Source organism: Tripterygium wilfordii, chromosome 19, assembly GCF_013401445.1.
Source record: "Tripterygium wilfordii isolate XIE 37 chromosome 19, ASM1340144v1, whole genome shotgun sequence".
NCBI classification, from domain to species: Eukaryota; Viridiplantae; Streptophyta; class Magnoliopsida; order Celastrales; family Celastraceae; genus Tripterygium; species Tripterygium wilfordii.
This window is the reverse complement of record NC_052250.1, coordinates 4,800,091-4,872,179: the sequence shown is the minus strand read 5'-3', so window position 1 is coordinate 4,872,179 and position 72,089 is coordinate 4,800,091. Positions and strand designations below refer to the sequence as shown.

Here is a 72,089-nt window from a genome sequence, read left to right as displayed (position 1 = left end):
CTACATAATCAACGTCACAAAATCCAACTATATCATGAGTGTCGGTTCACTGATATGTCAACATACAATCCTTGGTCCTCTGAAGATACCTAGGGACTTTCTTAGCCCCTTGCCAATGGTACTGACTAGGATCCCTCAAGTAACGGCCTAGCACACCCACTGCAAAATCAATATATGGATGTGTGCACACTTGAGCATACATTAGGTTGCCAACATCATACGCATATAGGACTACCTTCATGTGGCCTCTCGATGTGCCAAATATATACATACATTTGTGAATTCTTTACACATAAGTTCATCCAATTTTGAGTTGATTAGGAGTTGATATTGCCTAAGAAAGCTATATTTGCATATTGTAGGTGCCAAGGCAAGAAATGGAGGAAAAGAGTGCACAATGAAGATTTGGACTCCAGAAGCAATTTCCGATGGATCGGAGGTCATTTCTGATCGATCGGACCTGTCAAAATACCCAAAAACTCATGGAGAAAGATTGTATTTCCGATCGATCAGAATAGTGTCTGATCGATCGGAGTTATTATTCACATCATGCGTAGTTTCTCGAAAAAGTTCCAAATTCACGTGTTTTTGAGCCAAAACGACCCCAACTTGTTTGGGAAACGACATAAGAGTTTGGGGAAGTATAAAAGGGCATAAAATAGGGTTTTGGGGGTGTTCTTGGAGCTGAGATTCATTCTCTATCTTGGATGCCACCATTGGAGCTTGGAGTTTGTGGCTAGATTTCTTTACTAGGGGTCTTAAAGTAACCAAATCTTGAAGATTCAATAAACTTGGTTTCCTTATTTCTTGATTTCTTTCTCGTATTGATTGTCTATGGGTGTGCTTAATGCTTTTGGATGCTTGATCATCATCTAAATGATTTGTTACCTAGATTGAGATCGGAAGGAGATTTCTAGGATTTGCCTCAAGCCATAGATGACATAGGGTGCATGAACCATAGAAATATAGGGACGTGACCTATGCAATCACTAAATGGTTAATCCACAAATCTTAATGGGTCTTTGTCTTTTGAATCCGATTGTTAGACATAACCGGGATTCGAGATAGAGGTACTTCTGGTGTGACTAGACATAGAGCATTGAATATGTTAGGGAGACCGATTGTCATTATTGAGAGAGGAATTGGGGATTAAGGGACCAAGGGAGTTGAATTGGATAGGTGAGGTGAAATTAAGTACCCTAGTGCTTTCCATCTTTGATTATATTTTTGTTTACTTAATTGGTCTTTTGTTCTTTGTTTTAGTTTAGTTAAGAACAAAACCAACCACTCTATGTGGATACTTGTGTGCTTTTAGCTGTGGAGGATGTTAGTCAGACGAATGAAAGTGATTGTAATTTATTTTTGGATTAGCATGCATCATTCAAGAATTCAACGATAATGTTTTGCCAGGTTTCATTCTACTCTCAGTTTTTTGAATTGTTCCCCATGTTGTGCATTTTCAAAAGCTGAGTTTATCAATAGCCGTTAGTATTGGAATTTGGTCTTGGACGTTAACAATAATATCTTTTATATATGAGATCTCCTATATTAGTTTTTTGAGTTGTTCCCGATGTTGTGCATAGCTCATACTAATTTTTTTTTTCTTAAGGCTAAGTTTATCAATAGCCATTAGTTTTGGAATTCGGTATGAGACATTAGCAAAAGGATCTTTTACATATGAGATCTCTGATATATGCATGGTTTTCCTTTTGTAACAACTGATTTCTTAGGTCTATAATTATAAAGGATGCTGAAATGAAGGGCACCACTCGGTTTCATTCGGCAGCTATGATGGTTGGGTTTGCCAAAACCATTAGAAGTGACAATCTCGTCAAACTTGAGACACCACTGCCTCAATGCCTGCTTCAATCCATAAATGGATTTCTTTAGTTTACATATCATTTTCACCCAATTTACATAGTTGTTGCTTGTTTCACATTAATTTTGACTGTCAATACATCCTCATGGGAACGATAATTTACTTATCATTTTATTACTTGTGCGATTGCAATTAAATTCATATCGCCTCTCTCAATCTCATCTTTAGGACATTGAGCCTTAGAGAACTTGTTACCTTTCACAAGTGGTGTTTTCCCAAGAAAACAAGATTGCATATTGAATCTTCTTAGACTGCGATGAATATAAGTTTTCTGAGACAATCGGAGTATAACATTAGATCTATCGCGAAGAATTTGAATGCCTAGTACAAAAGAGGCTTCTCCTAGATCTTTCATATCAAAATGGTTTGACAACATCTCCTTTGTCTTGGCCAACTAGTCAGTGTCATTAGTTGGGAGCAGTATATCATCGACATAAACACCAAAAATATGTAGTTGCTCCCACTAACCCTCAAATATATACATTGATCGGCAAGATTCTCCTTAAAACCATTAGAAGTGACAATCTCGTCAAACTTGAGATACCACTGCCTCAATGCCTGTTTCAATCCATAAATGGATTTCTTTAGTTTACATATAAGTTGTTCCTTGCCCTGTGTCTCAAAACCAGTGGGTTGAACCATATATATATCCTCATACAAATCTCCATTCAAGAATGTAGTGTTAACATCCATTTGATGCAACTCTAGATCAAAATGAGCTACAATAGCCATAATGATACGAAATGAATCTTTACTCGAGACAGGTGAAAAAAACACCTTCTCTTTGACTAAAGCCTTTGACAACTAACCTTGCCTTGTATCTTTCAATCTGGCCATTTGCAGCCAATGGGTTTACAGCCAAGTGGCAACTCAACCAAGTCCCACACACCATTCTGTGACATGGATGCCATCTCATCAATCATTACATTCATCCAGAGAGAGGATTGTGAACTAGTCATTACTTCCTGGTAAGTAACTAGATCTGAAGCAACAATAATGTCATACTCATGTTAATACAGATATAGAATATAATTATCACGAATAGCTGATCTACAAGCCCTCTGTGATCTCCTCAATGAGCCATCACTAGTTTTTGGAATATCAAGCTCAACTTGATTAGCAGGCTCATTAGTATGTTCATATTCCACAACAATAGGAGGTTCTGAAATGGGAAATAGGTGCAACAAGTACATGGTAGTGAACTATATCGTCCCTGAATTCCATTTCTCTTTGGCTATGATCTGTATCATCACCAAATCATCCTCAATTCATTCTGGCTCAATAATTATGGTGATGTGGGATGGACAATAAAACCTGGAACCCCTTGATCCTGTGCAATAGCCAATAAAGAAACCACTTATGGTTTTAGGATCAAGTTTCTTTGAATTAGGATTGTATGGTCTCACCTCTGCTTTGTAACCCCATACATGAAAATGACGTAAACTAGGCTTTTTACCTTATCACAACTCATATGGAGTCTTTAGAATAGATTTACTTGGAACTTGATTCAAGATATAGGCAGCTATTTTCAGTGCCACACCCCATAGAAAATCTGGTAAAGTAGAGTGAGCCAACATACACCATACCATATCAAGAAGGGTACGATTCCTCCTTTCTGCAACACCATTCTGTTTAGGAGTGCCAGACATTGTACAAACTGCATCAATGTCACACTCAATTAGGTATTTTGCAAAAGGACCAGGATTATGTCCAGTCTCATCATATCTATCATAGAATTCATCACCTCTATCCGATCTCATAGCCTTGATTTTCTACTCTTTCTGAAGTTCAACTCTAGTCTTAAAGACTTTAAAAACTTCTAGGGAATCAGACTTCTCACGATGAAGTTCAATATGGCTATAACAGGAAAAGTCATCAATAAGCATAATAAAGTATTTTAACCTCCCAAAGCAATTGGAGTAAATGGTCCACAAATATCAGTGTGAATCAATTGAAGAGTTCTATCACACCTATCCGATTTACTCTTTCTTACCTTAGCTGTCAATTTATCCTTAATACAATCTACAAAAACATCAAAGTCACCAAAATCAAAATTAGAAAGTGTGTCATCCTTCACTAATTTTCCATTTTTTGCCTAGATATATGGCCTAATCTCTTATGCCATAACATAGAGGAGTTATCACTCGATCTAGGTCATTAGGCATGAATAACAGAACTAACAGAAGAAGAGGCAATAGACACATCAAGCAAATTAAGCTTATATAGATTATCACACAAGCATCCATTACCTATTAAAACAGTGTCACGGTACGTGCTGAATTTTCTGTCTCCAAAATTAATACAATATCCAAACTTGTCCAAAAGTGGAACATAAACTAAATTCCTCCTAATGGTAGGAATATAAGCTACATCATATAACTCTAGACTATGTCCCAAAATAGTATGCAACTTAACTACACCTAAATATTCAATCTTTACTTTCGTTCCGTAACCCATATAGACGTGCCCTTCTCGATCACTCGACCTTCTTTTGCTTATTAGTGCCTGCAATGAATTAGTGACATGAATTGTAGCACCAGTGTCTAACCACCAAGTATTCAAGGGTATATTAATGACATTAGTTTCTATACAAACCATTATGGAAGAATTACCTCTCTTTTCTTGTGAAGTTTTGAATTTCCTGCAATCTACCTTCTTATGCCCAGACATACGACACCACAAGCATTTGCCTTTAAAGCCTTCATTGTTTGAGTCATTAGCAGTAGAATAAGCATTCTGAACACTATCCTTGGCCTCAGAACCCTTTCCCTTAAATTGCTTAGAGCTATCAGAGTTCTTAGAATTAAACTTTCTATTTTAGTCACCATTGAAATAGGACGAGACCTTCCATTTTGATGTCATCCTCTTCTTTTGTCAATATGGAGGTCATTTCATCCAAGGTCTATCTCTCTTTTTGAGCATTGTAACTATATCATATTGGATCAAATTGTGAAGGGAGAGTCCTCATAATATGCCACACCAAATAATCTTCTCCAAGATCCTTAACAATTGCTTTAAGCTTTTGGTAATAACACGAAATCTTCATGACATGGTCTTTCACACAGTTAGAGCCATCATACAGTGTTGAATGAAGCATATTCAACAATTCATTCTTTGAGAATTTGGCATATTTCTTTCCTATGACATCAAGAAAATCTTTGGCAGTGGCATACTGAGGAAAGCTTTCACGCACTGATTCCTCCATGTAAATTTTCATAATCATCAAGCAACACCTGTTTGCATAATCTCATTCCTCAAATTTCATTCTCTCCTCAGTGGTACGAGTATCAATGAGTTCCTTAGGCTGTGGAATCGTACGTGAAGGCAAAATCTAACTTCATCAAAGTTAGATTCATCATGAGAGAGTGTCAGCACTTCTTATAATTAGTCCCATTCAGCGTCATAATATCAGACATTTGCAGAGAAACAGTAGAATTGCTCATAGCTGAGAAGGAACAAGCAAATTATCAAGAGGCATGTAAAACAAAGTCATGCTATATTTGCTATTTTCTCAACTCTCAATGATCTATAAGTCTTTGGGTCAATATAGAGACTTTCATAAGTTAAGGACAATTTATTAAATACCAAAACCAAATGCATCAAACCTTTCACCGATAGGGTCATAAGGAATTTACAGTTATTGGCATCTAACAAAATCCCTCAACAACCTAAGCATCATATTTAACAATTAAATATCGATAGGATAATTTAATTGCCCACATGGATCTTAATATTAATCCCAATGGATCGTGGGAGAAAATTATGAATTTCACATAAACAATCCATCATGTCAAGTTGTCAATGCGATAATTGCACACTTATCTCATCGACAACTTGACATGATTGGTCTCACAATAGGCAAGCACCAAATCACTCAAATTATGTCACATTTCCCACAATTTTATCAAAACATATAATTTATTAATCAAAAATATCAAATGGTGTAGTGGAACGATCAATAAATTGTGAGAAAACACCTTGTAAAAAACCTTATTTCATCACTCTCCCTTTGTGAGTAAGTTGTCCGAACACCCTGGTGAGGAGTCTCGACACCTACAAAAATTTTGCTATCGTAGTAGTAGCAAGAAGCACATTTCCATGGCCGATCCGGCAAAACCAACATTAGAAATCACAAAATAAATTCCAATCATGGTTTAACAGCCTCAAAAGCAAATAGGTTGGGCTCTGATACCAATTTTTAGACTCAAATCGAGCTCTCAAGAATCCATTTGACAATTGAGGTTTATCAAACCCACTTAGAACAAAATCAAGAACATATCTCCATATCCATTGCTTGATGGAGCTTGTGGTAGTTGTGGAGTTATTGGTGTAGTCGCCAAAAACTCAGTCATGAGTACTTTTCTAGTGAACCTTCTCTTTGATTCTTCACTTCTCCAAGAACAAGAGGGAGAGAGTGAGCTACACACTATTTGTCGGTTTTTTTAATTTTTTTAGAACTCTCTTCCACACACTTCACACACTTACACACGTCTCAAATACCCTAAATGCCCCTATGCCAATAATTTTACACTAATGACAATATTAGGCAATACCAAATGGGTTTAAAGCATAAATATGAGAGAAGGCTCTTGGCTCAATGGGCTAGCCAAAGCTTTATACTAGAGTGTACCCATGGGCCTCTTGTGTTGTTTTTTTAGAGAAACCACCTGGTATTATTCATTGAAGAATTCATAACTTTCAGCCGTATAAGCAGAGTTATTATACAGTCAGGGACATCATTCTCAATGATCAATAAAGTATTTGATATCCTCCCTAAAGAAGCAAGAAGATCAACATACATGATTAAAAGAACAATCCATCAACATTCCTAACCTTCTTGTTTCATCAAAGATCAGTCCACAGGGAGCTAGTAGACACAAACGAAAAAGAAAGAAAAGAAGAAATGAAAGATGATCCATACTAACAGACATGTTTATTTATTCACTTGAAATGAATAAAGCAAATCAATAAAGCAATAAAGCAAAGTAATTTGGCAACACAAAGCAATAAAGCAATAAAGCAAATCAATAAAGCAATAAAACAAAGTAATTTCACAACACAAAGTAATAAAACAAATCATGGAATCAATATTAGAAAATTAACAATTCAATTAAGAATAAGGGAAATCATCATACAAGAGTTGGCAAATCAGCCGTCTGCTATGCGATAGGTCAAAATCCAATCCCTCCCCAGCGAAATCGAGATGCCCAGTGCTCACAATTGATGTTCTCCGATCTGGTTCCAAGCGCTGGCATAATTGTAATAGAGAGCGAGTTTGACAAAGACCAAGTGATGAAGATAGTAACTGAGTAAGGGAGAGTCAGTCCCAAAAGTGTGAGAAAACCTAAAAATACCTTAAGACCCAGCGATTCTTCTCTTGAAATCAGGATAATAGATGACAATGACATCAGAACTCCATCATTAGAAGCAACAAAGTATCAGAGAATGCAATGGATGCGGTGGCCGATGAGTGTGCTTGTAATCGTAGAGGTGGTGGTTGATGAATATTGGAGTGGAGAGACGATGAGGCGGAAGAGCTTAAGCTACTTTTGATATGGGTCAGGCTTCTCACTTCTGTTAATGACTTAATGGTATTATATTAATTTATTAAGTATTAAGACTTCATTAGTAATTTTTTTATATATATTATGTAATAATTAACTAAATAAGTTATCGGGTTATCGGGTGACCCGATAACCCGATAACACATAATTATCACCCGGGACCCGACCTTGTTAACTGATATTTGGGCCGGGCTCAACCCGGCCCGATAAAAATCACATCGGGCCAGTCCGATAAGAACCGGGTCGGGCCGGGTCTCCGGGTTGTTCCGGGTCTACACACCCGATGGACACCCCTAGCCTAAATACACTATACATGAGTTGCACACCAAACAATTGTGCCAGCTCACAAAATAATACTAACATCTTTTACCAAGGATCTTTCCCTTTGAGTGTTCTCCAAAAGCGACACAACCTTCATTTTTCTTTTCCTTGAATGAAGTTAACATATTTGATTTTCCAGTCATGTGTTTGGAACATCCATTGTTCAGGTACCAATGGCATTTTGTGAGGCTTGCCTGGAGACATACCTACAGAAGAATTACCTTGTCTTGGGTACCCAAGCTTTTTTGGGTCCTTGATGGTAAGCATTAATAACATATGTTCTCTTAGGAATCCAAATTTGAATATATTTCTTGCATCCGAAATCAGTTATGTATCTACAATTTTTGACATTTTGTACCAGATGCTACATTAAAATCAAATTTGCTCCTCTCTAGCAATGTTTCCGTTAGTTGAACAAGACAGTAACCTATATTAATTTTATCAATAAATGATTTTTGACTTGACAATAATAGATTCAACTTCTCAGAACTGGTATTGAACGTAAGAAAAAGATTCTTCAAGCCTTCTATTTTCATTTTTCAACCTTTCAAATTCTTCAATCAAAGCTGCATTGTCAGGAAGTAAAATCTCACATATATTATTTCTAAGCATTATTAATTCAACATTCAATTCTCCTAATTTAATTTTTAACTCATTAATTTCTTTTAGAAACTCGACTTGTTTACTTTTTACAGCATGCTTTTTCTTTCTTCAAAGTTTTGTTTACAAATATCAATTCATCATTTTGATTGCATACATCTTGAAATGAATTAAACAATTCTTCAAAGCTAGGATCATCATCATTGTTAGAGTCACTTACCTCATTTTTATTGTAGTGAGATTCTTCCTTTGCTATAAGGCAGAGGTTTGATGTCTTCATCATCAGAGCATTCTGATTTTGAGGAGTCCCATGTCGAATTGAATGTCTTCTAGAATTCTTCTTCTCTTTTCCTTGTGTTGTGGTTTCTTCAACTTTGGACAATCAGTCATAACCAATAGGTAGCCCATGATTGAACAGACCACCATCGGAGGCCGTGGTGCTCAAATACCTCGTATTATCATGTAGGTAACATAAAGGGGATATTATCTCATATAGTGATCACGTCTCATGGTAGTGTGTAACTAGCACAACCACCACAATAGCCAGACGACAACAACAAGGCTATCACAATCACCCATACAATTTTTCAATCGCAATCCAATCCATACAAACATCTAGTCAATATATATCATGATCCATGCACTTTCAATAAATTCCCTATGCACTCGAAAATAATTCAAACACATAGCTCGATATGAGTGCACTATAGTCCAAATGATTATATTACGGGTTCGTAAAAAATCAATTATATTATGGGTTTGTAAATACATGATGCGTACAAGGTCGGATACGCGATACCGCCAAATTTCCCAACAGGTTTTTGAGTTGTCCATCAGAGGTTAAGATTGCTAAATACGGGTTCACGGTCGTGTGTGGTCATCAAAATCGCTGGTCAGCACATGTCAAAATTGACGAATCGGTCGGTTATCAATGATTATTTCGGTCGATTTTACTGTCGGTTCGGTTTCTATGATTTTTTAACACTCCCAATCTTTCTAAATTTCACCACTTAAATTTATATTCATTTCAATTAGACTCATATTTTCTAGATTCCCAATTACCCTTGATTTCAAGATTGGTAGAACATTTTCACATATACATCAACAATACCGATCAAAAATATGGGATTTTATATGACTAGTACGTGCTTCTGCCACTAATGGGGTTTCTCACATATACATCAGTCCAAAAAATCATATAAAACAACATTGCCCATCCAAACAAGAAACTCGTAATAGCTCTTGGGACATTGTTACTTTATTTTGACAAGCTTCATCGATGTAATACCTTTCAGGTTATTCTTACTCAGATTAATTATGAGCTCCAAATTCTTTTACTTGTAAGCCGTGGTGTACTAATTTTGCCATTTTTTTGCTTTGGGTCTTAACAGTGGACTGTTGGCGTGGGCTTGTTAATTTGTTACCATAAAGAAGGTTGAACAATGTATAATGAACTAGTTTGGTAGAACATTTTCACAAGCATTTATGTTAGTACATATTTGGACACGTAATTCAAGACAATTTTATCAACATATTATGCTAGTTCCAAAATGCTACCAATTAGAACAATTTTATAACATTTCCATTTCTATTCCTTTTATGTACTTAATATTTCATTGTCATTCCCATCCTAAACACTGGTGCAATCTACAACCGACCGTTCGTCCAAACTGGTCCAAATCAACCAAGGACCCAGACACTTCTCCAGATCAAGCGGATTCCAGGTTTGAAAACACTGAATTTCAATACATCGGATTTGTCTCAACTTGCTTGAATAAAAAAACACAGAAGGTCTCTTAAACAAATATAATAATGGACATAAATCCGTATAATGTTTGGTATCACACAATTCTTCAGAAATATACAGAGTAATGTATTAGTTCAAGGGAGGAGACTACTCGGGAAATATTTGCTTTGCAGTGCTATTTTGTGACAATATAATCAAAGAGACTGAACAAGGTCTTCAATAGTTTTCACGTCGTCTTAAACAAACTTCACTGAGTTCTACGAATCCAAGCGTATGAATATCCCAAATTGCAAACTGCAGAAACTATCAACATGAGTTACCACTCATCTGCTCCTTTGGTTGCACCAATAATAATTGCGACTGTAGCAAGAACAGCCTGCATAATACAGCAGTGCCATCAGAATTAATAAATATGTGAGAATTGGGGAAACCGGCATAGGTATCAGAATTAGTGCAAAACATAATTCATTGTGAAAAAAATGTACACATAATAAAAGATAAACAATATAAACCATAAACACATGATATTGACAGAAAAAATGGACAAAGGAGAAGCTGAATCCATCAATATGACCCGACATTATTGTCATGTCCATCGACCTTTCTATAACTTGTCCAGTTTATCAGAATTAAGACTATGGATAACCATATGCACCACCACCGTTAAAAATACTACCCTATCAGCACCAACACGTCTAATTTGCTGCCAAAATCACCATTCCACTAACACCATCTTGTCACCACAACAAACCACCATTACCATTTCTACATTAAACATCACCACTCTAATAGCAATTTCTACAATCATCACCAGCTCAGGATCCCGGATCAGACATAACCTTTCAGACCCTAGCATTCAAAGTTTAATCGATTTTTACAGCACTTGACAACACAATTAAGACACCATTTATTTAGTTTCAAAGTTGAGCATGAAAAGAAAATTTAACATGCCCAAAGATTTTCAGCTGGCATGAAGTGAGTAATTTTCAGTAACATTTTCCTTCTATGGCAGACGGCCAATAAATTATTTGAAACCTAAAACAGGTAACTTGTTAACTGAAATTTGTTACTTAAGCACGGGGACTCCACATGATTGCAACTCATATTAACTTATTATGCCGAACCTCAGCCACTACTTATTGTAACCGATCACACACACACACACACACTCCCTCTCTCTATCTCTCTCTCACACACACAGACATTGGATGGTTGGAAACAAAAATATCAACATGCACATACAATTCACCCATACTAGACGAAGTGGGACATTTATATATGACTTAACAAACCCAATTTTACGTGTGTGTGTGTATATATATATATATATATATAGTGTTTGAGAAGAAAAAACAGTACAAAGACGACCAGAACACCCTCTTTAGAAAAATGATTTTCAAATATATATTATAAGTTTGAATTACAACGGGACTAAGTATATGCAATCTCCATACCAACAAGCTCTATAACATAAACAGCAAATTTGCATGACATGTTATATTAATAATTTCTTTTATCATCTATTGTCTAAGAAATCCTCATATTAAAACAAATTTTCCACTTAATGTGCAAATATTATTTTGTTTCAACCATTTTGTTTTGTAAAGCTCAATAGAAACTTAATTCGATTTACTGAAACATTCCAGCAAGAGGAAACAAAAAAGGGGAAACATGTCCCCTGTGCGTGAGCTACAGAACATATCAAAACTATTGTTGTACATTCTGGTGGACAAAAATTAGAAAAGTTCCATGTCATGCATATAAAACAGGAGAAATTACAGATTGCCCACTCTCTTGAACTTTTTTCTCTTTAATTTAACCTCCTAAGATCCTGCTCTGGGTAGCAACTTCAACTCAGAGGATGAGCAAACCATTATCAAGGTTAATGCTTGAAACTCAGAGGATGAGCAAACCATTATCAAGGTTAATGCTATTTCAAGCAACAGGTGAATTAATCATTCTCTTAGATTTTTTTTTTCTCTTTTTTTGGTCAACTTTCGAAAAAAGGCAGAAGCTAAACAACTACCGTGCGCTAGACTTCCACAGTGGAGGCAAGAGCGAGATGAAGGCAACCATGGGAAGTATTTACATTAGATATCAATTTTGAATACAGTGGAAAACCGGAAATGGTCAGGAAGAAGCCCCCATGAAGTCAAGATTTAAATTTATGATGGTCAGGTTGCAGTGAAGCAAATCACTAGGACAAGTAAAATAAAAAATCAGGATGTGGGATACTACCAAGAAGTGGCTTGAAACTGATGAGTTCGCCGGGGGGATGAAGAGGAGGGTGGTCAGATAATTTGAGCTAGAGTGTCCGACAAGGAGCATTCTAGCATTGGTGGATCCATCAAAGTTAAAAAATAAATTGCAAAGTCAAGAAAAGTCATATAGCTTTTTCGATGGATAAGGAAAGGACTGCCATGACCATATGTTGTAACGTCATTGTTGAATGTCCAAACTGTGGCTTCCATCTTAATCACAGTAGTCAAATAATTGATGGTCTGAAAGAAATATTCAAACACAAAGCCCATAGATTGGTGATAGAATGGCTGGAATAATTCCCAGTGCAAAGAGAGAAGTAGGAATGAGGGAGTCCACAGAAAGATTGAGCTATAATATGATGCACATGAAGTTTAGCACCTCAAAATGCATTAACATCAAGAAGCGAGCAAGGCCCTTAAGGATCAGAAAGTGGTGAAATTCAAACATCATTTTTTTTTAAGAATTTGAATGGACCACAAAATTCAGAGCCAAGAACCTAAATGGTTCAGGTGGTTTATCATTTTTCAAGAGCTTCAACAAAAATATGGTTAAATTAGATGATTAAGAGAGAAGTGGGAATGAGGACTGCAGAAAGATATAAATATAATATGCACATGAGCTTTAGCACCTCAAAATGCATTAACATAAAGAAACAAGCAAGGCCTTTAAGGGTCAGAAAGTGGTGAAATTCAAACATCATCTTTTGAAGGGTTGAATGGAGAACTAAATTTCAAAGCCAAGAACCGAAATGGTTACTCTATCGTTTTTCAGGAGCTTTAACAAAGATATGGTTAAATTAGATGGTTCTATAGAGAAGTTCAGTAGCTTTATGAGACATCCAGGACCCACAAATTCCCAAGAACCAAATCCATTTGCTATCAAGAGAAAACCTAACTTGTCTTCTATGCTTTTGAAAAGGCCAACTCAGTGTACATACCTACAGTTTTGAGGAAGCTTTTGGAGAAGCTAGAACTGACAGTGATATAGGAGATAGGGTCCTGAAGGAGAACTCTCTTCAAGAAAGTGGTTCCCAACTTGAGGGAAGACAATGACAGGGAAGAAGAGGAAGCTTATGAAAATCACTTGAAGAGAGTATGGGTTCCATGACATAAAATGGTTGTGCTGGACATCGGTTCCCACTTCATGGTTGTGAGTAAGTTTAAGATAATCATTGATCAGCTGTTGGAATCAACACAAGTACATTGTCAATGACCATCTTTATGTACAGGTAACAAGTGTGATAGACCAAGTGCCAAAGGAGATTTTACACCCAGAAGCCATGTTCCTCCAGTAGAGGATGTGACAGATGAGTTGGAATGAATGGTATAGTTTATGTTATATTTGAGGAGACTGAAAAAGGAGAATTGAAGATGAGCAGTGGCACGTCTAAACATTAACTAAATGCATGGTTGTAGATGTTAAGAAGAAGCTGGAGGCTCAAATTTGCAGTCAAATATGAGAAACGAGGAAAACAAAGTAGGAATTCATAGTTCAGTACGAAAAGGGATGGATATTGTCCAAGCACCAAAGGCTGATGGTTCAAGGCATGTTTCATACTTTCTTATTTTATATTTTATCAACTCAAAATGACAAGCCTGCATCAAAACATGCAGTTTTACACAGATATGTTTCTTTAAAATAAGTTAAATACATCTTCAATTCAACTACACTACCTCAAAACACATTGATTTGCTCTTATGATGTTCCTTTAAAACAAACTAAACATCAATTAGTCCAAAAAGATGATACTGTCCAACAAAGAAACAAGAGAAGCTCCAATTCTAGAATGTTAGGCTTTTAATAATTTTCATGACCATTTTAAACATGCATTTAAATCTTTATGTGATGTTATTTTGTTTATTTTTATGTTATCTAGTATATACGCGTTGTCCTCATCATCCGAGCCTTTATCCCAAAAAGTGTGGGGTCTACTATACAAGTCTTTGAGAAAATCAATGGAAATTCATTACTTGTATTCATTTTCGCCATTCATTTCTATTTAGGATCATACTTGATCCACTGCTATTGAATCCATATCCTTTCTTACCACTCCAAGTAATGTCTTTTTAGGTCTTCTTCACTGCCTACCCTCTCCTATACTCATTTGCTCGATTGTCCTCACCGCTGCATCTGTATCTCTACTTTGTACATTCTTATACTATCTTAAACGACTTCCTCGCAACTTTTCTTCAGTTTGTGCCACTCGTATTTTAAATCTAATAATCTCATTTTTTTATCCTATCTTCCCTTGTGTAGCCACACATCCAACAAAACATTTGCATTTTTGCTACATGCATTTTTTTGATATATTGTGTTTTAATAGTCCAACCCTCAAAACCAGACATCATCGCTAGTGATATAGCTGACCTGTAGAATTTTTCCTTCGACCTTAAAGGAATCCTATAGTCATATAAAACCCCGGATGCACTCATCCTCCCATTTTTAATCGTATTAGCTATGTCTTTACTAATGTGTACGTCATCTAGGAAAATCGAGCCAACATATTTTAAAAATTTACTTTTTGTTACTTCTCTCCCATCTAATTCAATAATTTGTTCATTCCCTTGTATGATCTTACTAAATTTAACATTTCATGAATGTTTTAGTCCTACTTAGTTTAAATCCTTTGGCATCTAAGGCTTGACTCCACTAGGAATGAAAGCAGGCCGGACTGAGCCGGGCTTTCACAAGCCCTAGGCTCGGCTCGTTGCTTTTATAGTTGGCCCAAGCTCATTAGGGCCTGAAAAATCCAAACCTGGGATTGGCTCGCAAACCGAACCCAAGCCCAAGCTCAAGCTCGTTGAGCCAGTTCATTCCTTAGTAAATTTGGTAAAATAATGTTGGGCTCCTTGAAATAAATTTAAAATAATAATGTATAGAATCCCATTGTTGAAAGATAAAGGGAATGGAAGAATGGAAAAAAAATGTCAAGAGGTAGAATCAGTCACCAAGAGCCTACATCTAATCTTTCCACATCTCTCTCTCCCATTTAGCTAATAGTTTCTAGAAGACTGAAACTGTCCAAAAGGCAGTTCCAGCAAGGTGATCTTAACAAAGAACTAAAGAACTGAATTATCAGCGGCCAATTGGGATTAGTAAAGCTTCCTAGAACTAGATGTGATTTAAATATTAAATAACTTAAGTTATTCAATAAATCAATTCTGAGTAAGTGATTTTGGAGATTTGCTCTTGATATCTCACCTTCGAAGAAGAGCTGTAGTGGCAGAATAAGTTGTGGATGGAAATTTGAGATTAAATACACACGCTTATCGGGTGAGAGTTGGGATAAGAGTTACACAAACGTGAGAACATTGCTACCCATTAACATGAAGATATTTTTTGGCATGCCTATCTGGTTGGTGAGACTATTTTGGAAATTATATTTCTCGATTTATTTGTTCTGGAAGAAATAACAATGCTTTGATATGTGACAACAGTAGGGTTAGTAGTGGGGGAACTATTTGGGCATTTACTTTTATTGGACAAAGAATTGGGAGATCACCAACATTTTATCCTCTTCATAAAAAATTTCGGGTGTAATCAACTTGGACGATAGACTTCAAGCAGAAGGCATAAAAAAGAGATAATTTAAAAATATATCTAATTATGGGACTCTTGCAAAAATGAGTTTCCATGGAAAATAAAATCAAAGCATACATTTCCAATTAGTTTACAGCTTATAAGGCCTCTTGGGTGCATGTTAACCATGGAAATTTATTGAGAAAAAGAGACACCCGATGTGTGAAGAAGAACAACATGTTGTCTTTTGCAAGAAGGGAAAGCAAGCAGTCATCTTCTTTTACATCTTACTTTCGCTACAAGGTTATAGGCCAGAGTGTTCAACTCTTAAGGGCTTAACTTTGCATCCTGGCAAATTAGCAGAAAAAGAGAGAGGTGCGCGTTGAATTGGTGATTCATTCTAGTTAATGAGGAATAAGAGAACAAATCAAAGGTATTGAATCACCAGTTTTTTCATCAGTTTTAGATAGTTAGATAGAGACTCAATCTTTGGGACACAGGATAAAGCAATTTTAGTGAGAGAAAATTAATGGATGTACTAGATATGGTTTTCTTTTCAAAATTAACATTTATCCTGGTAAGTGGACAGTACAGTGCAGATAGACCCAGTTCGTCTCTAAATTATATCAGGGTTAAGTGCCACTGTTAACTACACTATAAAACAGAAACTTAAAAACAAAACTACTACTAGAGAAATTATGGTGCAGCACACCATTCTCCAAATTACAAAGAAATGGTAGTAATGAGTAACTTACAGCAATTGTGCAAGCAATATATCCTGGTTTTTCTCGATGGTCTATCCTCCCACACATAAGGACAAATAACCCAATATACCACGGGATGGCACCCAGGAAAAAGCCAATAATGAACCTGAAAGAAGCAGATATCTGTCAGCATCAATAATAATGAATCAACAAAATATATATAATATGTCCAAATGGAACTAATGTCATATACAATGGGTTGATTATCATGATCTAAAGATAGAGAGCACAATTTAATGTTCACTAATCCTGCTTTTTACTAATCTCATGCAGTCTTTATTTGGAGGAGCTCATAAAACCCCCTTCTTTTTGTCCTTGGCACAACAACTCCAAAATCCTAGCGATCCATACAATCTCTAGGATTTCACCAACCTTTTCCCATCTACAAATTTCTTTTTCATTTTAAACAGCCTGCCACGGTGCCACCACTTGTTTTTTGTCAAACTAATCTAGCACATAGTCAAGGAATAACCTTTTGAATCACCTCTCAACCATACATTTGCATTAGTGCAACAACATACAAAAGCAGAAAATATGAGATTCCAAAATCTGGAACCTCGAGTAGATGTGAATGCAATAAGGTTAGGCGAAATTTAAATCCCCAATGTCAAGCACTCTTTGAGGCATACCATGACTGGAAATTAGAGTAGGGTAGTAGACAGACACAAACTTCTATTACGATTTTTATAAGCCAATCCCATCTGAACTTATTTATCAAATTCCATGTGAATTTATTTATCAAATGGCCATGATGTTATACCAAATTGTTTTAGCATATCAGTAGTATCTCTTTAGTAAGGCGGGCAGCTGCCATCAGTTTAAACTTTAAACAATCTTGTTTTAAAGTATCACTATAGTCAAAGTATAAATTGCCCACTTGTGACCTTCGCTCATCTCTTAGTCAGAATTTCTTGAACAGCTAGCACGAACTACTTTTCTTATTGGCATATCAATGGATCTGGACTTATTTTCATTTTTAGTTTTGTCAGCATGGGGAGTGATCAAGGAAGGTATATAATCAACAACAGAAGGTATTATGTTATACCCAAATGTCCAAATTAATAGCATCTGTCAATCTATATAGCATTTGATAAATTATGATTACTTACAAGCACCAGCCAAGACCAATACCACAGCACGGAAGCCGGCGTTCCCTGGCAGGTCTTCCTTCAGCAACAGCATAACCTGAAAGAATAACCCCCATAAATACATACAATCAGTTGCATAAGTTTCCAATAATTGTATTTTTGTTTATGTGAAAAACAAAGAAAGCTCAATCAATTGGGATTTTCAAACATCAATTGAGTAACTCATATATTCTCCATCAATTTGGAATACACAAGAGAAATTGATAGAAATGAAAAGGACATAAGGAATCTCGGTGCAACGTAAACGGTGACTTAACAAAGCCGATCTCGCTACGTTCTCGTCTTGGCAAATAAAAATACGAATTAGAATCTACTGATTTCCATCCTAATATCATCGTAGTTGATAAAAGCAGATGATACCTGGAACGGTCTGGTAGCCCTGAGTGTAGTATTGAGGGGGAGGAGCAGATGATCCGTGGGCCCCAGCACCAGGAGGAGGAACTGGTTGAGGGAAGCCTATGGCCGGCGGCGGATAGTTGGCCACTCCTTGGAAAGTGCCGTATTGAGGAGGAGGTGGCGGTGGTTCGTCGTGATGGTGATGATGATGCTGTTGATGGTGGTGATCTACCACCACTGCAACCCCTCTGTTCTTGTCATCTTCGCTCATCCTCTTTCTTGCTAAAATGTCAAAAGTCTAGTGTTTTCGCCTTATCGGGTTTCCGGTGTTTGCTTTATGTTTTTTGGGCTCGGGTATATGTATGATTGACAACACATATTTTGTCGGTCATGATTCATGAGAGTATTTGGATATTTGGACGGTGGGATGAAACACGGTTTTGGTGTTATTGGGTGCCAAATGTGGTGATGAAAACTCACACCAGCCTATAAGGTACAAGGTATAACTATAACCCAAAAAACCGGTTTACCAGGTGAGGGTGCCTTGGATCCTTATAAACTAGAGTTGGTGGTAGAACTACAACCCAAAAAATCGGCTTACCAGGTGAGAGTGCCTTGGATCCTTATAAACTAGAGTTGGTTGCCCTATTTTTTCGATGTGGGATACTCATCAAACCACCCCCTTGGACAGCCGACGTCCACGGTGGCTACGCTCACCTGGCGGCTCCGCTCGCCCTTCAGACGGCAGCCCTCTCCGCAAACGCGACTCTCTCAATGAAAGCACCAATGATGAAAACCCACACCGGCCCATAAGGCCCAAGGTAGAACTACAACCCAGAAAACCGGCTTACTAGGTGAGGGTGTCTTGGATCCTTATAAACTATAGTTGGTAGCCCTATTTTTTCGATGTGGGATACTCATCAGTGGGTCAACACCGCAGGTCTGCAACAGTACGTGTGAAAAGTATTTGGCGAACCGCAACATTTCACGGTCGTTTTAGGAGTGATGGAGACCAAATATTGGGTGGACTTCTTATAGTCAATGAATATTAATTTCGGATGTCCAGAGTCGAATCCACAAAAAAAGTTAATGTAATTTTTTGTGAATGGAATGTAAACAACTAACAAATAAAGTTTAAAAAAAATAACAAATATAATATAAGAAAGTAAGAAGGGGTCAAATGACTATGTAGCATGAAAGATAGTATCCAAACTAAAACAAGATTTAATCAAACAATTAAGTAAATAAAACTCTAGCTTATAATCCTGCGCGATAGATATTCAATTCTCATGTTCAAAGTAATATTGCAAACACACGTGATGATAATCGGGTAACTTGACTTCTTGATTCGTGTGTTGTTCAGCTATTTTCGAACACCAAAATAGGTGCTGAAAAATAAGTCAATTTAATCCTTGCAACTTAAGAAAAACGTTGTTGAGTACAGTGAGAAGCAAGGGTATCTCCCGCAGAGGATTGGAATGTAATTGCAAGTCAAATCTAATTGTGATTCGAGCTAAACAGTATTGTGACTCGAGCTACACGACAAACTTAGAATAATCAATAAGAAGTAGGAAACGTTTTTGATTCTTATAAGAGAAATAGTCAAGGGAAAGCTATCCACCACTAACAATCATGTACTGCTGCAATCTTCAACTGTAATTCTTGATTCACGAATGACGATGTTTAAGATAAAACAATGGCATGTTGATTTTATCTTATTGCTTTCTCTTAATTAGTATGTCAAGTGCATGGCATGTACTCCTTAACTTAGTTCTTAAGATGCAATCTAGAATGGCATGTTCATAGATTCAACACTCAAGAATCATTAAGCACAAAGAAAGCAAACATCACTAAATTCACAAGATGTGGCATGCATCTTACATAACCTAGAAATCGATTCACATGAATATGAGCTATCTTATTCATTGGCTACTTGAGACTTTATGAAGATATGGGCGATCAATCATATTGTCCTAGCAATAGAATTCTAAGACATGCATCTAAGCGTGCACTCAAAGAAACATATCTCAGATTTCATCAACAAGTAATATAGTGAAAAGATTTTCATTCGATATCAAGAAATAAGATTAAAGATTAACGAAGCATCAATACAATCATGTTCGGGCTTCAACCAGCCCCTTAACTGAAGGAAAACTAGCCACTCATCATCTGTTTTGAACACTAAAACACAAAAGAGAAAGAGACAATCAAGTAGTAGATCTCCGCTTGCTTGCTGCCGATTTCACCTTCTCTTTGCGTCCTCCGTCCGTTCTTTCCTCCGTCCGTCTGTTCTTTGATGACTTTTACATCCCTTTTATAGTTTCACAATAGGGCACGACTGAGACTTTTGAGACAAAATAGGAATTAAGTCCAATTACCATAAGGAAGTGATTCTCCTAATTGATACAGAACTCGACTTTCGATGCACTTCTCCTTATGGAAACTGAACTTAATTGATTGAGAGAGTTGTCATTGACTTCTAACACATGATTCGAGTGCCCCGTAATCTCCCAAGATTTGTTCCTTGTCTTGAGTACCAAGAATGGTAACTTGAGGTATCAAATCTTCTAATTTCGTATATAATTTCTGCACTGAACCACTGATGCTAAAACTGATGCAACTTCCTCTAGGGAACTCCAAATCACGAACCGTAAAATTCTATGGAAACTAGACTTCTAGATCTTTCCAACGGTATATCACTTGTTGTCCAATTCCTCCTGAGCACGTCCAGTTTATTCCGTGAAATTGACGAATCTGTTTAGGAACCTAACTTGGCTTCAAAATTGTGAACATATTCATCTTTTCTTATTTCACCATATTTTTGCCTCTTTAGCTCTCAATCACCATTAGGGACGTATTTCTTCAAAACTTACACAAAACACATCAAAACAACCAATTTCACAAAGGAAACTAGTGCAAAGTATAGGAATAAGGGATGTAAAATGTGCATAAATATGTGTTATCAAATACCCCCAAACCTCAACTTTTGCTAGTCCCCGAGCAAAATGGTAAACAAAAGATAAATAATAACCTAGGCCACTTTCGTAGGGAAACACGATGACACTTAGCGTGTGTCACAAGCCTTTAAACCTCTAGGTGTCCCTAGTAGGAGGAGTTGTGTCTCCTGAGGGTTTACTAGAACGATACCCACAAACATTTATGAAACCAAAATTGTAAAAGGGCATCCTTTAAACAAACTAATAGAAACCAATGTGTGTCAATCGTACTCAATGAACTAAGATCATGCCACTATAAGGAAATACATCACAATGTATAGACTAATGCAGATACTCATAAAATCCAAGCTTAAAGAAACACCATACCCGAATGCCATGGAATAAATTCGCCTCGACTCTATACCTCACATGATAACTTCCTCTCCTTTTCTTTTAGTTCACTCAGAACCTAGGGCTTGAAATCTCTCACAAGCATACGTGGCGGAAGTTATGTGAAATAGGTAAGGATATTCCACGTATGAATAGATGACAATGAAGCACATTTATAGAAAGAAGATCTCACGAAAGAAATCAGATACTAAGAGCACATATAAACCATAACACTTATCTTCACTTCCAAGAGAAATTCACCCAAAAATCAGTTAGGTCTTTTGTTATGGTTGTAACGTAAGGTAAGGCTTATGGGTAGGAAAGAAAGAAATACAAAGGGATCAGAGCTTGAGCTATACTAAAGTCTTGCATTCATGAAGTACAATAGGTTGGCCCGCTTATAAACTTTGTAATTGGTGTCCAGGCCTTCAGTGCCCTCTTTTTCTTTTTCTTCTTTTTTTTTTTTTTTTTTTTCACTTGGGAGCTCAAATGATTTTTCCTTAATTTGTGAGCTCATATTCTTCTCAACTCCAATTTCGTTTTTTTTTTTTTTTTTTTTTCATTACAACATATTTCTTTCTTCCAATCAAAGCACAATCTGCCTCGGTACACACCATATTTTTTTTTCTTTTATTTCCAGCTCAACCTCGAATTTCTACAAGATTACCTTAACATAGCTCAAGCTACAGGGTAGGTTCAGAACAGGGCAAGCTGGATAAGTTGAGGGTAATGAAAGAAAAGGCTTAAGTGTTTGGTTTCAACAGGGTAAACGGCGCACACAAAGGGTAATGAATTCAAAAGGTTTAACAAGGGTAAGACACACATAGCCTAACTTCATCTTTCAGGGTTCATTCAACTCAAAAGCAAAGGCAAGCATCATGATATCTGTATAGAGATTAGTTCTTTAGTATCCAATGCAAGGCCTAGTGAGATCAATCTAAACGATGAAGTTGAGAGTGTTTAAGAATAGAAATAACAATGCATCTCTCAGAAAAAATCAGTATAGGCTCAAAAATCTCACAAGGTAGTCTCCACTATTTTTCCACAGTTCATTCTGCTATGGCATCCTTGTCCACCAAGATATTAAGAGCACAACACAATTAAATGAATCATCTATGATGCAATCCCTACGTGACACTCTCTCAGTCAAAGATTATTGATCAATGCACACCATATACATCTCCATTAGTAAGCAAAAGTAGCACTTCAACTCAAGGTTTCAAAACAGTTTTTTTTTTATTTTTTTTTTTGACTGACTCTAAACCTTGACTCTAAACATTTCCCGCACCCCCAAACCTAAACTAAACATTGTCCCAATGTTAAGAAATTAAAACACAGAACAAGCTAAGCCAAGCATGGAAAGAGGGAAACACAACTAACTATTAGAAATTAAAACTGAAAAGAAAAGAAAAGTTACGAGAGTGTAGCCTTCTTCTCCCTTGTTGGGTTGCCTCCCAAGTAGCGCTTGAGTTAACGTCTTCAGCCAGACGAAACCACAAATCATGCACTAACATCAGGGTCATGGAGAGGTACATTCTCCACCAACCGCTCTGTGACCAACTCAAGGTATGGCTTAAGCCGATGCCCATTCACCTTAAAAGTGCTCCCTGTTTTTGGATTCTGAATTTCAACTGCACCATGAGAGAAAACATTAGTAACAACAAATGGTCCACACCAACGAGAGCGAAGTTTTCCCGGAAACAACTTAAGTCGAGAATCAAAGAGAAGAACTTTCTGGCCAACTTCAAAGGTCTTCTTGGCAATTAGCTTATCATGAAACGCCTTCGTCTTCTCCTTGTAAATTCGAGAATTCTCATATGCTTCAGTCCTTAACTCGTCAAGTTCGTTCAACTGAAGACGTCTATGATCACCCGCCAACCTCATATCAAAATTGAACTTCTTGATGGCCCAATAAGCACGGTGTTCAAGCTCCACTGGAAGATGGCATGACTTCCCATATAGTAACCGAAAAGGACTCATGCCAATGGGGGTCTTGTAGGCAGTTCTATATGCCGATAAAGCATCGTCCAACCTATCACTCCAATCTTTTCGGTTTGTATTGACGGTTCTTTCTAGAATGTGTTTAATCTCTCTATTCGAAACTTCTGCTTGACCATTCGTTTGAGGGTGGTATGGTGTAGACACTTTGTGAGTGATATTATACTTCTTCAACAAAGCTTCAAAAGATCTGTTACAAAAATGAGTTCCTCCATCGCTGACAATAGCTCGAGGCGTACCAAACCTTGAAAAGATTTTAGCTCGAAGAAAACTGAGAACAACTTTAGAATCATTAGTTCGAGTGGCCTGTGCCTCCACCCACTTAGAAACATAATCTACAGCGAGAAGTATATAAAGGAATCCATGAGAAGAAGGAAAGGGACCCATGAAATCAATGCCCCAAACATCAAAGATTTCAACAATATTGAATGGGTTTAGTGGCATTTGATTTCTTGGCCCAATATTACCTGTCCTTTGACAACGATCACAAGTCTTACAAAAATGATATGCATCCTTGAACAATGATGGCCAATAAAAACCACTCTCAAGTACTTTAAGAGTTGTCCTCTTAGCTCCATAGTGGCCTCCACATGCATAAGAGTGACAGAAAGTTAGAATAGAATCAAACTCACTTTCAGGTACACACCTTCTTATCACTTGATCCGGGCATTGCTTCCATAAATATGGATCATCCCACACATAGTACTTTGCCATCGTGACAAGTCTATCCTTTTGTGCTCTAGTGAAGTCCGCTGGAATCTTCTTGGTAACAACATAATTGATGATATCCGCATACCAAGGATCCGCAACCTGCATAGCAAAAATTTGTTCATCAGGAAATTGTTCTTGTAAGGGTAAAACCTCACCTTCCCAAGTTCGAGTATGTGTCATGCGGCTGAGATGATCCGCCACAACATTCTCACACCCCTTCTTGTCTTTGATTTCAATATCAAACTCTTGAAGCAAGAGCATCCATCGAATCAGTCTAGGCTTAGCATCCTTTTTTGTGAGAAGATATTTTAATGCTGCATGGTCAGAAAAAACAATCACTTTAGTGCCTATAAGATATGATCGAAATTTATCTAAAGCGAAAACAACAGCAAGTAGCTCCTTCTCTGTGGTGGTATAATTGACTTGAGCCTCATTGAGAGTCCGAGATGCATAGTAGATAACGTGAGGCAGCTTGTTTACTCGTTGTCCCAAAACAGCGCCCACTGCGTAGTCACTTGCATCGCACATTAATTCAAATGGAAGGCTCCAATCTGGTGGCACAATGATAAGGGCTGTCGTTAACATTCCCTTAAGCTTGTCAAACACCACTTTGCATTCTTCATTGAACTCAAATTCCACTTCTTTTTGAAGTAGGCGGCAAAGAGGCCTTGTAATCTTTGAGAAATCCTTGATGAAGCGTCGATAGAAACCTGCATGACCAAGAAAAGAACGAACCTCCCTCACACATGTAGGGGGTGGTAAAGAACGAACAAGATCTATCTTTGCTTTATCAACTTCAATACCCTTAAGAGATATAATATGGCCTAAAACTATGCCTTGTGTTACCATGAAGTGACACTTCTCCCAATTAAGTACAAGGTGAGTTTCTTGACAACGTTTTAAAACAAGCGACAAATTATGAAGACAATGGTCAAAAGAATTACCGAAAACTGAAAAATCATCCATGAATACCTCAATAATTTTTTCGACCATGTCAGAAAATATGCTCATCATACAACGTTGAAATGTGGCAGGCGCGTTGCATAAACCGAAAGGCATCCTCCTATACGCAAATGTTTCGAAGGGACAAGTGAATGTCGTCTTCTCTTGATCTTCCGGAGCTATGGCAATTTGGTTGTAGCCCGAGTAGCCATCCAAGAAACAATAATATGCATAACCTGCAAGACGCTCAAGCATCTGATCAATAAAAGGTAAAGGAAAGTGATCCTTACGTGTAGTATTGTTGAGCTTACGATAGTCGATGCACACTCTCCAGCCCGTTTGCAAACGTTGAGGCACTAGTTCATTGTCCTTGTTCTTGACAACTGTTATTCCAGATCGTTTGGGCACAACTTGTACAGGACTCACCCATTTACTGTCAGAGATAGGGTATATCATACCGACATCAAGAAGTTTGAGAACTTCTTTCTTTACCACTTCCATCATAGGAGGGTTCAATCGACGTTGGGATTCTCTTGTAGGTTTTGATCCTTCCTCAAGAAGTATTCTATGCATGCATGTGGTTGGGCTTATGCCCTTGATATCTGCTATACTCCAGCCAATTGCTGTTTTATGCTCTCTGAGAACTCGAATCAGCTTATCTTTATCCTCTACCGAAAGGTTAGCTGCGATAATAACTGGTAGTGTCTCATTGTCTCCCAAGTATGCATATTGTAGATGGTCTGGTAGCTGTTTAAGCTCCAATTTTGGTGCCTCAATCACAGAAGGTACAAGTTTTTCATTAGAAATTGGAAGAGAAATAAAAGGAGAATAATACTTACCTTGTACCCGTGGCAAAGCTTCAAGGGCAGCCACCGAAGTCTCCAATTCTTCACACCAAATAGCTTCTTGGTTGGTCATTGTGATGGCTGATTGTTGGCATGGTAATAAACCCAATTCCAGCACAGTTTTTAAAGAGTCTTCACCCATGCTTGTATTGAATGTATCTTGCACCAAATAATCAAAAGTATCAATAGAAAAACAAGATTGATCATCACAAGGATACCTCATTGCTTCGAAAATTCTAAAGCCAATTTTTTCTCCTTGAATTTCCATGGACAAGGTTCCTTCATAGACATCAATCTTGGTACGCGCAGTTCTCATGAAGGGCCGGCCAAGTATGAGGGGTAAGGAGACCGGCATAACAGCTTCTTCCATCTCCAACACAAAGAAGTCGGCCGGAAAGATCAATTCATTCACACGTACCAAAACATCTTTCAACAAACCTCTTGGTCGTCTAAGTGATCTATCCGCAAGTTGAATAGCCACACTAGTCTCTTGGAGCTCACCTAGATCAAGTGCTTCATAAACAGAAAAAGGCATTAAATTTATAGAAGCACCTAAATCAAGTAAGGCTTTTTCAAACCTTTTTTCACCGATGGTACACGGTATGGTAAAGCTTCCATGGTCTTTCAATTTGGGAGGTAGTTTACGTTGGAGCACAGCTGACACCTCCTTACTCAGAGCTACTGTTTCATGTTCTTCAAATCTCCTCTTGTTAGTGCAAAGCTCCTTAAGAAATTTCGCATACTTGGGAATCTGTTTTATAGCATCCAAGAGAGGGATGTTTACTTGGACCTTACGAAAGGTATCCAAGATATCTTTATCGTGTTGCTCCTTCTTGGTTTTCATGAACCTGCGAGGGAAAGGAATGGGCACAGTATACGAATTTGAAGCATTGGTTACCTGATGGTCGGTTATTTGCTTCTCCTCAATATTTTTTTCCATCTCCTTTTGCCCAAGAATTGTGTCCCTTTTGTCCTCCTCCTCTACCACATCATTCTTTCCTTTGTTATTCAACATTGGCTTGTCCAGAACGTGCTTTCCACTCCTCAAAGTCACAGCTGCTGCTTGTTCAGGGTTTACTCCTTTAGGATTAATTTCGGTTTGGCTAGGGAGTTTACCCGGTTCCCTTTGAGAAAGAACAGTCACAACTTGACTCATTTGTCTCTCAAGGTTCTCTATAGCCTTATCTTGCTTTTGGAAACGACTATCTGCTTTCTGTATAAAGGAATTAGTGCTATCAACCATAGTCATAACCAAATCTTCAAGTGACTTACCAGGTGCACGTTGCAAAGGTGCTGGAGGATTCATAGCTCGAGCTATCTGTCCTTGGCTCGAGCCTTGAGGTGCAGTAATTGCTTGTTGGACATTGTCATTGTTACTCCATCTTAAGTTTGGATGGTCATGCCAACCCGGATTATAAGTATTGGAGTAAGGGTTATACCTTGACCTTTGTGCCGCATAGTTAGCTTGCTCCAGCTCTGTAGAATACATGTGACAAGTTTCAGTTGTATGATCAATATTGAAACATTTAGCACATACCTCACTTTGAGTAGCTTGTCTTATTGAGAGTATGGTCTTCATTAGCATGTCTAATTTATTTTCAATAGCTGTTATTTGTGAGGAAGATCCATCTCGAACATTTACTTCATAAACACTCCTACTCCTTGATCCTTGCCTTCCTCCAGTAGAGAATTGCTGAGAATTTTCACTTAAAGTCTCAAATATTTGAAAAGCCTCATTACTTGTTTTATTCATGAAAGCTCCCCCACATGCTGAGTCCACTAAGACTTTGTTGGCATCGTTCAAGCCTTCATAAAAGGATTGAGCTTGGTCATCTTTGGAAAAACCATGATGAGGACACTTGCGAAGCAACTCATTGAAATGCACCCATGCTTCATGAAAAGAATCTCCATCTTTCTGTTGGAAGGCATTTATCTCCTTTCTCAATTGCCTTGTTTTCTGAGCAGGGAAATACTTTGTGATGAACTTGGTAGCCAGCTGATCCCATGTGGTAATAGATCCTGCTGGCAAGGAATTTAACCACCACTTAGCATCATCCTTTAGAGAAAAGGGAAAAAGAATTAACCTGAGTCCCTCGGCATTTAGGTGTTGGATGTTCTGTGTCCTACACAGATCATAGAATTCCCGAAGGTGCATGTTCGGATCCTCCATCGACTTTCCATAAAAGTGTGGTACAGAATTGATCAATTGAGGAGATATGCTATATGTAGATGCCGCAGTGGGAGTAAAGGCAATGCATGACGGCTGAGCTAGATTTGTAGGGACAAAAGAAGCCTTGAGTGGTTTCTCCTCTTCAGCCATTGCGTTATCCTCAAAAATATGCTGCTCTTCCTCTTCGTCCGAACTAGATCGTGGCAATAGTGGTAGTGACTGAGAGGATGTGAATTCCGTAATTCGGCGTTGGGCTGCTTCTTTACGGTGTAGACGAGCAGTGCGTTCAATCTCTGGATTGTAAACAAGGTCCTTTCCTTGAGAACTTCGAGTGTGCATACACTGAAAAGAGAAACAAAAAGAAAATCAATTTGCAATTAAATAAAACAATCCCCGGCAACGGCGCCAAAAATTGTTCAGCTATTTTCGAACACCAAAATAGGTGCTGAAAAATAAGTCAATTTAATCCTTGCAACTTAAGAAAAACGTTGTTGAGTACAGTGAGAAGCAAGGGTATCTCCCGCAGAGGATTGGAATGTAATTGCAAGTCAAATCTAATTGTGATTCGAGCTAAACAGTATTGTGACTCGAGCTACACGACTAACTTAGAATAATCAATACGAAGTAGGAAACGTTTTTGATTCTTATAAGAGAAATAGTCAAGGGAAAGCTATCCACCACTAACAATCATGTACTGCTGCAATCTTCAACTGTAATTCTTGATTCACGAATGACGATGTTTAAGATAAAACAATGGCATGTTATTGCTTTCTCTTAATTAGTATGTCAAGTGCATGGCATGTACTCCTTAACTTAGTTCTTAAGATGCAATCTAGAATGGCATGTTCATAGATTCAACACTCAAGAATCATTAAGCACAAAGAAAGCAAACATCACTAAATTCACAAGATGTGGCATGCATCTTACATAACCTAGAAATCGATTCACATGAATATGAGCTATCTTATTCATTGGCTACTTGAGACTTTATGAAGATATGGGCGATCAATCATATTGTCCTAGCAATAGAATTCTAAGACATGCATCTAAGCGTGCACTCAAAGAAACATATCTCAGATTTCATCAACAAGTAATATAGTGAAAAGATTTTCATTCGATATCAAGAAATAAGATTAAAGATTAACGAAGCATCAATACAATCATGTTCGGGCTTCAACCAGCCCCTTAACTGAAGGAAAACTAGCCACTCATCATCTGTTTTGAACACTAAAACACAAAAGAGAAAGAGACAATCAAGTAGTAGATCTCCGCTTGCTTGCTGCCGATTTCACCTTCTCTTTGCGTCCTCCGTCCGTTCTTTCCTCCGTCCGTCTGTTCTTTGATGACTTTTACATCCCTCTTATAGTTTCACAATAGGGCACGACTGAGACTTTTGAGACAAAATAGGAATTAAGTCCAATTACCATAAGGAAGTGATTCTCCTAATTGATACAGAACTCGACTTTCGATGCACTTCTCCTTATGGAAACTGAACTTAATTGATTGAGAGAGTTGTCATTGACTTCTAACACATGATTCGAGTGCCCCGTAATCTCCCAAGATTTGTTCCTTGTCTTGAGTACCAAGAATGGTAACTTGAGGTATCAAATCTTCTAATTTCGTATATAATTTCTGCACTGAACCACTGATGCTAAAACTGATGCAACTTCCTCTAGGGAACTCCAAATCACGAACCGTAAAATTCTATGGAAACTAGACTTCTAGATCTTTCCAACGGTATATCACTTGTTGTCCAATTCCTCCTGAGCACGTCCAGTTTATTCCGTGAAATTGACGAATCTGTTTAGGAACCTGACTTGGCTTCAAAATTGTGAACATATTCATCTTTTCTTATTTCACCATATTTTTGCCTCTTTAGCTCTCAATCACCATTAGGGACGTATTCCTTCAAAACTTACACAAAACACATCAAAACAACCAATTTCACAAAGGAAACTAGTGCAAAGTATAGGAATAAGGGATGTAAAATGTGCATAAATATGTGTTATCATATGTCCCTGTTAGCCAGACAAAGGATAAAGTAAGTTGGTATTCTTTGCATGTGTAACAAATGTGAGCTAAAGGGTCCCCGAGGTGTTTCTCAAGGGAATCACTCCGAGACTCAAGTTAGTTCTATGATAAAGTGAATTTAAAGAGATTGCTCGGTATATTGAGCTTTCCCTCTTGGAGTAATTAAAAAGGTGAAGAAGTCCCTTTACCTGAGTGGGAATTTCCCTTTTATATGTTCCTTGAATAACTGTTGCTTCTTGATTTTAATTGCTCCTTTACGGTTACAACCACTCTTTGGAGATCATGGGAGCTACAAACGCACTCCGTATTTGTAATCATGGTGATTTATCGATCAATCCATAGTAACTCTTTAGTTACCGAGAAGCCATGAATAGAGGTGGCACCAGGTGTAACCTAGGTGATCCCCAGTATAGCTTCCTGTGTTCCAGACACGTGTTAGTATTTTATTGGAGGGTATTTTGATATCATCAGCACGCAACCATGCACAATAAAATTGTGTGATATCAAGCAAGTGCAATGGAGATTGGGCATAAAGATTTCAATACAAATATGGAGGTCATCGGACTCATCGATATATGATGAAAGTTTATGGCTAGTCACCTAATCTTATGCATTAATGTTACCAGCACGGTTTGGCTTTGCTAACACCCTAGTTCCACACTCAATCATCAATTTAACATAACTCTAGCATATTCATTCCATAAATTCCACAATAACCAATAATCAACTCACACAATTGATGATTATGCAATAAGCTCAAGCAATTAGGGAAATCATGCATTGGGGTGTTCAAGACTTTCATACAAACATGCCAAATTCAATTTCTAGACTATTAATGAATGCTTAGAATACAATATACCACATTATGAATTAGTGTTCCCCTTAGGGCTTAGCTTAGCTGTCGAACAAGATTCACACTCCCAGAATAGAAATCAAAACAATAGCATATTTGTTTACATATACCTAAAGCATAACTATCACAAAATCACAAGAGATAAATCAAAACCATGATTCTAGTAACATACCTTGGCCAATCGAACATCACATCCGCCAATCAATATTAGAGACTAGATAAACAAACTAGCCACTCATGAAATTGGTGATATTATTGTCATCTAAATAAGTGTTTACACAAAATCAAATAGAGAAAATAAGAAAAATAAAGAAATCTAGAGAGAAACTTACCTAAACTAATGGACTGCTACGGAGGCTTATAGAATGTATGAAAGACAACCCTTAGAATAGGGTTTTAACCCCTTTTTTATAGTCAAAAATACATATCTACCATTACAAAATCATCCCAATTGGTTACAAACATTTAATGCCTAAAAATCCCTTAACAAATCTATTTTCAGAGTGTAGGTTGCAAGCACCTATCTAGACAGCTTAAGGGGTTGTCTGAACATATTTGAATATGTCTAAAATTGGAAGCTAGCCAAGGTATTCGGACAGCTTCCTCTCTGACTCTATTATGGGCTACATCTGGAGTTCTTTATGTCTTCTTGAAACCCAATTGTTCGAAGACCTCCATAGACTGTCCGGACAACTCTTTGTTTATATGATTTTCTTGTAATGTTTGACCTATCTGACAGGTAGGGTGTTTGGACAGGTGTTGTTTCTGACTCCACCAAACTGATGTAGAAATAGCTCCAAATGTTACACCTCATCCAGTTTAAGTATGGTTTCTACAAAATCAAAGGAAAACACTTATGAGTGTAAAATCAAACTAAAATATATTAACTAAGCACTAAAACATCCTAATTAAAAGACATTGAAAACTTAATTTAGAGGTCCAATCACACCACCCAACTTATACGTTGCTAGTCGTTACGAATGCAAACACAATCTAAACAAATATAATCTTACTAATATAATCTAACTCATTTTCGTAGGCATCACGGTTGCATTTAGCTTATGAACAAGCCCTTTAACCCCTATGTCACCCTCATAATGATACCCACGAACACTTGCCAATCGATCCACACTTACTTTGAAAGCACAACTAAAGATTCTTGAGTTCAAATAAACAAGAGATAAAGCTAATCTCCCAATTCTCCACTAGTTAACACATACAAAATCATTAGATGACTAATGTTAACCCCCTCGAAGATGATCAAGAATAATTTTATACTATGAAAATGTAGGTACAATTAAACAAGCCAACTTTGTAAATTCACACAAGACAACCTTGTTATGGATCCTTTGGTGTTCGGAAATCCCAATCCCAAATTGCAAACACAAACATGAAAAGATTGTGATAGATAAATGACTTACACAATTGAATAAAATACACAACTTTACGAAAGACAATTTAGGATGGACATAGCTTTGTGGAAGGAAATTACCTACAAGAGCAACTATAGCATTTATCAACTCATTGGATTACCATCGAATCAAATTCATCCCTAGGTAAATGGGTTGTAATGTGATTAAGGGAGAAGGTAGGAATTTTTTTTATCTAAGTAACAAATCACAAGGTTAAGTTCTATTATGAGCTACATTCTCATTTTATTACCAGTTTTCAATGCACCCCCACATATACATTCTACTTCTCCAACTTTCAACACACTAGGACTAACTTTTATAGAATTTTTCTTTTTTTTTTTCTTTCTTTCTTGTCATTCTCTTTTCTTTTTCACACAAATACATCATAACTAAGTCGCTTTTCATAGTATGGATAAGTGATAGTGACATATTTTACTCATGTTTATACCTCAATTTGGATTTAGTTTTATATCTTTGTTAAAAATAACCATGAATATTACAAATATTTTCTTTGTTTTGATTTTCAAGAACCTAGGAATCATAGATATGGACACAGACACAACAAGAACACGGATACATAAATAAATAAATAAATATATATATATATATATATATATATATATATATATATATATATAAAATATATGTCATATATTAGAAATAAACATAAGCAAATACTTGTCTATTGTACCAATATTACAATAAACTCCAAAAACAAAATCAATGAAGATCCTAAAATTTTGTTGCTTTTTTGCTTCATCTTCATCATCATTGCAAGAGATGAATAAATATCAAGTGGATTCCTGAAGTGAAGAGTGAAGACAATTATCAACATAAGTGGTATAAATAGAAAAGATAAAAGAAAAAAGAAAAGAAAAGATTGCGCACCTCTATTTCATGCTCCTCATTTTCATATGATTCTTCTTCATCAATTATCATCACCTCCATTTCTGGCTCATCAAGAGACAAACAAGCAACACCAAGCATTCCAACATCATTAACATAATCAAAAGCATAACCACTAACATTGCACGTTTTACTCTTCTCCTTGGTGGCATTGAGGACTTCTACTTGCCAAAAGACCAAGGTTACTATGAACAATTACTAGGTCTTGGGCACGTTGCGATGTAATTTTATTCATAGTCATGGGGAGCAAGGTTGGCCAAATAACTTTAAGGCCAAATTTTGTAGTATTGGTGCATGGACTCCATGAACTAACCACCAAGATTTTGCATCCATCCATCTTCGCTCTATCATTTATAGAATCATGATTTTGAAAAGCATCCGTAACACCAGAAAATATAGCATATTCAATATTAACCATTCTCCTCTCTTCTGGATTTGAGTAATATCTTTTTAGGCACTTGTTTCTTTCTGTCAAAAGGCATGTCATTTTCATACCCAAAACTTGTTTGGTTACACCTGGACCAAGCGTTACTCAATCTCTCAAAGAGTCCTTATGCTTGTCAACTAGTTTAATTACATGTATTCACAATGTTATCCTACTAGACATCATTTCCTAGTGCCAGTGAATATAAGCAACTAGTGTAATCCACAACAGTTTTTCCTTAAGCCCTGATATCATTTATATGTGAAAACAATTCACTTTCCTAACTATGATCTATTAGGTCATATCATTACATGACCATTAGATACATGTTAAAGTAGTGATCATTGTTTCATCAAAAACTCCTTATGTCCATAATATTTCTATACATAATGATCCATAATCTAGGTAAGCATGCCACCTATATTAAAAAAGAATAAATAAAAAAAGGTAAGACACAAAACCCTACCAAGATTCCCGCCTCTCTCTCATCTCTCTTGTCATTATCTCTTTCATTCTCCACCTCTCTAATTCTTTCTCTCTCTCACCCCATCTCTCCCCTCCTCTCATTTTATTTTCCCTCTATCTCTCCCCCAACCCTCTTTCTCTCTGTCTATCCCTATGGGTGGCTTTGGTGATATGCAGACTTGGAGTGGGTTGACAGGTAGTGGCTGGGTGGCTTGTAGGAGGGACTAGCGCTGGAGGCGATGTAGATCTGGACTAGTGATGGAGACCGATGGGGTGGTGATAGCCACGTATGAAGGATATGGATCTTAAGACTTTGATGAAGTGTAGGGGTTATAACGACATTGGTGGCAGAAGAAGAGGAAGCAGAGTTAGGTTTCATCGTCTCGTAATTGTCATATCACTCTTTGGTTGTCTTTTTTGTTATTTGATAGAAAACAATATTCTTTGATTTGAAAATAATTTGATTCATTGTTGTACTCATTGATGACCTTGGTGAAGAATTTATGTTTTTTTTGGTGTTATACAGGCCAGTATCCTTTATCTATTATAAATTTGGGTGAAATTTATACATGTTGGATAGCAAATGCAAAGTTCACTCATCAGTGACTTTTTACATTGACAGTGTAATTAATTACATTCACATTATAATAAGCCACAATGATGGGTGGGGGCATCCACTTGAAGCCAATGTAGGATGAGCGAGCTCTCCTCGGCTTCCTAGTTGGATTGGTCTAGGTGGAATGCCACCTAAGTATGGACAATTATGGATGTCTATATTATGGACATGTATCACTTCCAATGTTTCATAGCTTCATGACATAGTCAGAAGTCAACTAAGGGTACATTTATAGATTTATTTAGAGTAAGAAATCTTGGAACTCACATGATTAGGAAGTAGAGATGAATTCACTCGTCTTCCAATTGATCACTAGCACATGTAGTATGAAATGCATGTCGTGACGGAGTTTCTCTTATTCATTTTGAGCCAAGAGTGTATGTCAACTCTTAAATTACACCATACAAGTCTAAGTTTAGCCACCTACTTCCTTTAGCGCCCAACTTGAAATTTCAAAATTTTCTCACTATTACCAGTGCCAAAAGAATTTCATCATTGCCTATATTTATTGGCTCATGATAAATTTTGAACCTATCATGTTAATTCCTTTTAAAAAAAAATCTCATCTTAGTATTTACTTAGGCCATCTATATTTGAATCTTGATCACTCTATAGCGCACTAGTCACTTCCAGTGTCTAGGTTCAACTTTATCTCATCTTTATTCGCTCCCACTATGACAAAGGTGATTGCTCATGTGAGTGAGTCAATCTTTCCTATTGATATACTGACAATATTATACTTACTTTTTCACAAATCCATAAAGTGATAAATTTGAATAACATTCTAAAAAAAATTCAAACTTATGAATCTGTGAAAATAATGGATCATCATAATAAACAATGACATCCTACATAATTCTAGGGACTTAACATGTGACTTCAAAACCAAAGGATTGATCCATATAGCATATGTGGGACAATCGCCAGGATAAGGCGAATCAAGGCAAACCTCACAACCGATGAGAAAGTCTCTTCATAGTCGATTCCCACTTTTAATTATAGCCCTTTGCTACTAATCTAGCCTTATATCAATCTATGGTCACATCAACCTTATGCTTGATTTTTGAGAATCCATTTATTTCCAATAGCTTCCCGGTTCGGTGGAAGATTAACCAAGTCCCAGACATGGTTTTGTTCCATTGACTCCATCTCTTCTTTCATTACATCCATTCATTTCCTAGATATAGCACTAGAGAGAGCATCTTTAATAGACTTTGGCTCATCCTCAGTATATAGTGGAGCTATCATGAATGCCTCGCCTTTAATCTTAAACCAATGATGAGGGACACGTTCACGCATAGTCCTATGAGGTTGATATTTAACCTGATTATGCTCATCTTGAACATCTTCAGGTATAATGTTGCTCTCATTGTCCCCGAGAGGTTGAGGTATTTCCTCATTTTTCTCAATTAGGCAACTATTTATGCCATTATTAGTATCTTCAGTTTCATAGAACCAAAAAACCTTCCTAGCCTCCCCTTGAGTAGGGAATTCATTTTCTAAGAATGTGACATCTCGTGACTCAATCTCCGTCACCCTACCATCATTGTCTTCACCAATGAAAACATAACCCTTGGAATTTTCAAGGTACCTTATAAAGATACATTTCTTTCCTCAGGCCCCCAACTTTCCAAATTTTGAAGTAGGCATATGAATGTAGGCAGCAACACCCCAAGGATGCAAATGTCCCAATTTGGGCTTTTCACTTGTCCATAATTCATAAGGTGTTGGTGTGATAGATTTCGATGGCACACGATTAAGTACACAGGCCGCAGTTAACGATGCATCTCCCCAATATGAAATTGGTAGATTTGCTTGTGCCATTATTGATCTAACCATGTCCAAAATGGTCATGCTCCTCTTTTTTGGCAACACCATTTTGTTGCGGGGTATAGGGAACAGTTAGCTGTCTAGCTATACCTTTTCTTCATATAATTCCTTAAATTGTTCAGATAGATACTCTCCTCCATGATCAGTCCTTAAAGCCTTTATGCTCTTATCTAATTGATTCTTAATCATTTTCACATATTTAGTGAAGCATTCCAATACTTTAGATTTATGAGAGATCAAATAGATATGACCATATCGCGTGTAATCATCTATAAAGTGATAAAATATGTGGCACCTTGTCTTGCCCTCACATCCATTGGGCCACATAAATCAGAATAAATTAATTGTAATGGAAAATCAGCTCTTTTTGTTTTTTCAAAGGACAATCTTGTTACTTTTCTAACCAAATAATTTTCACATGTTGGCAAATTACATTTGGCTAATGGGCCCAATATGCCTTGTTTAGCTAGATGATTAAGTCTATCTTGCCCAATGTGTCCTAATCTAGCATGCCATAACATACTATTATCAGAAACATGAGTAGATGTAGCAACAAAAGATGCCGAATTATCATTCGCATTATTAATAGTGTCCAAAACCATTAACCCATTAAGTAAAAAACTAGAACAATAAAATACTTTGTTCAGGAAAAACTTAACACAACCAACCTTAAAAAGAAAAAAAAAACCCAAATTTAGAAGAACTAGAACAGAGAGTAGATTTTGTCTGACTTTAGGGGCATATAAGACATCAAGGATGTAAAAGGTGCGTCCTCCTTGCAGTTCCAGTTTGTAAGGATCAATTCCTACCACTTCAGCATAAGTGTCATTTCGACATATAAAACATCATGAATGTAAAGGGTGCATCCTCCTTGCAGTTCCAGCTTACAAGTACCGATCCCTAGCACTTCAGCATAAGTGTCATTTCGACATATAAGACATCATGAATGCAAAGGGTACATGCTCCTTGCAGTTCCAGTTTACAAGTACCGATCCCTAGCACTTCAGCATAAGTGTCATTTCTCATGTAAATCTTACGGCTCTCCTTCGGAACGAGATAATAATCTACAAAGGCCGATCTATCCCAAGCTATGTGGTCTTTGCTACTAGTCTACAGTCCAATAATGAACAATTTTAGCCAACATCAAACTATTAGTAACAAAATAATTGAGAAAGAATATAATGGTCATTACTCACCTTCACCTCGGGACATTCACGAGCGAAGTGACCTAGCTTGCCACATTTAAAGCAAGTCATTTCTGCGTTGTCTTTCTGCTTTCCACCACGCATGCCACGTTTGTGGCTTGGGTTGTTTGGGCCTTTCACATCATACTTGGCTTTCTTTAAGCCTTTGCCCTTACCCTTATAGCCTCCTTTACGTTTATTGGACTGGGCCACATTTGCCTCAGAATTGGGCTTATAAGTTAGAAAATGATCCTTTTCCAGCTCCACATGTCTGGAAACATCATCAAAAGCGACATTGTTTTCATTGTGGGTAGGGTTACCCTCTTATGTTCCCATGAGGGTGGCAAGGATCTAATCACAGCTTGCATTTGTTGCTCATTTGTCAGAACGTGCCCAACCTCCTCCAACTTGCTAATCATGTTAGCCATCATGGTTAGATGCTACCTCATTATTGTATATGGGAGCTTCACAAACCTTTCAAAGTTTAGGGTGAGTTGGCATAATCTGGTGGTAGTGTTACCCCCATATTGTAGCTTCACAGCATCCCATACTGCCTTAGCCAACCTATGCTTCTCAAAACGGAGCATCATGTCATTTCAAATGCTACTTAGCATCAAAATACGAGCAATGCGATCCTTGTGCTTGTAAGCTGAATAAGCTTCCTGGTCCTGCCTATGTTGCGTGGTGGTACCTTGTGCAAGTTCCACCATTGGTTGTGTCACAATTTCATGAATATCTTGCTCAAGCAAATATACAATTTTATGACGCCAAATGTCGTAGTTCTTGTTAGTCAGTTTATCACACCCTTGTTCAAGTTAGCGAGAATACCATTGGAAGCCGCCATTACTCTTGTCAAAGAAAATAATTCACATTTAGATTTAAGTACAACATGTATTGTCATACAATATTGTTTCATATTTCAAGCCAGACGTACTATATAGTATAACATTTGTTAAGAAAAAAAAAATATATATATATATACTTGTATATAATTAATTTTAAATAGCATACTTCCATCGTATTATTCCAACTTAAATAGAACAATATAGGAATTATCAAAAAACAATATCCAACACAATAAAAATTATGAAAAGTCTAAAATGAATTAAATGGCTAAAAATAAAATTGCTTTCCAATAATCCTAGATGCGCCCTAAAATGATAAGGATCATCACTGAAATCAATAAATCCTTCAGATTATCTTAAGACTCTGCATCCAACATTGGCTCGTCCATGTCAGCCGCCCCAGAAACATACAAGAATTTTGTATATCTTAACAAAAATAATTTTATCTTAGGGTTGTCTTTGGAAAACCAAAACCCAATAAAATTATATCTATTTGTTATACAAATTCTATCATTGAAATATCTCAATAACCGTTGTGATATTGTGTAATTTGATGATCTTCCTTTAATAGGACGAGAGACTAAAATAGGGCTTCCAAGGGGACTCCGCAAAACATACAAATCTAGACTCCCGAAATATTATTGTTTGCCACCAAGCCCTATGACTAGGAATAATATTTCAATCCAATGTTGATCTGACACCACCCGAACTATGAATGAACTCCTAGAGATGTACGATTCTTACATCGAGGCTTTTCCTTATTGGAAACCTGTCCCTAACCTGTGAGATGCGTACGAATATATCCTCTATGCAACACCCGGCAAGTTGGAGTGAGAATTTGTGTACTATCAAACACTCCAAAGTTCATAAATACTGAGGATGAGCCAAAGTCTATTAAAGACACTCTTTCCAGTGCTAGATCTGAGGAATGGATGTATGCAATGAAAGAGGAGATGGAGTCAATGGAACAAAATCGTGTATGGGACTTGATTAATCTTCCACCAAACTGAAAATAATGATAACTTTAATATGAGGGCTATCATTTAGACTTTAGCTCAACGGTGTTGGAGTGTCTTTTGTTTGGTCTTCCCATCATGCATGGCCCCATCCGAGATGTCCTCAACCAAAGTTAGATCGATGATTTTAGGATCCGACTCAATGTTTATGACTGATCTAACTGAGCCATCACTATCAAAACCACTATTAAAATCAATCTCTTCGTCTAGTTCATCATCTAAATAAGATGATGAGGTGGAGTTTGCTCCATAATATCCTCCCCATGCTAAAGGCTTAACATTGAGTGGCTCATCATAATCTGGCTTATACATATTGTAAAACAAGCATTAAATTAGGCATCAATCAAGTAACTAATTCAGCCAAAAATGCACTTTCCAATTGTACCAAAAATCCAATTTTAGTATTCTTTATGTGCCTGGCAAATAAAATGTTCAATTTAGGAGTCAAATCTCAACCAAACATCAACCCCTAGCTTAAATAGTCTCAAAAACAATATTTTAAAACATAAGTATTTTTAGAAAAACGTGTAAGAGTTTAAACAAATTTAAAAACATGTATTTTATAGCCAAATCTAAAATAGACACTCTGGTGTAAAACAATAAAAAAATTCAATCTAGTGCATTAAACTTTGAAATGCCATAACTTTTAAATCACTAATCCAAATTTGACAAATAATATATCGTTGAAAAGAAAATTTAATAAGTTTTCTATACATATAAAAATCGAATCTAATTTTATCTGTGTAAAAAGTTGTGTGTAAAACAAGTTTCGGGTCACTATTGCTAAGGTCGGCCTCTTCAAAGCATATTACATCACGAAATTTTCAGGGCTTATTTTAAATATGTATAAGAACCCACATACAAATTTTTATGCAAATCCGGATCCATTCAAATCAAATACAACGAATCAACCAAAAACATGCATATTTTAGGTCTTTAAACGAAAAAAATCCTGAACATGCATACTAATATCATTTTTATAGGTATTTTGCACGCGATTGCGACCACTATGCTCCGATACCAATGTAAATTTATAGTACATATACGCAGTGAAAAGTATATTACCTATTTAAGCGTGAGTTGTATGGATCTTTAGGTCGTGGTATCCCAATACAAAATTGAGCACCTAATCCACAACACAGATACCTAAACTATTGAAACAAGTTAGCTCAAACACTCTCTCACAAGTGTTTAATCTTTCAAGTTTAAATTCTGGGAACTTGAGGACAATATGGTCTATGACAAGTTTAAATCATAATGGCACATATGATTATAGTTCAATGATTCTTGTTTCTAATTTCTATGCGTAAATTTCATTGTTTGTTTGATTGATTAGCTATCAATTGAATAAGCATATAGACTCATTTACCTAAGACCAAGGAACGAACATAATTCACATGTCTTAGTGGAATTGAAATTAAGGAAATCAATTGTCGAATTCTCAGAACATAGTTGAAGGGATTGATTGATTGCATAGTTCTTTAGATTTTATTGAGTCATTAGCTTTGGATTAATGACCGTAAACAAACAGGATTAATAATCCGTTACTTACGGATATTTATTGGCACCATGAACGAACGAACCAAGATATTCAAGAAAAAATGAACCCTTAAATTGAAACTATAATTGTGTGTTTGTTAATTGATGTTTGTGATAGGATTGCCTGGTGAAATCACTACCCTAGTTTTTTGCTCATATTGATACCGAATTATGAATTTAAATTCTTGTTAATTGATGAACATTGTTTGCACCCCATTTTTTACTAAGTACACTCCACTCTAGTGTATTTTTAAAGGGTTAATGGGGTGTACTTAATAAAAAACGAGGTGCAAATAATGTTCATCTGCTAATTTAGTTAGTTTCGTCAATTATTTTCATATATTATTCTTCGATTCTCTTTTCTCATTCAAATTAATTGTTTGGTTAAGCAGAATAATTAAATTAAATTAAATCTTTATCTATGGAATTTGCCTCGTACTTGCATGCACAGGGGCGGTCCTAGCCACTTCCAGAGCTATACGGTAAAGTTCTTCCCTACTGAAAAAAAATCACAAAGTGAGATGGTACTTAGACAAATACATCACCAACCTCATTCAAACATTCTCATTCATACGTTATTTTTCAACGTTTGTATCTCTATTAACTTCTATAACATTTTGAACACTGAAAAGACTCCAATTTTTTTTGGTAGAATATTTGAATTGAACTTTCTGTGCATTAACTTTCGAGGACAGCAATGACCATGTTAAAAATGCTTAAGAACAAATAAATCAAGTGACATAACAAAAGAAACACAAATGACAAGTGGCAACAAATCTTGTTCAATTATAAAGGTGGGTAGGGAGGCGAGGCGAAAGCATGAGTTCAAGTGGAGTAGCTTTGAGGTTGGTTAATCCCGGACTTCCGGTCATGTCGATTGGTTCACCATCTGCGCTCGCAATTTCAAACCCATGAAGCAACTTCGCAAAAGTAAACAACATAACCTGAAGGGCAAATGAGATTCCAGGACACATTCTTCGACCTGCACCAAACGGTACAAGCTCGTGATGTTGCCCTCGAACATCAAAATCCTTATGCGTTGTCAGGAATCTCTCCGGTCGGAATTCATCAGGATCCGCCCATACATTTGAATCGCGATGAATCTTTCCTATGTTGACGAACAAACGAGTGCCTTTAGGGACGTGGTAGCCGCTGACGGAGCAATCTTTCGACGATATATGCAGCGCGTTGAGTGGCGTTGGAGGGTATATGCGCAGGGTTTCTTTGAGGATTGCTTGTAGATACACCAAGTTCTCAATGTCTGATTCCTGGACTTGCCTTCCTCTGCCAACATGGGTGTCTAGTTCTTCTTGGGCTTTCTTTAGGACATCAAGATTGTTGAGTAACAAACATAAAGCCCAAGTCAGAGCTACGGTAGCGGTGTCTGCTCCTGCTAACACTAGATTCTGCAACCATAAACAATCCACCAAGATGAATGGGTGTAAATTCAAGTACCTCAATTTAAAGTATGTGAAAATGGGTGAAAATTGGCCGGGTGGGGATGATTAAATTCTTCCAAAATAAAAGGTAAATACTTCAGAAAATTAAGTTTTGAAATTAAAGTACATCAATTTTAGGTAAGTGTAAATGAGTGTAAACTGGCCGAGTCGAATTGGTTTTACAGTGTCTACCAGAATTCTACTCTCCCATACATGTCAACAATATTATTTGGTTTGGATTGTCCTGTTTCCGAGAATACATCGGGTTCGCACGGATTTATTCCTCCCAAACCCAGCTACTATAAGCCGAAGCCACAAACTCATTGAGCAAAACCCAACTACTAGTGTGTCAAAGTCTAACTCACTTAGTTTAGGAAAATGTCTTGTTGTAAGTAAGGGGATGGACTTGGTTTAATAAATTACATGGTGCAGTCACTCCAACCGATGTGGAACTCTTGTTCATAACATTGTCCAAGTTTAGCTGGCAAAATTTTTACATGGTTCGATATAAGTTAAGCCGGTTTCGCAGTATCCAACTTGAGCTCGCCAAATTTTCATAGAATTCGATTTAAGTTTGGGCTTAATAAGGCCTAAAAAAGTTGAGTTGGGACTCGGCTCGTTAACAAATGTCAAAACGAAAGTTCAACTCGTTAAAGACAAGTTAGTATACTCCAAACTTTAAAGATATCATAAACATAAGTAAATTATTTTAGAAATTTTTTTAAAAAAATTTCCATGCTTTAAAGCCATCATAACAGCCATGGATTATCGATTGAAAAAACGCAAATTTTGTTACTTACAAATTAATTAAGAGAACCTTTTAACAGTAATTTTCACAAAAAAAAAAAAAAAAGAGGAAAAGAAGGGAAATGCAGTGGAAAAAAGATATGCATACCAAGCAAGTGGCCTTGATGATGGTGTCTGAATCATAACTGTGAAGCTCAGTTGCCTCATCATCACAAATTGATAACATCACATCCATAAAGTCCTCCCCAGAAATCCCCATCTTCTTCTTCTTCTTATGTTCATCCAACCAACCTTGAAGAATCTGATCCAGATCTTCCGCAGTCCTTTTCATGGCCTTCTCAGTTCCTCCCAAATCAAACCTTCTCAGATAAGGCAGCGCATCCGCCACCGCGAATGTCCCCGCCAGCTCAATAAACGCCCTCACCGCCTCCTCACACCGCTTCTTGTCTTCCTTCTCATCCTTCGTCCTCCTCGCCCCGCCCGCATAACTCGTCCCCGAAATCATCCTGCAAATCAAGTTCAGATTCAAATCTCCCAACCATCTCTTCATTTCAATTGGATTTTTGTTTTCCGAGATCTCGCAAATCTCTTTTATCGATGCGTTCACTTCGGATTCCCTCACGTGTTTGAGCATCTCGAGGCGGTGGTTAGAGAGAAGCTCGACCGTTGCTATCTTGCGGATGTGGCGCCAGTAAGGACCGTATGAGCTGAACCCGAACATGGCCAGATCGTAGCACATGACTTCGGAGGCTAGAATTATCGGCCGGTCGGCGAAAACCTTGTCGTTGGTGGTGAAGCACTCTTTAGCGACCTCGAAGTTGCTAACGATAATGGCACGGTGTACGCCTAGCTTGAATGTGAATATCGGACCGTACTTGTCCGCCATGTCTCCTAAAGCAACGTGTGCTGGTTTGGACCCAACTAAGAGATGAAGGTGGCCGATGAATGGCAATGCGCCGCCGGCTTGTGGTGGTTGTCGTTTTTCGGAATCCTTTCTTGAAGAAGAGTATAAACAGTACATTAACACCACAAACACAAGTGTGGCAGCTCCAATGGTGGTAATTGAGTACTCCATGGTTGCAGCATCTGGTTCTGGGTTTGTCGGCTCCAGTTTATATAGATTGAGCTACAAGATGAAATAGCAGTGTAAAATCTGCATTAGGATTGGCTACAATTAATTTCGATTTCAATTAATACTTCACAATTGAATTATTTTTTTCATGAACTAAAAACGAATAAAATATGTAAGAATGAGATGTGACAATGTGTCGTTATCGGCTTAAGTGATGGATCATGATATATATAATATGCCAGCAAGATTAAGTCACAAAGTCAAAAAACGGAGTCTCTATAAAAAAAAGTAATTGTTCCGTTAGAACTCCACGTTTTACTAACGTCCGGCCTTGTGCTGCGCATGACATTTTAGAACAAGGATTAAGGAGGTCTTACATAGAGAAAAATATATAGTATATAAGGAGAAGTGGAGAACTGATGCAGGGCAGCGTAGTGAGAAGAAGTCTCTACTTGAACCTGTTGATTCGCGCACGAATACCAGATTACAAAGCTTCAACCTTGTTGATTCTAATGAATACCAAAAGTTGGAAAAGACTAACCATCTCTTAATTTTATTCAATCAAAAAAACTCCCCGAATAATAGGGTTACTACCCTTTAAATACTACCAAAGCACAACCCCAAAATATCCTTAAGGAAACAACCAAAACAACGCAAACACGTGGTAAGTGAAATAACAAAACAAATAGTAATAATTATAATAAGTAGGCTATTTAATAGTAATACGTAATCTGCATGTCATATCCTTCCTACACGTTCAAGTCTCTCCACATATGCATGAGCAAGTCGATCTGCATCATCCTCCCCAGGTGGGTGGACATTCGTCCTCGAATGGGATAGCAAGTCATCATCAGAAGACACATCGTGGACGGAAACAAGATGCTTCACATTGAACACATCAGCCGTCTTGATATGGCTGGGCAGTTGAAGACGATAGGCATTGGGATTAATCTTCTCAATAATCTCCACAGGCCCAATCTTACGGGCGGAAAGTTTGTTATAATCTCCAGCGGAAAACCGATCTTTAGTCAAAATAGCCCACACAAAGTCACCAACCTCGAATTCCACCAATCTACTTTTTTGTCCGCTGTGTGCTTGTACTTCGAAGTAGCCTCAAGAAGGCGTTGTTGAGTCACCTGATGAAGCTGTGCAAGATTAGAAATAAAATCAGCAGCTTTACCATTTGGACGGTGGAAGTCTGGAACAGCCGCAAGGTCTATAGGGGTCCGGGGAATGACACCATAGACAATATGAAAAGGACTAAAACCAGTACTCCGGTTCATTGAATGGTTATAGGCAAATTCAGCCCGACTGAGCTTATGATCCCAAGATTTCAAGTGGTCACCCACCAAACTACGTAGCAAATTCCCCAATGAACGATTAACGACTTCAATTTGGCCATTAGTTTGGGGGTGATAGGCACTGCTGAAGCTGAGATTGATGTGTGATAACCTCCAGAGGCTCATCCAAAAATGACTCAGAAAGCGTGTATCCCTATCAGAGACGATGCTAAGTGGAAGACCATGGAGACAATAAGCTTCACGAAAGAATATATCCGCCACATGGCTAGCATCGGTTGTCATTTTACATGGCAAAAAGTGGGCCATCTTTGAAAAGCGATCACGACCACATAAATGGAATCATGACCACGTTGTGTGCACGGTAAACCTAGCACAAAATCCATACTTAAATTTGTCCATGGCTAAGAAGGAATAGGAAGAGGCATGTACAACCTGGCATTGGATGCAGCCTCTTTTGACACTTGACAAATCCGACAACAGGCCACAAAGCCATAAATCTCGCGCCTCATTGACAGCCAAAAGTATGAGGTTGCAATTAATTCAAAAGTCTTGTCTCGACCTACATGGCATTCATTATGCAACTGACGAATGATCTGTAGTCGCAGGCTAGAATCAGGGATGCACAACTGGTTATCGTGGAATAGGTACCCATCGTGTACATGATATTCTGAAGGCTCTTTGTATGCCACCTTGCGGAGAACGTCTGCAAAGAATGGGTCAGTAAGCAATAACTCACGTATGGATTCAAATCCAAGTACCTGGGTCTGCATCATGGTCAGCAGCGAAGCACGTCTGCTGAGGGCATCAGCCACGCGGTTTTGGGCTCCCGATGTATGCTTCACCACAAAAGAAAATTGCTGAAGATAAGAGGCCCAGTTTGCATGCCGTGAAGATAGCTTGGTTTGGCTATTTATATGTTTAAGTGCCTCGTGATCAGAATACAACACAAACTCATTATTAATTAAGTAACTGTACCAATGTTGCAAGGCATAGATGATGGCATAAAACTCCACATCATACACATTATAGTTCAGTTTGGCGGTAGCCAATTTCTCACTAAAAAATGCCACAGCTCGACTGTTTTGGCTCAATACTGCCCCAATGCCTACCTTTGAGGCATCACAATGTAATTCGAAAGGTTTGGAGAAGTTGGGCAATACAAGAACTGGTGCACTAGTGAGGACCAGTTGCACTTTATGGAAAGCAGCCGAAGCTTCAGTAGTCCACACAAACTTCCCAATTTTCAGGTAATCTGTGATAGGAGCCATGATGGTACTAAAGTGGGCGATAAAGCGTCGATAAAAAGAGGCTAGACCATGGAAACTCCGAACATCAAACAGGGACTTTGGTTCTAGCCATTGGCGAATAGCCGCAATCTTCGATTCATCCACCGCAATGCCCTCGGCCTAGACAATATAACCCAAAAACAACACATGACTGACCATGAACGAGCATTTACTAAGTGCTGCAAATAATCGTTCCTTGCGCAGTACAGTAAGGACCTCCCTGTAGGTGTTGAAGATGTGAATCATGATCAGCACTGTAAATCAATATATCATTGAAATAAACAACAACACATTTACCAAGAAAGGGCCGCAAAATCTGATTTATAAAACGCATGAAGGTGCTCGGGGCATTGGACAATCCGAAGGGCATAACCAGCCATTCATAAAGACCTTCCTTTGTTTTGAAAGCCATCTTCCATTCACCCCCTGGCCGTATCTGGATCGGATGATAGCCACTCTTCAAATCCAATTTACTGAATATAGCCGCACCTCTAATAAATCATCTAACCGAGGAATAGGAAATCTGTAACACACAGTAATCTTGTTAATGGCTCTACTATCAACACACATTCTTCACATTCCATCTTTCTTCGGGGTCAATAGTGTAGGAACGGAACAAGGGCTCAAACTCTCTCTGAGATGTCCTTTAGCCAATAAATCCTCTACTTGCCGTCGAAGTTCCTCATGTTCCCGAGGGCTCATTCGATAGTGGGGTCAATTTGGGAGGGTTGCGCTAGGTACTAGGTCAATGTGATGTTGGATGTCTCGTAGAGGTGGTAGAGAAGAAAAAAAGAATAAGCTGTATGAGAGTAACAGAGATAAACTTCAAAATGAATTTTATTAATGATCAACGTTAACTTCTAAGCTTATACAATTGCTCACTATATACACAGTACTTTAACAGACTTTCATGAGATAGATCCTTTATGAGATAGCAAGTCTATCACGTTAAGAGACAACACACAAGGATAGAGTTGGTTCAATATACTGGATGATCCCATGCGTGTAGTGAGACTTGTTGATATTGCTAGTCTTATCACTTGATTTGTTTGAGCGCTTTGAGTGTGATGACCGTGTCTCAACCGAAGATAGTATTTGATCAAGGTCTTCCTCCTTATCTGAACCATTTTGTTGAGATGAAGCTATCACTTGACATGGGTGAGTCTTGCTTGAGCCAATCCATTTACTAAGTTTGTTTGAATTGTCTATACCTATGACTTCCTTATCTCTCCTATCCACCTTGTAACTCCTTTTATCTTCACACGTATGTAGCATAGCATAGTTGATCATGGTTGCTTGACCTTGTTGGTTATTACCCTCCCGCAAACCATGGCGAGGCTTGAGACATAGTTTGGGTCGAAAGTAAAAAAGGGTGGCCTTGGACATCGGTTTGGTGAAGATTTCTGCTACTTGGTCAGTGGTTGGAACATACTTAGTAATGAGTTGGCCAAGCGCAACTCGCTCACGTACAAAATGATAGTCCAGCTCAATGTGCTTCGTTCGTGCATGGAAGACCGGGTTGATAGTCATATAAAGGGCACTCAAATTGTCACAGTGTAAGACTGGAGTGGAACACACAGGAACACAAAGATCTTTCATGAGGAAAGTAAGCCAGGTGAGTTCTGCAGTAGCATGAGCCATAGCTCTATACTCAGCTTCCGTACTTGATCGAGCAACATTTTTTTGTTTTTTTGAACACCAAGAAATTAGATTGCTGCCAAGATATGTGCAATACCCGGTTGTTGATCGGCGTGTGGAAGGACACCCTGCCCAGTCTGCATCAGAAAAAACATAGAGATCAAGTGTAGTGTTGGAGATAAAATGTAAACCAAGATGTATGGTTCCTTTTATATAGCGAAGAATACGACGTGCCATTTTTAGATGTGTTTCCGTTGGTGCATGCATAAATTGTGAGATGTAGTTAACACTGTATGAAATGTCTGGGCGGGTAAGTGTTAAATATTGTAATGCACCTACAATGCTACGGAAGAAAGAAGGGTCATCAATGGCTACGGTTTTGACAGGATCTTTGGTTTTGGATTCAATCGGGGTAGTCATTGGTTTGCACTCACTCATACTAGTTTTCTCTAGAATAGTTAGAGCATAATGAGTTTGTGAAAGGTGTAACCCGAAGCTAGTTTGAGTGACTTCAACCCCTAAAAAATGATGTAGAGGGCCAAGATCCTTCATGGCAAATTCTTTGCTGAGAATATTGATGAATCTATCAATCAACTGGATACTGGAACCTGTGAGAAGCATATCATCAACATAAAGAAGCAGGATTAGTATATCATTGCCAGAGTTAAAGATAAAAAGTGAAGGATCCACCAAGCTGCAATGAAAACCAAAGTGACATAGAAAAGTACTGAAACGGTCAAACCAAGCCCGTGGTGCTTGTTTGAGTCCATAGAGTGCCTTGTTGAGTTTGCAAACATGATTAGGGTGTTGGGGGTCCTTCATTCCAGGAGGTTGGTCCATGTAGATGTCCTCAGTGATATAGCCATGTAGGAAAGCATTTTTAACGTCTAATTGCCGAATTTGCCAATTCCGAACTAGAGCAACAGTAATTACCATTCGAATGGTTCCTGGTTTAATGACGGGTGAAAAAGTTTCTGTGAAGTCTATCCCATCAACTTGATGATATCCTTTGGCAACTAGACGAGCCTTGAGTCTGTCTAGTGTCCCATCAGCCTTTAGTTTGGCTTTGAATACCCATTTAGAGCCAATCACATGCAATTTAGGTGTGCGGGGTACTAATGTCCAGGTACCATTATCATGCAGCGCACGTAGTTCCTCGGTCATGGCTTGACGCCAACCATCATGAGTAAGTGCAGATCGAACAGAGGTTGGTTCCCTTGGTATATTTAAAGTAGTAACATTCAAAGCATACTTGGGATTTGGTTTGAAGATGCCATCTCTTGCACGGGTTATCATTGAATGACGTGGCTGAGATTCTTCTTGTAGCTGCAATGGAGAGGAGACAAAGTTAGTGTCATCAACAGAAGATGGCATATTGGAATCAGAAGACACGGGTATAGAAAACTCCTGGATAGACAGCGCTGATGATGATGGCATTGTTGGACATGAATCTTCCAATGCCCGTGGCTGTAGAAATTGAACAGGTGGAGTAGGCACATGAGCAATTGCAACATCATCAGGTATATCTTCCAATGCCCGAGGTACAGTTGGTAGGTGTGCATCATGCTGTTCAATTGCTTCTGCTGCAGCTGGTATGGGCGCATGTTCGGGTGTATGGGCATCATACTCTTCAAGTGTTTCTGCTGCTTGTGTTGCGGCTGGTGCCTCAAGTGATGAAGTGACTAACGGGTCTGCTGCAGACAGTGTATGGGAGTCGACTGGTTTGGCTGCAGTTGGCTGGTGTGAGTTAGCTGGTGTGTGAGATGCCGAGAGATGTAATGGAGAAGAATAAGGTGATGTAGCAATTGTATGAGGATTCTCGGAAGATAAGTCATGCAACCAGTTATCAAAAATGAAGTCTATCCGAGATGGAGATGGTGGTGGATAGGTGAGGCCTTTGTTTTTGTAAGGGAAGCAAGATTCATCAAATACAACATGACGTGAGATCAAAAAATTTTTACTTGGAGGATGGTAGCATTTGTATCCCTTGTGTTGTAAGTTGTACCCTACAAAAACACAAAGAATACTCTTAGGATCAAACTTGTTCATTTTTCTATCCCAAGTGTATGGAAAACACTTGGAGCCAAATACACGAAGAGATGAGTAATCCGGATGAGTACCAAGCAATTTAAAATATGGAGTTTGGAAATTTATACCAGATGAGGGCAATCTATTGATAAAAAATGTAGCTGTGCTGAAAGCCTCAACCCAAAGATTTAAAGGAAGACCACTATGAAAGAGCATTGTCATGGCAAGCTCCCTTATTGTGCGGTGTCGTCGTTCAACCATTCCGGATTGCTCAGGGGTATATGGGCATGATAGATGATGGATAATTCCCTTTGATCTAAAATGAGATCCTAATTTATTGTTAACAAATTCACCACCACCATCCGAGTGAAAAATCCGGATTTTTTTGTTAAATTGACGCTCAATATATTTTTCAAAGGCAAAGTAAGCATCAACAAAGTCATTTTTTGTCTTGAGAGGAATTATCCATGTATATCGAGAAAAATCATCTACTAAGCATGCATAATATCGAAAAATTACCCAAAGATGTTACAGGTGCGGGACCCCACAAATCACAAAAACTTTTCTCAAATATATCAGTGTGTGAATGTTTAGAACAACTAAAAGGTAGCTTACTAAGCTTCCCTAGCTGACAGCTATCACAAAACAAATGTGATTTATTGAAACCTAGAACATTAATGAACCCTTTATTTTTAAGCAAAAGCAAAGTACCCACTTGGGGGTGACCCAATCTTTGATGCCATAAATCTGGTGTCCCAGACTTAAATCGATTCGAAAAATGAGCCTCTGGCGGGTTGTGTAAAACATACAAGTCACCCTTGCGTGCTCCTGTAATCACCTGTTGTCTTGTTTCTCGTTCCTTAACACAAAACCCATCATTAGAAAACTCAAGATTTAGTGGAAATTGAGAAGTTAATTGACTCACAGAAAGTAAATTTTTCTTTAGAGCTGGGACATGTAGAACATCCGTTAATGTTAAGTCAAAATTTTTTTCTTTTATTTGTGCTTCGCCTATTCCTTTAATTGGTAGAGGGGCTCCATCTCCTACAAACACGTTATCAAAACCATGATATTGATGACAATTTTTCAACAAATTTTTATTACCTGTCATGTGGTTTGATGCACCTGTGTCAGCTGTCCATTCTGTTTCTGAAATGGTGTTGTCAAGCGTGAGTGCAGCAAGTGCATGCGGAATTTCCTCTGGCTGTTGTTGTTTTGCACGTTGGAGCCACCAACAGATTTTGGCAATGTGACCCACTCCTTTGCAGTGAGTACATACCTCATTCAGATACATTTCTCTTTCATTGGGAGTCATACGTCGACATCCTGGAGGAGCTGGTCTGCGGGATCCGTTGTTGATATGTGAAGTATGATTTCCATGTTGTCCTCCTTGGGCTTGGAAGCCACGGCCATTGCTTGTAATTGGTGAGGACAAGTTTTTTTCTCCACGTGTTTGTCTTCCAAAATGTTTGCCTTGTTGTTTCTGTCCAATAAAAGCATAAGATGCATTTGAGCCATTTAATGGATCTAGGGTACTTACATTGTTTTCAGGTACCAACGCATTCCACTGATCGTGGCATTGTAATTGTGAGACTAGTTCTGCATAAGTTGGGCGTGGTGGCCTCATCAAAGACGTGACAAATTGTCTATAGTTTGGTCCCAAACTTGTAAGTAAGTAGAAGACCTTGTCAGAGTCAGGAACCGGCTTGCCAATTGCTGTGAGACTGTCACATATTGACTTAAAGGATTGAATGTGTTCTGAGGTTGGTGTGGACTCACTCTTACGAAGAAATGACAACTGATGACGTAATGAGAACTCACGTTCCTGAGAATCTTGTGCATACGCATTTTTTAAGGATGTCCATACAGAGCGACTGGTTTCCTGCCCTATAACCAGTCCAAGGGCTTCCTTGGTGAGAGTTGCAATGAGCCAACCTCGTAGAGTACGGTCAGCTTTTTTCCATGTGGCGAATTCTGGATTGGATTCTTGTGTGGTGATTGATTCTTCAGTGTTTCCATGCTCTTTGACTGAAGTTTTTTTGACTGTGATTGTTTGTGGTGGTCCATCGCTTGTAAGATGATCAACAAGCTCTTGGCTCTCTGCTAGGGCCAAAGCTTTTTCTCTCCAGTCTGGATAGTTGGAGGAATCTAAGTGTTGAGTAATGAAATTGCTGATATTGAGATTGTGGGTAGCCATGTCTGATACGTTTGTTTGGCTGTGTGAATTGGTGTTTGGTATGAGAAAAAAATAATAATAATTGAAGATCGTGTGAGGAAGAAGATCACTCCTCTGATACCAAGAAGAAAAAAAGAATAAGCTGTATGAGAGTAACAAAGATAAACTTCAAAATGAATTTTATTAATGATCAACGTTAATTTCTAAGCTTATACAATCGCTCACTATATACACAGTACTTTAACAGACTTTCATGAGATAGATCCTTTATGAGATAGCAAGTCTATCACGTTAAGAGACAACACACAAGGATAGAGTTGGTTCAATATACTGGATGATCCCATGCGTGTAGTGAGACTTGTTGATATTGCTAGTCTTATCACTTGATTTGTTTGAGCGCTTTGAGTGTGATGACCGTGTCTCAACCGAAGATAGTATTTGATCAAGGTCTTCCTCCTTATCTGAACCATTTTGTTGAGACGAAGCTATCACTTGACATGGGTGAGTCTTGCTTGAGCCAATCCATTTACTAAGTTTGTTTGAATTGTCTATAGGTGTGACTTCCTTATCTCTCCTATCCACCTTGTAACTCCTTTTATCTTCACACGTATGTAGCATAGCATAGTTGATCATGGTTGCTTGACCTTGTTGGTTATTAGGTAGAGTGTTGGGTAATGTTTCGGGAAATAAATCCACAAACTCATCAAGTAGTGCTTGGACTGAAGCTGGGATCACAATACCCTTTTTAACCTCCTTTGCTACTAACACATAGACCACACCAGCCTCAGCTAACGCACCTTCAAACTTTACCAAAGACAATAGGTTCGGATTTTCTTTGGTAGTACTGTTGTTTGTCAAGTCCTCCTCTTTAATGGGCATTAGAATAATTTTGGTAGATGCAAAGATGAATGCATAGGTATTACGCCGCCCATCATGCAACACCTGTCTATCAAATTGCCATGGTCTTCCCAAAAGTAGGTGACATGCATCCATTGTTATGACATCGCACCATACACGATCTTGATACATTGAGCCAACCGAGAATGCCACATGACATCGTTTCGTCACAGTCACTTCGTTTCCTTTCTTGTATGGCTTTGGGTGGTCCTCAGTTTTCAGCTCTAGCTTTCGCACCGCTTCTTCCGAAATAACATTCTCGCAACTACCCGAGTCAATAATGAATCGACACACCTTTCCCCCAATTGTACACGTAGATTGAAAGACGTTACTCCGTAACCACTCATCCCCTTCGACAACTCTCTGTGTATAGCACGCCCTTCGGATAACCAGTAGTGGTCCTTGATCACTGACGACTACTTCCTCGGGGGGGTCTACCACCATCTCTGGTTCAGTGTCGAATTGTGGCTCGCGTGCTTCCAAAAATTCCTCAAATTCCACCGGTAAACTCTTTCCCATTTTCTTTTGACAATCAACCATGCGATGTCCCATCTCACCACACTTGAAACAACGCATATTACGGTTGGGACGATTGCTCTGGTTACCTGTTGGTGGTCCAATCACCACGGGTAGTTTGGTAGCCTGTTTGCTATTTGAAGCCGTATGTCCTCCCGGGGTATTATTACTCATGGCCCAGGAAGTTCTTCCACTCTTACGATTAGTCTGCTGTTCTAACTGTTTCACTCTTTGATAAGCTTCGGACACAGAATACATATCAAACATATTGATAACATCTTGGTACTGTATGCTCATGCCTCCCACATAACGGGACACCAACTGTTCATCTGATTCATGAAGGTCGTTACGTGCCACCAATTGGTAGAACTCCTTTGTGTAATCATCATTGGATCGGGAGCCCATCTTCAAATTTTGCAATTGTTGATATAGCGTGCGGGAGTAGTTATGAGGTAAAAAGGTACCACACATGTGTTTCGAGTTTTTTACCTAAATGACACTCTGACATGTAATATGTCTCAATATAACACCCGAGTGAAAATATTTGTCAAAATAGCCATACACGCCACTGACAATGGCGTGAGTATATAAAAACCAATCACGCCAACGTAGTTGGCGTGATTGTTTGCTTTATAAAGGTCAACAAGATTGGCGTGACCATTTTATATAAAAAAAAAAACACACTTTGTAAAGGTTGGCGTGACCTTAACAAAACAAAAAAAAAAAACTAGTCACGCCGTTAGTAACGGCGTGACTAGTTAATATCTTCTCACCAACACACGGGATCAACCCCAGCCACACACTAAATCATCTTCTCTCCCGTTTTCTCCTCCCCACCTGTACCACACACAAGCTGCAGCAAGCCTCCGACCAGTGAGAGAAGCACCACCAACGATCGGCTGCAGCAACTCTGATCCATGGAGTAGCCAGCACACCCTGCCGGACTGCCGATCCGTGAAGGTGGTGTATGTGCACACCCACACCCGTGTGAGATCAACAAGAGAGGTGAGAGAGATTATAAATCCAGGGTCGGTGGTTAATTTTAACTATAAGGACATTGTCAGCAATCGGGCTACGTTTGGTCGTGTATTCTGGGCATTTTGGCCTTCTATAGTCGGCTTTCAATCCTGTCGTCCTTTGATAAGTATTGATGGCACACATTTGTATGGAAAATACAAAGGCAAATTGTTGATCGCGGTTGTGTATGATGCAGATAATGGCCTTTTCCCGTTGTGCTTTGCTATTGTAGACGAAGAAAGTGCTGATAATTGGGGATGGTTCATAGCATGCATTCGTTCTTATGTTACCGATCGAAGAGGCATTTGTGTGTTGTCTGATCGACACATTGGTATTTTGGCAGCAATGCGTGATGGTTGGCCAGAACCATTTGCTTATCACAGGTATTGCTCGAGACATTTTGTGAGTAATTTCAACACCCATTTTAAAGATAAAGATTTGAAACAAGCGGTTGTCACAATGGCTAACGAAGAATCTAAGGAAAAATTGGACTTCTGGATGTCGCGTGTTAAGGATTTGAACATTGCTGCGTGGGAGTACCTAAACAGTGCCGGGAAAGAAAATTGGAGTAAAGCATATGATGATGGCCACAGATACGGTAACATGACTACAAATATGTCTGAAATCTTTAATAGTGTTCTGAAGGGTGGGAGCAGTACTTGCATGCTTATATCGCAATCTTTGCCGAGGATGTTTGAGTTCTACTCGTACGATAGGTGGTTGTAGCCTATTACGTCAGGTAACATTACTTTATTGAAATTTAATTATAACAATAAAAAGCATATGTTTTTTTTTATATTATATAAATTTTTTTCCAGTTATGGTCGTGGGAGAGGTTGCATGTTTGTCGACCACAAATGCATACTGGTGCACCACCTATATTTGGTCCAGACGAGCCACCTCGTCCACTTGGTGCCAGGTAATTTTTAAAAAAATATGTGTATAAAGTAGCTAACATTTTGTGAAATATTGTAGCTAACATTTTGCTAATTCTTATTTTTGCATATTTGTAGTTGGCGTGGACGACGTACATATAGAAGAAATCCAAAGCAAGTCCTTATATTTGCTAGAGATGAGCTGGATCAGCAAGAACCTAACCAGGTACAGTGGATGCCTTATACACCAGGGAGATTGGCAGATGCACCAGTAATATGTATTGATGGTAGCAGAATCTGGAGAGCTGTAGTGCCTTTGATTTGATTTGCTTTGAGATTGTGGAGTTTCAATTCCCAGATCGCGTTATGAGACAATTTGGTATATCACAGCATATACCGACTCCAGTGGATACGAATGATACTTTACATAATCTAAATAGGAGAGGGCGGGATAATGTCGATTGGGTGGTCAAAAACGCTACATGGTTGGCATATTGGGATGATAGACTATCTCATATCGCGCAGGAGCGATTCCCTCGCACGAGTATTGGCGAGTATATGCATTGGTATTACTCGATCACCCGACGGATTATTAGTGCTCCATCGACTGAGAGGCCACAAACAAATTTGGATTATGCGCAACGGGGGAGTCGGATACGACGAGTGGTAAGTATGCCGACATTTTCATATTTTATTTATGTAAGTTATATTATATTGTAATGTAATAAACATTAATGCAGGCTGCTTTGGCATTAGAGGGAGCAAAAAAAGTTGTTTCTGCATTGCGTGATGCTCTTAATGAGTCTACTGCTGCCATTGCAAATAATTGGTTGGGAAATTGTCGTGATATTCTAGACGAGGTTGGTGAGGGGCATCGATTTGAAGAAGTTATAGGCTCCGATGTTCAAGCTACGCCCCAGCATGGTGGTAGATATCCTCTTGGTCAATCACACAGACGTGGTCACATTTCCCGAGCAACTGACTTTACCATGCATCCATCCCAGTTGACGCTAGATGATGTTGGTCCATCCACTACTCCTGCTGAATGGAGTAGGTACAGTACTAGATGATTTCTCCAGTTTGCTTGAACCATATAACTATTTATATGTTTATTTTTCCTATGTCTTTATGATGGATAGTTCGTATTTGATCAAATATTTTGCTACTAGATATGGATTTCTGGATATGTATCTATATATATTTTTGGTATGTTGGTTTTTTTCCCCCTTTTTCCCTATGTTTGTTGATCACGCCAACATGGTTGGCGTGATCGAAGAGAAATCGATGATCACGCCAACGTTGTTGGCGTGATCATCATAAATATTATGATCACGCCAACAATGTTGGCGTGAATCAAAATTTGTATTGGTCACTCCATTGCCAATGGAGTGACCAGTACAAATCAGATCACGCCATCCCTGATGGCGTGATCGTCCAAAACCATACAAAGAACACGCCACTGACAGTGGCGTGTAGAGCTATTTTGGCAAATATTTTCACTCGAGTGTTATATTGAGACATATTACAGGTCAGAGTGTCATTTAGGTAAAAAACGCGTTTCTTAAGCTTCTCCCATGACTCAATTTTTGACTTGCCTTGCCGAGTCCGGGTTAATTTCAACTGCTGCCACCACGCTGATGCACGCCCTCGGAACCTGGTAGACACCAGTGAGACCTTTCTAGTCTCGGGCACTTCTTTGAACTTGAGGACTTCCTCTACAACATTGACCCAATCTAAAAAATCTTCTGCCCGTAATCCCCCTTCAAACTCTGGGATGTCAATTTTTAATCCACTCTCCCACTTTCGCGAGTCAAGGATATTCTCAGGCCTGTGTCCTTGCCAGTGCGGCAGAACAAACGGGTTCTCCCAATCACCACTATCTTCTGATCCGTCCCCATCCATGGGTACTAGTCCCTCTTGTTGATTCCTACCCCGAGGTTGACAATGATTCTGTTGGGTGAGCATGGTCGTCACAGCAACCAATTGTTGGGTTACTGTGTCTAGTTGTTGATGCATTCGGATCATGTCATCTCGGTGATAGACATCTTCCACAGGCACCTCCCTACCGGCACGTCTTCTTGGCGGTATTCAGAAGGAACCGAGCAAAGCTCTGATACCAACTAATGCAGGGCAGCGTAGTGAGAAGAAGTCTCTACTCGAACCTATTGATTCGCGCACGAATACCAGATTGCAAGGCTTCAACCTTGTTGATTCTAACGAATACTAAGAGTTGGAAAAGACTAGTCGTCTCTTAATTTTATTCAATCAAAAAACCTCCCCGAATAATAGGGTTACAACCTTTTAAATACTACCAAAACACAACCCCAAAATATCCTTAAGGAAACAACCAAAACAACGCAAACACGTGGTAAGTGAAATAACAAAACAAATAGTAATAATTATAATAAGTAGGCTATTTAATAGTAATACGTAATCTGCAAGTCATATCCTTCCTGCACGTTCAAGTCTCTCCACATATGCATGAGCAAGCCGATCTGCATCAAGAACTTGCTTCTTGAAATGAGTGTGTGGATTGAAGCTGTGGTTATGATATTAGTATGGTCGACATCAGTATGATCGGACAGTCATAACTCAGTTGTTTGAGTTTTGATTGAGAAGATTTTTGTGGCATTCAAAAGAAGACTCGAAGACCCACAGAGCACAGATTTTTGTCTAATATTCGTTTGGAAATTCGAATAGTTTAGGGGGGGTCAAATATAGGTTCAAAGTTTACGAATCGGAGCCGTATTTTTTGACATTAGTGTGTTCAAGGTCAGTGTATTCGAATAGCCATAACTCACTCATTTGAGATTTGATTGATACAATTTTTATGGTGTTCAAAAGAAAACTCAAATATCCACATATTTGTGCATCATACATATTTGGATATTCGAACATTTTATAGGTCAAATCGAGCATCAAAGTTGGCACTCAGTCACGTGATCAGTCGGCCAAGAGAAAAGACAACTGATCAGGAACAATAACTTAAGGCAGGCACTGCCTGATAGAAGCATGGTGGCAAAGAACAAAGAGGATGTTTTTGGACCAAGGCAAGTATAGGCACCATAGTTTAGTTCACCAAATCAGTGTAAGCGGAAGACAGTAATACCCGAAAGGTGGGAAAGCAAAAAATGGTGACAAGATAGGGAGTAGAAAGAATATAAGCAAAGGTATCCTAGAAAGATGAGAGACTTTTTGGATAGAAACAGGGAGAAGATAAAGAAAATGATTGGGGGAAGAAGGAATATAGAAAGAAATTGGATATCATAAAAAAGACTGGGAGAGAAAGGGAGAGCAACGATAAGACTTGATAAGTTCATATATTCTTTCATTTTAGTACTCTCTAAACTTGGTTTTTGTTAGAGGATTGGCTTTAAAAAGGATTTATTATTTTGTTTTTCATTTTCAGTTTTCTCGAGCACTTGGATGAGTTTTTATGGAAAACGATCGATTTTGAGTATTTTGAAGAACCGTCAAATGGTGAATGTAGCTAAGACCTTGAAGAATTTTGGAGAATATTTCAAGAATTTTCGGGGAAGCAAATTAACCCAAAATTTGGAGACAAGTTGAGCTGAAATGTGATTTTGGCAGAACTACGCTACCTGTGAAGAAGTGGGTCTAGAAGATTCCACAGAATTTTTGATAGAGACTTGTGAGATAGCCCTGAAAAGCTAAGATATCAAGCTTCAATTTACATATTTTTGGAGATTTGTCTGAAGGGCGGAACATGGGAAAAACATTTGAGACATCGAGCAGCCTAGTTTCCTAATCAAAGAAGAAGTCAACCTCTTTCCTTTTTGTTGGGTTTATTGTTTTGGAAACCAGGGGTTGCCATGAGGTTTCCTTGGAGTTTTAGTATTCATTTTAGAGGAAGTTTAGGGTTGGAAAGAGGTTAGTTAAGGAGGAATTCATAGATTCTCACACACGTTCAACACTCGGACATTCAGTCGACTTTTCTAGGGTGTTCTCAAACTTTTCTTGTGGTTTTCATTCATGCTTATGTGTAACTAAACATTTTTGCTAGGGCGTGATGAAGTCTTAATATGATTCTCTAGTTTGTTTATTGCTCTTATCTTTGATTGCACTTTTGATGTTGGATTTCTAATCACCGTGCTATATACTTGTTTGATTGCTTGGATGATTGGCCACCAACTAAGTTCTCAATTAAGTAATTTAATGCAAGCTCACGTAGATACAATACGGAGTTTGGGTCCAGCTTCTTGTGATTAAGAAATGGGAATGCCTAGGGTAGATACCATACTCCTAGGGTTTACATGACATGTTAGTGAATTATTGAACTTAAGGACATCTTGCATGTTCATATTTGAGTTAGATATCATAACCAAATTGCATGTTAAGATAAACGAATTAGCCTACATACCATAGGTAATTCATGTTTTAGGTGATTCACCAAGAACATCGATTGAGTGGATTAAAGGTGAGGTAATCAACAACTAAAGAAGATTATTAAGATGGATTCATTGTCCTAGTGCTTTCATAAATTTCCTTTCTCAACCAAAATCAACAAGTTTGTGTTTTCTTTGCTTAGTTATTTAATTTCATTACCTGCTATCTACAATCAACCATCTCACAATAATTGTTTCTTTTGCTAAGTTTAATATAATAGTTAATTGTATTGTTTGTCCAATCCTTGTGGTTCGACCTTGTTCTTACATAACCTATTCTATTACGCTCTTGTGCGCTTGCGAGTATCTTAATTTGAGATTTTTGTTTGCTATTTTAAGCGATCAAAAATTGCTATCAATACTACACACTCAAACTAGCCAGATCCATACTTAGGTATATTGCTCTTACTGACAAGATGTAATTCTTTAGACAAAAGAAAAAATAAAATATTGTGATGACCACTTGATATCTGCATGGAAATAGGAATCGGAGGAAACTCTGCAACTTTTTCATTTCTGAATCGTCCCTTTCAACCTATCAAGTCATGAAAAACCTTCTCGAAACACATGCATAGATACTGGAATAACACCCTGGGAGCACATCTTGCTGACATATATCTCTGGGAGCTTTTCCCATGCATTATCATCTTTTCTAAGAGTCCTTTTATCTCTTTCCTTAAATCACGATCAATGAGACATCCATGCTGCCATTAGAATCAATGAACGAAAATGGTAAAGGTTGTACTCGTGTGATATTCACTTAGAAATATGCAGTGTTTCTTGCGACATACTTTTGTCCTTGTCACGTATTTGCTCACTCAAAAATAGACAGTGTGTCATCTGACATACTTCTGCATGTGTTCCTTATTTGCTCACTCATAAATAGGTATTGTTTCATGGGACATATTTATGTCCATGTCCTCTATTTGAGCGCTCATAAATAGATAGTGTTTCATGTGACATGCTTATGTCTGTGTCCCCTATTTGCTTACTCTGAAATAGGCGGAGTTTCACACAATATACTCTTGTCCGCGTTCCCTATTCTATCTATCGCAACTAAATTCGCGACGCAGATGGACTTATTAAAAAACAGGAAGTTGCTACCAATTGTTTTGGAAGTGCAATTAACCACCTTTTAAAATACCATCTATAATTGAAAAATTGGGTTCGGGGATCGATTGAGTGTGTGGAAGGTGTTAGCACCCCACAATACCCACTTGCGCGGTTACTAACACTTAAATAACGGTTAATGTAACTTTTGATTTTTTTTGAAATTTATTGAAAATATTTTGAAAACTCCTACAAAATACTACGAAAAAGAAGCTTATATAACTTCTGTAAAAAGGTATTTTTGAAAATTTATTTTTGGAAACACCTCCTACATAGGTACATAATACCACGAAGAAGAAGCTTACCATACCTTTTGTGAAAATTTATGTTTTGTCTCACTTTCAAATTTGGCAATAATCATTAAGATTAAAATCATTTTTCTTGAGTGGGTGGTAAATAAAGAAGTTTTGAGATATTATTTTCATTAAGATTCAACAACTGGTTACACTTAGTTATACACAATACTAGATGACTAGTCTGAGCTAGACTGAGCACTACTGAGATGTAGTGTCACAATGTACAAGATATATCCGTTAGATACAACAGTCATAGATAACCTGAGACTTAAACTTGCTGGGCTTAGAGAGTTATGGTTGCTTTGTCTGGGCTGCTTGTTTTGGGCCTGAGTTTGTTTAGGCCTTATTCTTATTACCTTGCCTCAAGATTGGTGGCCCATCAAGGACTTCAATCTTGGACCGTAGACGACCAAAGGGAGTTTCATGAGAGACTTGGTTAGGAGGTCTGCCAATTGATCTTGTGTAGCAATTTTACGGACCTTGATGGTGCCGTGATTGACATGGGATCGAACGAAATGGAGATCAACGACAATGTGTTTCATACGTGAATGGCGAACTGGGTTAAGACTTAGATAGGTCGCCCCTTGATTATCGCAATAGATCGTAGGAGCATATGTGACTGCCCAGCGGAGTTCCTTAAGAAAATGTTTAATCTAGATGAATTCAGATGTAGTGACACGAGTGCACAATATGCTGCTTCAGTGGATGATAGTGACACTGCCCTTTGCTTTTGGGAGCGCCATGAGATAGGGTTGGGGCCAAGGAATACTATGTAGGCAGAGGTGGATGATTTTATCATCGGGGTGACCAACCTAGTCCGAGTCAAAGAATGCTTGAAGGAGAAGTTTAGAGGACTTGGTGATTTTAATGCCGAAATTATAGGTGTCTTTTAGATATATGAGGACTCTCTTCAGTAAAACAAGATGAGTGTCCATGGGTTGTGCATGAATTGAGCAAGGAGGTTGACAGCGAAGCAGACATCGAGACGAGTTAGACTCAAATATTGAAGGATACCTGATAACATGATATTTTACATATTTTTATACCTCACTTTACACTTATTTTTGTCTCTATTTATTAGAATGAGGATGGATATTGCATAATTTATTTTTGGTTTCGGTTTTACAGGTTTTAATGCAAAAGATGGAATAAAAGGCCTAATTTAATTATTAGAGCCCATAAGTCAAACCTTACTTAGCCCATCAATTGGAATCCAATAAGAAGAGGAGCTTAGCTATTGAATTGGAGACAGCCGAATCTATGGGAGGACATTGAACTCTTGATTGCATGATGGAAATAAACAAAGAAGAGAAGTGACAACCAAAAAGGGAATGAAAAGGATCCAAAACTCAAACAGAACTACACATACAAAGGAAGTTACTTGACACACAAGGGAGACGGGGAAGTCAAGTAAGAAAAGGAAGTAGTTTGACTAGAATTGGAAAAGAACAAATCATTGGAAAGAAAACTAGTCAAAAAAGGAGAAGGACTTGAAAGAGTGTGAAAGGAGATACGTACGTGAAGAAAAGTAGGAACTCGAATAAGAGTGTGAATTGGAATATGCATCAATTGAAGGAAGTCCTAGTCGCTATATAAAGAGAAGCTCGTGCAACAATGAAGGGAGTTGGAGAGCCACATTCTCTAGGTTTTGTTCTTGTTCTTGTCTCTAGCTTTTCTCTTTGTTCTTGTTCTTGGTTCATGGCTTCCTCATATATAGTTTTCTTGTGTTGTTCTAGTAGGAGTAGCTAAATCTCTTTGCTAGGGTGTGATGTAGCCCAGCATGACAATTACAAGTTGATTCTATTTTACAAGTATACAATTTTGGGTCAATGATTCCTGTCTTTAATTTCCATGCTTATAGTGTATTGTTTATTTGATTGCTTGATCACCAATTGAATGCTCAACTAGCCTCATCTAGCTAGGACTAAGGAACGAACAGAATTCACGTGTCTTAGTGGAACCACAATTAAAGAAATCAATTATTGACTTCCATGAACAAGGTTTAGGGGATTGATTGGTTGTTATAGTTCTTTAGATCGTAATGAGTTATTATCCTTGGGTTAACAACAGCGAATCGAACGGGATTAATCCATTGTTGATAATATTTGTTCACGCCACGAACGACAGAACCAGCATATTTAAAAAAGAATCAACCCTTGAATTGGAATTGATTTTGTATGCTTGATCTTTATAACTTGTAATTGGATTGCTTGGTGAAATCATTACGCTAGTCTTCTTCTCTTATTGGATACAAAAATCTGAATTTAATTTCTTTACTTGCTTATTTTCTTTACAACAATCACTCTTCATTCTACTATCTTTTCTCAATCATTCATTAAGTTAGGTATCATAATTAGATTAGACTAGTCTCTGTGGGATCGACCTCGTACTTACATACACTGTGCTATTCGTGGACTCTTGTGCACTTGCGAGAATTATTACATCACTGCCAACTATCTGACGATATGAAGTAGGGTTTGTGAAGGGTGTGCCGTCTGTGGTGGCAGTGTTGAGATGCATAGGGAAAGGAGTATTGATTGGCTTGACTCAATCCATGTCGATTCTAGTAAGTATGTCGCGCCTGTATTTTTGTTGGGATAAAAAGAGACCTTTGCTGGTGCATGTGACCTCTACTCCATGAAAATAAGATAAATCGCCAAGGTCTTTGAGAGAGAACTTGGAAGCCAATGCAACAGTGACCCTGTGGAGAAGAGCATAATTAGAGTGAGTAACAATTAAGTTATCTACGTAGACTAGTATATACATCAGGTCAGTATGCTCTTGAAGGATAAATAGTTGGCTATTAGCAAGAGAAATGTGAAACCCCATGTCTAAGAGACTAGTACATAGGGCTGTGTACCAAGCCGTAAATGGATTTGTGCAATTTGCAGAGATAGGTGGGGTGTTGTGGATCCTTAAACCCTTTTGGTTGGCGCACATAGATAGCTTTTTGGAGAGTGCCATAGAGAAACGCACTGTTGACGTCAAGGTGCTGGAGAGGCTATTGAAGTGACACTGTAATAGATAAAACAATACGATCTTTGCAGGTTTAATAATAGGGTTGAAAGTATTTCCAAAGTCGATGCCAAGGCGTTGAGCATAGCCTTGGGCAATTAGGCGGGCCTTATAGCACGCTACGATGCTATCAGGGTGTTGTTTGATGCGGAATAACCACTTGGACCCGATTGGAGTGATATTGGGGGAATGAGGGATTAGGGTCCATGTGTGATGTTGTTGGAGAGCACTAAATTCACTTTGCTTGGCAGAGAGCTAGTGAGGTTGTGTGAGAGCCTGTGCGACTAACTTGGGTTCATGGGTAGGTGGTAGAGGATGTATGGTCATATCATTCAGAGATTTAGGCTTAAAAATATTACTTTTGGATCGTGTGGTCATTTGATGAGATGAAAGTGTGAGGGAGGTAGAGCACTTATAAGCGGGTAAGGTGATGGGATGGGAGATAAATTGTAAGGTGAAAGGCCAGTTATAGATGAAGAGGGTAGATGGGTGGTAGGTGTGTCAGTAGAGGTCATGAAAGGTGAGGTGAGTTTAGGAGATTGTAGTATAACTAGGGAAGCAGGATTGGAAGGTTATGGAGTCAACTGTGAGGGTGTGGGTAGGTGATTAGGTGTAGAGAGGGTACAGCCAGGTGTATTTGGAAAAGTGGTCAACAAATACGATATAGTATGTATAGCCATCAATAGAGGTGGTGGGAGCTGATCCCCATACGTCACTGTATATAATTTGAATAGATGAGCTACTAACACTAGATTGACCAAAAGGTTGCTTGTGATTTTTATTAATGTGGCACGAAGTATAGGAAAAGAGAGATGTAGTAGTATGGCCCAGGTGATCATGCCACCCGTGCACAGAGTTGGTGTTGCCTTGAGATGTGGCAGAGGTAGCCATACAGTGAATCGGTTTTTGCTCCAAGTGATAGACCCCATCAACACAATGACCCATGACTAGAATTTGCCCCGTACCTTGATCCTTAATATTGCAATGAAGTGGAAAAAATTCAATATAAATTTGATTATGTTTTGTAAGCTCATGAACTGAGATAAGATTTTTATGAGTTAAGGGAACGCATAGAGTGTTTTTGACCATGATAGGTCGTGAGCTTGTGTGTAATTGAGTGGTGCCAATATGAGTGATAGGCAAACCTAATCCATCTCCAATATGAACCTTATCGGTATCGTCATATTCAGATTGAATTGGACAAATTTGTGAGGTCGTTCGTTAAGTTATTGCTAGCCCCAGAGTCAATAAGCTATGATTGAATGGGTTGAGTCACAGAGTGAGTGTGCTGAGAGGAAGTTGCATAGTTTACTGTGTGGGGTTGAGTTTGATTACTGAACACCTTGAATTTTCGACAGCGGTTTGTTGGATGGCCAGGCTTATCACAGAGTTGACAAACAATGTGGTTGGAGCTGCAACCACGTCCACCATGGGTTGGCCTGTTGCCTTGCCAATTGTTGTTGGATTTGTGGTGACTATTGTTGTGCCAGTTGGAATGATTTGAGTTGCCTCCATGGCCCTGTGAGTTTTGAGTGGAAGAACTAGCCTGACGTTGATGAAAGTTGGTAGTGGTGAGTTGTTGCTGCTGTTGTGAGACAAGACGGGAAAGAAACCTTTCTTGGGCAACAAAAACATCCCGGAGTTCCTCTAAACTAAAGGGGTTTTCGCGAGTGCAAATTGACCAAACAATGCCCGTGTATTCATGCCCCAATCCATCTAGAATATACAAAGTGAGGTCATCAGAGGGGATGGGTTGGTCAATGAGGGCTAGTTCGTCTGCAAGACCTTTCACATCATGAAGAAAATCAGTAACGTTTTTGGCTCCCTTTTGGCAGCGTAAGATCTACAATTTGAGCTGGAGAACATGAGATCGGGAGGAGTTAGCATACAGTTTATGCGTCTTATCCCAAGCGGCAACACTGGTGGATATATCACCTATGAGAGGTAACATAGCTCCATCAATAGAAGCAACAATAGCATGAATAATAAATTTGTCCTGGCTCTTCCAAGCATGGTAGAGTTTTGCAACAGTGTCATCAGTGGTTGCATTAGTAGGTTTGGGAGGACAGAGGTGGGTGCCATCCACATATCCGACCAATTTATAGGCACATAATAGAGATAGGATTTGGAGTCTCCATGAGATAAATCTTAAGGAGTGAGTTCGAGAGCAATTGGTGAGATGATATGAACGGTGACGGAGGAAGATGATCCCGGAATAGGGACAATGACAGTAGTACTAAGTGGGAGAGGGTTGGCCATGGAAGAAGAGCTTGTTGAATCGTCGAAATCTTTGGGCTTCGATACCATAAAGAAGTTTTGAGATATTATTTTTATTAAGATTCAACAACCTGTTACACTTAGTTATATACAATACCAGATGACTAGTCTAAGCTAGACTGAGCACTACTGAGATGTAGTGTCAGAATGTACAAGATATATCCGTTAGATACAACGGTCGTAGATAACCTGAGACTTAAACTTGCTGGGCTTAGAGAGTTATTATTGCTTTGTCCGGGCTGCTTGTGTTGGGCTTGAGTTTGTTATTGGCCCAAAGAAAAAGAAAGTAAACTCAATAAATCGAATGTTGGCCGAAAAAAGAAATTAAACCGAGAAATACAAATACTGGCCCATAAGAAAATATGGGCCTAAAACCAATTCGGCCCAACAAAGAAATTTAAGCTCAAGACCAAATCAATCCAGAAAAAAAAATTGAGCCTTTAGACCAATTTGGCCCAACAAAGAAAATGGAGCTTAAAGAAAGATTTAATCCAGCAAAAGAATTTGAGCCCAAAACAAAGATTTGGTTTGACCTAAACCCAGCCCAATCATTCCGTATCTTTCCTCCTCTGCAAAACGTAACACGTAGTGGCAAATTTCAAAGAGCAAAGAAAAACGAGATTCTTTGCAAGGAAACGACAAAAAACACTAAATGTCCAACAAAGAAAAAGAGAAAACACCAAGCAAAAATTAATGTCTAAGTGAAATAGAGAGTTTTCGAAAGAAAATTGTCCACCCAAGTAGTGTAATAGGGCACCGAAGTAGTTATCCCCTTTTGAATGGGAAAAGCTCAAGAGGGTTGTAACCCATTCGGTCACTGTTTGACAAAGAAGAAGGAAGCCCTTTTTTCTATCAAAGAACACTCAACCAGAGAAATAATTCCAATAGGACAAATGAAGAAATCCAAATTTTAGGTAGATGAGAAAAAGTTACTAGTTTTGGAAAAAAATGAAATCAACTTGAGATGAGTTTTACAGAAGCAAAAAAGCAACATAAAAAATAAAAGAAAACAAACAATAGTGTTCTTCACCTCTTTCCCTTCCTCTTCTTCTTCTCTCCTTTCTTTTTCTCCCCTTCTCTCCCTTTCTTTCTCTCTTCTTTTTCTTCTTTTCTTTTCACTCCCACGCCACCAAAAACTCTCTTTTTCTTCTATGTTTCTCCATCCAGCCTTCACTTTCTTTTTCATCTCTTCTTCTCTTACTACTGCCTCGCCCCCCTTGTTTTTGGTTTTTTCCCTTTTCCCCTTTGTAGCCCCCCTTTTGTACCCAGCCCCCTTTCTCTTAGTCTTAGGGTTTTTAGGTTATGAGTTGGTGGGCTTGTGGTCTTTATGGGTTTTATTTGTTGGGTTATGGTTTATGAACTTATGGGTTGGGTTGAATTAATTGGGATTTGGGTTGGATTAGTTGGGATTTGTGTAGGATTGAATTAGTTGGGCTTTGGGTTAGGACAAAATAGGTTGGGCTAGTAATGAATTGAGTTTTGGACATGCTTTTGTTTTTGAGTTTGCTTAAGAGAAAAGTTAAATGTATAAATTGAATCCATATAAATCACATAATATATATATACTAATATACATATATATGTAAAGAAAAGAAAATTAATATTAAGTGAAATCAACCTAGACAAAATTTAGGTATTACACCGTCACCTGATCACGTACTTGTTTCATGCATCCTTTGTAAAATTATCCATATAATAAAAGGTACTATGCCAGCACTCGGTAGTCAAAGTGCTTCCTTCATATAGGAATGTACATACTTAGAGTGGAACATTGAGTCCGATGATCCATATCAATATTTTAATGGATGCGACATCCAAATTTCATAAGTAAATATGTATATTCTTTTTCAGCAATGACAAGGTAACGGACTCCCCAGATCTTCTATGTTAACTATTCTATTTGGATAGATGTAAGAGGATGCTTAATGCCTTCTTCGCACATAACTAGACCCCAGACCTCCATATATCTCTCAAATGAATAGGGAAAATGCCTTAACAATATGATATCCAATTGCATCTATAAAATTCAATTTGTTGCGATTTCTGAATTTACACAGATGAGTTGTGATGACTTTTTAGGGTACGCCTCCGCGTCATGAACCTGTTTATGACAACTACTGTAGTTGGGATTATTGAGAAAGAACTATATTCCATCTCGAGAGTGTCAAATCATCTTACTTTGAGAAATTAGGGTTCTACACTTTCTTATTCAACATGATTTGTTATTACTGATGTTTTTCACTTCATATAGTTTTTATGTTTTTCTTTAGCTTTTCTATACATATTTATTTGCATCCATAAATCACCATTACATCGAAGACTAAATCCCAGGAGGACATAATGGGGGATAATAGTGAGAACTGAGAGGATGATTTGGTGTAGACATGGCAGCTCAAGAAAGTTAGGGCAGAGATTTGGTAGAATTAAAAGAGCAGATAGTTGTGCTGGTGAAAGGAAAATCGACCATGCTAGATATCGGGTAGTTCTGATTGTGATACAAACAATTTTCAATGATCCACCACCTCAAGTTCAATATAATCCGAGCATCCCTTATATCAAATCCTCTGTTAAGACAACATAAGTTGTCCAACTCACTCATTCTGTCGAACACACAAAAAGTACTAATGATGAGCAATCCAAACTTATCAAGAAGTTTCAAAGCCGAATGAATATGACAGAAAAGGCTGACTCGTATGGTTCTTTGAATTCGAAAGCACTTGCTTAGTGGAGGGGGTCTAGATCCCACCGAAGTTCAAGCTTTCGAAATGTATGATCTATGTGGGAAGAGACCTCCCCGAGAGCAGCTAGCAATGTACTACAAGAGTATACATCCCTATTTGGACAATGAACATATGTTGATCCATTTCTTCCAGGACAGGTTTGAAAATGCCTCAAAGTAATGGTTCACTAGAAACCCACATTACCAAGACATGGGACAACCTCGCAAAGGGGTTTATCAAAGAAGTACAAGTATGCACAGGATTTCACTCCATCCTTCCATCATCAAATGCACGCGAGAGCAAAAAAGGATCGAAGCTTTAGAGATTATGCTCTGAGTCCCAGCTAATGTCTATTTTCCTAGACACTATCCCTAAATCTCAAGTATAATGTCGAGAAGCTATAATAACCTCTTCGATGTGATTAAAACGGACGAGCGAGTAGAACATTAGAAAAAGAATAGCAGCATGACTAATGGAGCCAGAAAGAGTACAACAAGAAAGGAAAAGGATGGAGAGGTATACTAGGTAATTGGTGGAAGTTTCCTATTCCTGTTCCATCCAGACCGTCCCAAACTATAAACCAAATACAACCACCACTATCCTACAAACGCTATCCGCAAGTTCACATACATCCGTCCCTCAACTGCAACCACCCTAACCTAACTTTCGGAACAGCCACCCCAGGCATAGGATAGAACTTGAATATTTTATCCTCATCCCCATCTCATACACTGAAAACTTCTAGATTCTAGAGAAATTTCCTCTCAAAGGCACATTCCTGAACTCCTTTTCAGCCAAGGATATGAACCTAATGCCCAATGCCATTACCATAGAAATATGGTCTGGCATTAGACATATCAATGTCTGAGCCTGAAGAAAAAGTCCAAGAATTATTCAAGAATGGATGACTAGACTTCAGGCAGCTTGCCAAGCCTAATGTTAATGACAATCTTCTATCCAATCACCGAGATAAGGGGCCCTGAATTGATAGAGATTGCAATTCGGGATAGTAAATATTCATGAGGGATTATTTATAATAGAACCTTAGAGGCCAGAACCAACTTGCGAACCAATAGTCATTTGGCCCCCTACTTCACATCCACCTATAAACAACCGCGAAGTCCCGTGGAACTACCAAACAAAGCAAGTTGGGAGCATAACAAGTCTTAATGGTTTCACATGGACGGGAAGGTACGATGCACCCACATATGTTCAGAGTCCTAGGCAGACCAGTAGGACTAGAGCAAAGAAGTTGAACTGTGAAGACAGAAAAAGAGAAAAGAGGAGAGAAAAAACAAGAAGCAAAAGAATAGAAGAAGGTGGAGAAAGGGGAGGAGTTTGAGAAATAAGAGAATGATTAAAGAGGGACGAGAAAAGGAAAGGACAAGATCATATAAGAATTAGCAGAGTCAGGACAGTTGACAGAAATTGGGACTCAAAGTATTGACTCAAGACGAGATCGAGACATTCGTGAGAATCATCAACCAAAGTGAATATTATGTGGCTAATCAACTGAAGAAGACCTCTACAAAGATCTCCATATTGTATTTGATCAGGACGTTGAAGGAACATAAAATGGTTTAGCTAAAAATTTTCAAAGAGGCATACGTGTCAGAGAAGATAATGGTGACTTCGTTTGAGGATTGGTCAGGAATGTCACAACACAGAACCCAGAACTTGTCTTGATCTGATCTTGAGACAGAGAAATGAGAAGCTGCAATCAAACACAAATCAGTACACAAGCAGCTTCACTCCTTCAACAGCACAGATCCGAACACAATATAGTTTCAATCTTCGTACATCAGACAAAGACATAAGAAGAAGAGAAAAAACAAATCAAAAACAAGCTTTCATTCTTTTTGTTCATACGACTTCCAGTACAACAACCAGATCAAGACAAAACTAGATATATATTCCTAGTCGCTTACCTGGCAACACAACTTACAAAGGATAAAAAGAAATAATTAAAACAAATGACATGGCAGTCAACTTAGTAATACAAAATAACTCTTGGTCAGAC

At 38.2% G+C, this 72,089-nt stretch overlaps 3 protein-coding genes and 1 non-coding gene across 5 annotated transcripts; 2 read left to right on the top strand and 2 right to left on the bottom strand.

The window, feature by feature from the left end:
• Positions 1-10,134: 10,134 nt before the first annotated feature.
• On the bottom strand, positions 10,135-18,479 carry LOC119986199 (60S ribosomal protein L18a-like protein). The gene is made up of 4 exons (XM_038830761.1): positions 18,165-18,479; positions 17,766-17,841; positions 16,648-16,762; positions 10,135-10,487 (listed from the first exon to the last, which is right to left on the bottom strand). Exons 1-4 carry the CDS (start codon positions 18,409-18,411, stop codon positions 10,428-10,430), a joined length of 498 nt encoding a protein of 165 aa, XP_038686689.1. The 5' UTR covers positions 18,412-18,479; the 3' UTR covers positions 10,135-10,427.
• A 9,324-nt stretch (positions 18,480-27,803) lies between these two features.
• On the top strand, positions 27,804-27,910 carry LOC119986332. Its single transcript, XR_005465229.1, has one exon. It is a non-coding gene; the product is annotated as a small nucleolar RNA R71 (small nucleolar RNA).
• A 13,984-nt stretch (positions 27,911-41,894) lies between these two features.
• On the bottom strand, positions 41,895-44,629 carry LOC119985175 (cytochrome P450 CYP82D47-like). Its single transcript, XM_038829378.1, has 2 exons — positions 43,588-44,629; positions 41,895-42,659 (listed from the first exon to the last, which is right to left on the bottom strand). The coding sequence occupies exons 1-2, from the start codon at positions 44,512-44,514 to the stop codon at positions 42,036-42,038; spliced, it is 1,551 nt and encodes a 516-aa protein (XP_038685306.1). The 5' UTR covers positions 44,515-44,629; the 3' UTR covers positions 41,895-42,035.
• Positions 44,630-55,131: 10,502 nt separating this feature from the next.
• Positions 55,132-57,424, top strand: LOC119986037. 2 transcript variants are annotated; one of them, XM_038830569.1, is made up of 3 exons: positions 55,132-55,358; positions 56,497-56,911; positions 56,986-57,424. In XM_038830569.1, the coding sequence occupies exons 2-3, from the start codon at positions 56,612-56,614 to the stop codon at positions 57,313-57,315; spliced, it is 630 nt and encodes a 209-aa protein (XP_038686497.1). In that variant the 5' UTR covers positions 55,132-55,358; positions 56,497-56,611; the 3' UTR covers positions 57,316-57,424. The 2 variants fall into 2 exon arrangements, with proteins under 2 accessions (XP_038686497.1, XP_038686496.1); XM_038830568.1 differs by having other exon boundaries at positions 56,441-56,911.
• Positions 57,425-72,089: the final 14,665 nt, after the last annotated feature.

Bases quoted from the DNA above. Each gene is read 5' to 3' on its own strand.
- LOC119986199 (XM_038830761.1), bottom strand. From the start codon at position 18,411: ATGAGCGAAGATGACAAGAACAGAGGGGTTGCAGTGGTGGTAGATCAC. The intron at 16,763-17,765 runs GTAAGTAATCAT...TGCTTCTTTCAG, and splicing joins ATTGGTCTTGGCTGGTGCTT to GTTCATTATTGGCTTTTTCC. The intron at 10,488-16,647 runs GTAAGTTACTCA...TGTATTATGCAG, and splicing joins ATATTGCTTGCACAATTGCT to GCTGTTCTTGCTACAGTCGC.
- LOC119985175 (XM_038829378.1), bottom strand. From the start codon at position 44,514: ATGGAGTACTCAATTACCACCATTGGAGCTGCCACACTTGTGTTTGTG. The intron at 42,660-43,587 runs GTATGCATATCT...TTATGGTTGCAG, and splicing joins TCATCAAGGCCACTTGCTTG to AATCTAGTGTTAGCAGGAGC.
- LOC119986037 (XM_038830569.1), top strand. From the start codon at position 56,612: ATGAGACAATTTGGTATATCACAGCATATACCGACTCCAGTGGATACG. The intron at 56,912-56,985 runs GTAAGTATGCCG...ACATTAATGCAG, and splicing joins GGAGTCGGATACGACGAGTG to GCTGCTTTGGCATTAGAGGG.